Source organism: Rattus norvegicus, chromosome 3 (assembly GCF_021556685.1).
Source record: "Rattus norvegicus strain SHRSP/BbbUtx chromosome 3, alternate assembly SHRSP_T2T, whole genome shotgun sequence".
Taxonomy (NCBI): domain Eukaryota; kingdom Metazoa; phylum Chordata; class Mammalia; order Rodentia; family Muridae; genus Rattus; species Rattus norvegicus.
The window spans coordinates 58,076,594-58,148,682 of NC_141536.1; the positions used below are offsets into that span (position 1 = coordinate 58,076,594).

At 42.2% G+C, this 72,089-nt stretch overlaps 1 protein-coding gene and 1 pseudogene across 5 annotated transcripts; both read right to left on the bottom strand.

Annotated features, from left to right (window-relative positions):
• Positions 1-18,369: 18,369 nt before the first annotated feature.
• Positions 18,370-18,641, bottom strand: LOC103691823 (NADH dehydrogenase [ubiquinone] 1 alpha subcomplex subunit 1 pseudogene; annotated as a pseudogene).
• Positions 18,642-18,904: 263 nt separating this feature from the next.
• Positions 18,905-48,870, bottom strand: LOC147995525 (uncharacterized). 5 transcript variants are annotated; one of them, XM_087655136.1, is made up of 4 exons: positions 48,697-48,808; positions 48,159-48,326; positions 47,540-47,587; positions 18,905-19,543 (listed from the first exon to the last, which is right to left on the bottom strand). In XM_087655136.1, exons 1-4 carry the CDS (start codon positions 48,795-48,797, stop codon positions 19,258-19,260), a joined length of 603 nt encoding a protein of 200 aa, XP_087511262.1. In that variant the 5' UTR covers positions 48,798-48,808; the 3' UTR covers positions 18,905-19,257. The 5 variants fall into 5 exon arrangements, 2 of the variants coding, with proteins under 2 accessions (XP_087511262.1, XP_087511263.1); XR_015684424.1 differs by lacking the exon at positions 18,905-19,543 and adding an exon at positions 46,420-46,488 and having other exon boundaries at positions 48,159-48,286; positions 48,807-48,870; XR_015684422.1 differs by lacking the exon at positions 18,905-19,543 and adding an exon at positions 46,420-46,630 and having other exon boundaries at positions 48,159-48,286; positions 48,807-48,870.
• Between the last annotated feature and the right edge of the window lie 23,219 nt (positions 48,871-72,089).

The following is a 72,089-nucleotide window of genomic DNA, read 5'->3' on the forward strand; positions in this document are numbered from 1 at the left end:
TCTATGAACTAGACATAGGAGTAAACTGACTCCTAATGACTTGTTCTTGTGCATAGACCAGCACATCTCCCAACCCTCATCAGAGAAGCTCCTGTTTCCTGTAGATGGAGATTAACGCAGACAGACACCCACAACAGGTCAAGGTGCAGAGTAAGAGCCTGTGGAGATCTACACTGTTCCTTCTCCTCCCAAGGCTCAGGGCCCATTGTGGGGCAGAAAGACTGCTAGAGCCAGAGGCAGTGGTTGAGCAGAAGACAGCACTGTTCTCTGAAGACAGCAGGGCAGCTGCCTATAGGGACTCACAGTGGTTGTGACAGCATGCACAGGATCCGTGCAAGTCCAGGCCAAGTCAGTCCCAGCATGGAGAGTGGAGGTGGGCATGAAATCCCAACTAGCTGAGGAACTGTAGGCGACTGATAGCTGCTGGGAGAGGAGAGTCCCTTTTCTTCAAGAGTGTTTTCCCTGGTAGGTTGGCCACATCTCTGAAGCCCACTCATCCTCAACTGTATGGACTGCACAATTAGACTTGAAGTGTGAAAAAAGAAAGAGAAGATGGAAAGGGGTGCATCTGAGAGGAGGTGGTGGGTTTGTGAATACTGTCAAAACTAATTGTCCAAAAATTCTTGAAGAACTAATAATAAAAAAAAGAAAAACTCTTTAAAATCTCTGAAGAAATTCTCATAACTATGAAACATACGTAAAGGTACTTGTTTTTACTATTAATCATATTATTGTGTGTTTTTATGTTTTTATTTTAAATTTTCGAATTTCAAAATTCAACAGACATAGAAGTGAAGTCCAAATTCAGAAGAAAGTTTCTCTTTGTTCTGGGAGAGGAGAGAATCTGAGGTCTTCAATTGTATAAATTCCAGGATTTCTTAAAGTGAGAACGAGTGAATCGTATTTCATTGTAACAGATTTATTTTATCCAAATATTCCTTATAAATGTGAGATTACTTAAGTTTACACGGGAGTATATCGTCCTAAACACTGAGCAACAGACACACCTCCTCCTCAGCCTCCTCTCATTCCACAGATCACCATCGTCTGTTCTCTCCCTGCTCTCTCCTCTCCACTCTGTCTGCACTGATGTGGTTCATTTCCCAGTCCTCACTGCAAGACTAATGGTGGAATTGTTAGACATGATGGAATTGTTACCAACGGAATTGGACATGAAGACATGATGGAATTGTTACCAACGGAAGGTGGCAGGGAGGCAGTGAGGTAAACAAGTTGCCTTTGGTGAATATCTGGTTCTGGTTTGTTCCCTCCTGGTGGCTGGGATAGCAAAACCAAAGTGACCCTGGAAGTCACATGAGGAAGAAGCAGATATGTCCCCATCTCTAGTCTCTGGTTGGCTATATGGAACACAGGCTGCCTATCTGGGGGCTCTCATAAGCCAAGAGAGAAAGGAACACTTTTCTCTTAAGCTGCATTGTAGACTCTGATGGCAGCATCTTTGCCCCTCCCCCCTCTCCTAGGCCTTCTGTAACAAAATTGGCCAATCCCAGCATTACTTGCAGTGATTATTATTTTCAAAACAAAGTAGCAGACCAGCTATCCATATAAAATAACTGTATCCTCCTCCTTAGGGGACATAGAAGGAAGGATACCTTTGTGTATAGGAAAGTAAGAAGATACTACAAGTAAAAAGAACATCATAGCTATTAAGATTTTCTAAAGGAGGGATGGCTTAGCGGTTTAGAGCACTAATCGTTCTTCCAAAGGTCCTGAGTTCAAATTCCGCGACCACATGGTGGCTCACAACCATCAGTAATGGGATCCGATGCCCTCTTCTGGTGTGTCTGAGGACAGCGACAGTGAACATTCCTCAGCTCCTGGGAATGTATAAATCGGCTGCTCTGTATCTAAAGACAGCTACAGCGATACATAAATAAAAAGAAAAAGGTTTTCTAAGGTCTTATATTTAGCACGTGTGGATCTATTTTTAGGTCTAAGGTTTCATGGCCAGATGAAGAAATCACATCTCAAAGTTGTAGGTGGGTTAGCTCAGCCCTTAGATTAGTACAGAATTTCCTGGCTTGCTCCCCATCCCATCCTTCATCTTCTCCCGCCGTCTCCCTCGCTTGAGGAGTTTAGAGCAGTTGGTGGATGTACACTGTTTGACTTCTGCCCACAGTAATTTATTGAACATGAGGACAACACTCCTCAGCTCCTGGGAATGCATAAACCAGCTGCTCTGATTGTTCACTTACATACATATTGGAGGAACAAACGTCTTAGGGCTGGGTAGAAGTTTTGAGGCACGGGGATGTCAGACTATAAATTCTGACAGAGCAACTCAAAGGTACAAGAGCCCCTTTCTCCACTAGACTCTAGAGTTCATTCTCCATGAGGAATGGCGTCTCCAGCTTTCCCTCTAGAGCCCCTGGTCACCAAGAACAGTGAACAGGCACACAGGGAGGCGGGCTTGGCTATAAACACTAAATCTCTTTGTTTATGAACAAAATATTTTAAGAAGCTGTATTTTACTTTCAAAGTAAGGCTGTAGTTTACTTTTAAAATGTATGCTGAATTCTGGGTCCTACTCCACAGCATGGATGCGTCTATTATGCTCTAGAAATGGCTTTTAAATTACCACTTACTTTTTGCTTTAATTTAAGAAGATTTTGCATGTAGGTTATGTTGTATATGTGTGAGGTATATGTGGTGTGTGTGTGTGTGTGTGTGTGTGTGTGTGTGCATGGGTGTATGCACCATTGGTATGGTGTGTGTGTATCTGTGTGTGCATATACCACCGTGCCTGTGTGAGGTATAGGTATTGTGTGTGTGTGTGTGTGTGTGTGTGTGTGTGTGTGTGTGTGTGCGCGCGCGCGCGCGCGCACCATACCAGGGTTTTTACATGGGTATTGAATATCTAAATTCCAGTCCTCAAGCTTGCGAAACAGTTAGTTTACATACTCAGGCTTCTCTCCAGCCTTCCTTTCCCTGCCATTCACATGTCTTCAACTCTTGATCTGTCTCCGTCCAAAATCCTGGTGGAAAACTGACGCCCGCCTTGTCCTCTACCTGGGCACATTTTTTTCATTTCTCTAGTACCACAAGTCTCCTGTTGTACAGCCATGAGTACATAATCTTCACAGTGCTGCCCAATGATCTTCATTCTAAAGTACAATTCCTTTACTTACCTGAGAATCAGACTGCCCAGAATTCAAGGATCTTTGTAGGGGCTGTCTAAAAACTGGGACTAACAATAAACTCACGAGGGTGTAAAGTGCCTCCCCCCTCTCAATGGGGAATGGAAGCCTGAAGGTTATTTTCACTTTGGGAAGGTAGAATATGGGCAATGGAATATGCTGTAATGGCTCTAAGAATATTGATTATATAACACTAATTCTAGATGAAGAAACCGGAACCCAGAGAGATCATAGATCTTTCTTCAAACTACGTATTACACGTGTAGCCAAATGTCAGCATTTACCCCTAATTGCCTGGTTGTGACTCGTCTTCATTGCAGACTACACAGTGGTCACATACTGCTTCCTGAATTACGAAGATGTTATGAGGAGCCAGTGTGTTAAGAGTGCTTCCTGCTCTCGCAGAGAACCAGAGTTCTGTTGCCAGCTTTCACATCAAGCCACTTGCAGTTACCCTCAGCTCCAGGGAACCTGGTGCCTTCTTCTGGCCTCTGTGGGGACTTGCACTCACGTGCACATACACACAGGGACGCATACATTTAACTAAAAATTAAATGAATCTTTTAAAAGTTGGTGAGCATTTGCAGCTTCTTAACTCTTCGAGGTGATCACTATAATTAAGACAGACACTTTAGTAGGCAACTCTAGAACCTTTCACATTTGAAATGCTACTGCCAGTCAACGACATTTCAACCAGTGTTGGACAATACCTGATAAACATTTCTGTGTCACAAGTAAAAGTTCTAAAGTAGAAATAGCACAATATACAATGACACAATTCAAAATCCTGGAGCAGAGGTGGGCAAACCTTGCCAGGAAGGGTCTGACAGCAACTACTTTAGGTTTTGTAGGACATGTAGTGTCTGGTGAAACAATTCAACATTGCGAAAGCACCACAATGTAAAAGCAGTCATAAACAGTGTGCAAAGGAATGAACTCGATGATATACCAATAAAACTTTATTTATAAAAACAGACAGGGAGCTGAATTTGACCTACAGACTGTAGTTGGCTAGTCTCTGACTGAGAGACCTATATTTTATAGGCTTTAAGTGGTGTGTGTATATAAAGTCACCCAGAATGCTTGTTTTAAAAATGCTGATAATCTTTTGTTTGGTTTCTTTTATTTTTCCTTTTAAATTGCCCTACATATTTTAATAAATTGACTGTAAATCTAAGCGACAGGATACTTCTAGAGATGTGTGTGTGGCCTGGCGAGACATCAGGTAATATGACTCATCTCAGTTACTTCATCTGTAAAATGGCATGTACTGTCCTTATTTAATTACTAGTTTTGGACTGGCTCCCTCAGGATTCATGGTAGGAGGTAGTAAAGATACAAAGGGCATAATATTTATTTAGAGATGGCTTTGTTATATGTATCTGCCTCTTTATTTTATTTCTCGAGGGTGCCAAGTTTCTATCATGGCCTCTTGGGTGGCCCCTTGAGTTGTCTCTGCTTCTTTATCTGAACCATAAAGAATGACGCTTTCTCGAATCCTATGGGTGTGGAGAGGAAAGCTCTACTAATATGCCAAATGCCATCTAGCTAGCACTTAAACGCCATTGAACTGAGATGTGTCTGCACACTTTAATTGCTTCATACTGAAGACTGCCAGGCCTCCAGCAACCAGCGAAAGGAGATAAAACGAAGAGAAAACTAACAGAGCAGCCAAGAAGAGATGATAAAAGGTAAGGATAATGGGCGGTTGGATCTCGGCAGGCAACATCTTTGGCTTCCAGGAAAAGTATTAAGTCGGTGTGTTTGTTGAATTCGTTTTGCTGGTGGTCACTTTGTGTTCATTCCGAACATCCAGCAGTTAGCTAAGTAAACACACGTGACTGATGAAAGAAGAAAGAGAACCATTTTTTACAGGGGCCGTTAAACTTTAACTACCATCTGGCAGGGACTGATTAGGGAAGATCAAAATTAAGGCACTCAACACAAATGCTGTGTGAATACCCCAGGGAATTAACATGGGTAAAGACAGTGAACTTGCGGTTAAATAAAGAGACAGACATAAGAGGGAAGTGGTGAATACATCCTTTATGGCCTTGGACCTCATGGTCACATTCATTGCCAAAGGAACTCAAGAGAGGAGGGCGGGGGGGGGGGGAGTAACAAGGAGGCCATGAGAAACCCTGAAACACCTGGAAACAATCAGATGCACTGCACCAATCATAAAAAAAGAAAGTTAGAGAACGACACGGGATCACATCGTGTGGGCTTCCTCCCTGCCCAGGAAGGGGATGTTTATAGGAGAGGTGTGTTGAAATTGGCAAGTAGTTAATATTCTGATCAGCCTACTATTTAAAAGTAGGAAATGATAATGTATACTGCTGGGAAAACATTTGGGACTCTCTCCTCGTGAACACTAAAGACTCTATAATCTCTGGGAATCGCTATTTGCTCACTAATTAAACAGACACCCAGCAGGCATTTGAGGGGGAATGTGAAGAAGGGAAGTTGAACCTTACTGTTTGGGGACCAAGCCTCTGTGTTCCACCAGTCAGTAACACAGTGCTTAAAACCCTGGGGCAACTTCACCCTGTTAAAAACACACAGGAAAGTCCTTGGAGAAAGTCCCCCCTTTTCCTCCTTTTAATTGTAGCTTATTTTTGTAGATAGATGGACTCCGAGGCCATCTGAATGGGGAACCGTAGTGGAGAACTGTGCTCAGAAGGAAGGGCTTAGCTGTTGTCGGGGTGGGTGGGTGGTGGTGGTAGTGGTGATGGTGGGATGCTGGCTAAGCTTCCAGTTCTAAGGTAACTATTTTTATCTAAGGAAAGTGTGGGATCCTGACCTTGATTAGTGAGATGAACAATTGAATTAAAGCTAGGATAACCCAGATTCTAACACAGAAATATCCTGAAGGAATGCATGAGGTTCACCAGTTATCTCTCTGTTTTCTTCTTGTCTAAGAACTTATTCTGTACAAAGTACAAAGTGTATTTCTATTAATTGCACAGTTTAATTTAGTCTTTAATGCAATCCGTGGAAGCATGCACAGAGGAGAAAGCTGAGACCTAAGGAGCAGTGATTAAGTGACTTGTCCAAGGGTAAAATCACTTGGTTAGTAATTGTCGGTGCCAGGATTTGAACTATGGTCTTTCTCCTTATATGGATGTCAATCTCATGCTCTTTCTACCCGCACCAGAATGAAATCCTTCCTGTAGCCCTACTGAGTGCATTGTTTTAGTTTCACTCCCTGACATCCCTATTTCTGGCTTCCTTTTAACCTTCCTCTTTCTGAATGAGACTTGTAGAGGGAGAGAGTTAAAACGAACAGACACAGCCTAGGAAAGTTGTAGCAAGCCAGCTCGCCCTGTAGCAGAAATAGAGCATCCCTTGCAAAGCCAGGGAGAGGCAGCCTAGCAAGAACAACAGATCTTCACAGAAGGCCCCTGGCCCAGGCCACTGTAAGGGTACCTGCAGATGAAAGTCAAAGAGAAATAAAACAAGGAAAAATGACAAGCTTTGGATACTATGTGGTAACAGCATGTGAGAACATTCACTTGTTGCTTAATTTTAGAATAGTCTAGAAAAAAGTCTTATTTTAAATTTCAAATAACAGCACAATTCATATATGTGTATGAATATATACATTCAATGCATTAAAATAAAATGGGAGTGTTAGAAAGTAAGATAATTCAAAGGGATGCCAGGAACCTCATCATTAACTCGATCCTCCTGCCTCTGTACTTCTGGAATCTCTAAACATCTGGTGATTTTACCATCAGGAAACAGTGCAGTGTCCATCTGTTAAATCAGGCTTTGGCTTGATTCACCTGGGAGGACCAACCAGATGTGGCGTCCTGCGCATTATTAATGATCTGAGTCTTACCTTTGTACATGCCCTGTGAGGGCGCAGTATGAGGTACAACCCATAAATCATTAAAAAGTGAAGAAGTCATATTTTACTTCATTTTACACATAATGAGGAACGTTTTTTCTTTTTCATTTTTAGTGAGGGCATAAATCATTAGAAACAACTTAAATTTCTTACATTAGAAAACTTTTAGCTGTTTTTCCACCCCCTCCTTTTGACAGAAAAAGGTTTGCAAATATCACCCAAACACACAGGAAAATCTCTTGGATACAAAGTTGCTCTTTAACTTGCTCATAGGTGTGTGGGGCTGCCGGGACAGTGTTCTTTTCCCACCCATTTATAAATAGCTTCATATGAAATTTCAGTTCACAGTCTTTCTTATTCCATCATAATCAACAAGCGTGTTTATATGCTATAATGAATACTTTTTGTGGCCTGAAGACAACTTGGTGTAATGACCACCATCCTAGGCTCTGTCCAATTTGACGATGACCTTTGGCCGAGTAACTCAGCCTCTTCAAATCTCATTTCCTTTTCAGTAAGATGAGGATGGCGGTAATGATACAACGTACCTCACAGGGTTGCGTTAAGAACCAAATGTCATCAGGCATAAAACTGTCAGGCACACAGCGTCTCAGCGAAGTCAGTTAGTGTGTCTATCCTAAGGCATTCTGAGCAGGCTGCTTGTAAAAGCTTTCCTGGGCAAGGCTTGAGTGGGAGGCCCAGGAATCACCCGTGTAGCTCCCACCTTTACAGGCACACAGCCTATCTCATCACTTGCCCTCCCACCAGATTGGCACACAGGTCATAGCCGGTGACCATACGTCATCTCCACCAGAGCTCAGAGGTGGCACCAGGGTTCACTCTACCAGCCATGGCTTTGGACAGATGTAACCAATTCTTGGTCCTACAAGTCTACTTCATGTCTTCGCCACTCTCTCTCCCAACTCCCCGCAGCCATTGGTCCTCTGACTTTCTCCATGGCTTCCCTTTCTCCAGATGTCATAGTTGAATCATATAGCAGGTAGTTTTTAAAGACAGGTTTCTTTTAAATTAGTAACATGTGCTCAAGGCTGCTAAGTATCTTCTCCTGGGTTGATAGCTCCATTTTTTATTTTTAAATGCCATTTCTGTTGTTTGGGTATGTTAACAGTTTACTACCTATTACCTACTGCAGGATGTCATGGTCGCTTTCACAGTTTGGCACTTGAAGATCAAGTTGATGAGCAGGTTTTTTTTTTTTAAAATATGTACTTATTTATTATGTAAGTACACTGTTGCTGTCTTCAGACACACCAGAAGAGGGCATCAGATCTCATTATAGATGGTTGTAAGCCACCATGTGGTTGCTGGGATTTGAACTCAGGACCTCTGGAAGAGCATTTAGTGCTCTTAACCACTGAGCCATCTCTCCAGCCCTCCCACCCCCCAGCAGGTTTTGTTTGGATGTACATTTTCTTTTCTTTTTCTTTCTTTCTTTCTTTTTTTTTTTTAAGGCAGGGCCTTACTCTATAGCTGGGGTTGTCCTGGAAGCATCGCTTGGAACTTTCAGCAGAACGTTTGCTTCAGTGTCCTGAGCTGGGATTACAGATATGAGCCCCCATGCCAGTCTGCTTGTAAACTTTTAACTCATTTGAATACATTCCATGGCGAATGACTGGGGGGCTTGCATGGTGTATTTAATTTTGTAAAGAAACTGACCAACCACCTCTCAAAGTGGCTGGCTGAAGAGTTTCATCAGGAATGGATTAGACCCGTGTTCAGTTCTTATCCTAAAACTGTTCTAAAATTATCTATTAAAAAAATTCAAAGGCAAGCGGTTCTTGATAAATGTTTTCTTTCATGACCTGGGTCATGGGCATGGCCCAACTTTCTAGTTCTCTGAGAGTGGTGGCAAGAACTATACTCCAAGCAAGATTACTGTACTTGTGAACACACCGGAAGTGTTAGTTTAAGGAAGTACCAGGGTTGCTCAGTGGTGAGTTGCTGAGAGATTCCCACATGCTGGGTCGGTGCTAGACGCTGTCAAGGCAGGAAGGGAGCGTTGGACAGCCTTCAGTGCTAGAGTTCTGTGATGAAGTTTTACTTTAAGTTTATGGGGAAAAAAAGAGAACTTAAGAATTCTCAAAGACACCATGTACAGCTATGGGGTAGACATGGGCTTTCCCCCTTTCCTGAGGGTCCCCTAGTCTAGGTACCACACAGTGAGAACAATGGGCCTCTCCTTAAAGACCGATGTGAAAACTTTTGAGCTGTCCTCCCGCACTGGCTTTAAGTATCACTCCCTTCTCTTCCGTTCTATGATTTGTGATCAACTCGAGTCCTGCCCTCATCTGCTGGAGACAATGGGACAGTTGCCATCGTTTTAGCTTCCCGAGTCTGGATTAAGAGTACCTCAGATAATGTACGGGGTTTCCATCCAGCCCCTTCCTTCAGGCTTCCTTCTGCTTCCGAGCCCCACTTCTACCATCCCTAATTCTTGCTCCTTCTTGGCGTTCGTATAGAGAGGGCTCCAACACTTTCACCCATTTTTTTCTTTCTTTCTCCAATCTCTCCAGTGGTGCCTACAGCTTTGAAACCCCAGCTCCTTCTATCTGGCATGGTAAGATAGGAAGAAAGACAGACAAGGGTCTTACCCCTTCCAGGGCTTAAGTCGGGGAACTACATTACTAATACTGCCGTTCTGTTATCCTATCTCATTTTCCAAGAAAGACCGAGCCAAGCTGTGGTCATTTTCTGCAATGCTCTTGGAGGCCATATTTTATTTGCACTTGATGTTAGGGGGAATTCTGTGGCTGGCCTGAGGCATAAGTGCTTTATGAGTCAACATCAGAGCATGACTTTTTATTAAAAAGGGGTGCTGGAGGATAGAACTAACACCTACGTAATCAACTGTTTCCAACAATATTTCGTCCAGATATTTTTGGATGCAGTATGTTTATGTTTTTTTCCTCAGCCTGAGTTGTATCCTAGCGATCTTGTAACTCGCAGTATAAGGGTTCAGTGATGGATACTGTGCTTGAATATCTGCCAGGTACTGATCGCCCTTTGCATGCGGGTTAGAGATGTGGAGAAAACCCTGAAGGCTGGAAGCTGCAGATCAGGGCCCATGTGCCGCAGGCTCCTTAGACTCTCTGTCTTTTATGATTGGGTCACAGGTCCTTTGGAAACACTTTCCAGGTGTCCCTCCGGTGACTGCTGCTACAATATTCTCTAATCTAGATTCTTCTTCCCCCCTGAAATCAAGCTAAGTTCATGTTTATTTATATAGCTCCAGACTGCGTGATGACTCGGGGAGTGGGACCCCTCAGAGGACGTTTATTTCTCTACTGTAAAGGACAAACAAACATTTACCAATAAGGGCATGCCAGTATCACAAATTTTATTCACACATTTTCAATATTTGTGAGTAAAAATACTAATTGAACTTAGCCCCTAATGCTAGTCTATGATTTCACGAGGAGGTGCTCAAAATGTGCTGTTATTGGATGGGCAAGATTTGATTTATAAAATATTCTGATTTAGTGAAAATTTATTGAAATTTAGAAATTGTTTAGAATAAGAGTTCATATTTGAAAATTTTTATGTAAACTATGTATAAATATGTGTAAAGAGAAAGATAGCAGAGAAATATAAAATATACCCTACTATATGTTAACCAGGTATTTTAAAAGAGTACCAGAAATGGCATTGAACACAATTTCATTTTTTCTCCCTCCCCTTTTTTCTCCTTTCTTTCTGTTTCATTTTGCTTTGGTGCCTCTCAGTGTTGCCAAGTTGTCCTGGGCACAAGAGACTCTTCCGCTTCAGCCTCTCGACTCTCTGGGACCACAGCCACGGGCTAATGTGCCCACCTTTATACTATACTTCGAGATTTTAGACTTTTGATGGATTTTCATATATTTAATAGACTATTCATTTACTTATGACACCAGCCTCTGTTCCTAAATGTATAATAAATGCAAAGAAGAAGACATTTATTTAAATGAGGCAGTTTCCATGTCTCAGCGAGTTACTAAATGGAGATATAGACGATTAAAATGGAGATTTCTGAGGGCCAAAGGATGTGCTACTTCATGGAAAATGATAATAATATCATTTATCCACACCTACTGTGTGCCATGATGTGTCATTCATAATGTGGGATTTATCCACACCTACTGTGTGCCATGATGTGTCTATCATTCATGATGTGGGACTTATCCACACCTACTGTGTGCCATGATGTGTCTGTCGTTCATGATGTGGGATTTATCCACACCTACTGTGTGCCATGATGTGTCTGTCGTTCATGATGTGGGATTTAGCCACACCTACTGTGTGCCATGATGTGTCTGTCGTTCATGATGTGGGATTTATCCACACCTACTGTGTGCCATGATGTGCTATTCATGATGTGGGGTTGTTGGGAGCTTCCCAGTCATTCAGTTTGCTGTATAATCCTCAATACTGTTCTTTAAGGATGGGAAGTTTCTCCGGAGATACTGGTGTTCATTTATAGCATCCACCTCTCTAATTGCTAGGTTTGAACCCAGGGTCTCATTCCTGTCAGACAAGAGCTCCACGCTTGGGCTGCATGCCAGCCATGCATTCACAGTCCTCTTGAAGACAAAGTGCTGAGATCTACTCTAGTAGTATGGCTGCGGCAAAAGCCTCCATCCATTTCCTATCCCAGCATCTGTCCACTTAGCACACAGCTGGAAAGAGAGGTCTTCATGGGTATGCTTAGAACTATTCAAAGCCTTCAAAGTGTGTAACACGAAGTCCAGATTTTTGATTTTAGATAAGGTCTTACTATGTAGCCCAGTTTTTTTTTTTTTTTTTTTTTTTGGTTCTTTTTTTCGGAGCTGGGGACCGAACCCAGGGCCTTGCGCTTCCTAGGTAAGCGCTCTACCACTGAGCTAAATCCCCAGCCCCGTAGCCCAGTTTTGAAGTAATCATTCAGTGTCAGTCTCCTGTGTGCTAGGATTACAGGTAGGTGCCACCATGCCTGACTAGGAAACCCAGAGTGAAACACCCTGTAAGGTCTTGTGTGATGTGGTCCAAACTACTCTCCAATATGCTTGCAGCTACATTGTTTCCCTCCGCTCTGCCCTGGTGGTGTTGACCTTTTAAGGCCCCAGGAGCACCCAGGAATCCCTGAGTATTGTTTCTTTTTCTTAGAATCACTAGTCATCCCCAGTCAACAAACTGCTTAAATATCATTCCACTTACACCTTCACATGCACATACATGCATATATACATGCACATGCATGTGTGAGCACACACACACACACACTAAGTGTATACTTGCAATTGGCGTGTCCCATCTATGGATAACAACACAAAGGTAAGGAGCCCATCCCTCATGCCTCGTGCCCTCAGGTGCCCCGTGAGTATTGTGAAAAGGCTGCTGGCATTATGAACCATAGGAGACTAAGCAGGGAAGTAAGGATTTGATAGCTCGAAGCTCAGCTGTCATTTGAACTTGGGAGAACATAACAGATTAGAGGGTTTGGGCCACGTGGACAGATGTGCTGGATGATTCAGGATGACTTTTCAGGCCGCATACTGGGAACTAAACACCAAACACAGAGGAAGATGGTCACTGTCTTACGCCTTCCGAAGGATGACTGCCTACTTTATGCAACTAGTCACTTTGTAGTAGACATTTTGGAGTTCATCTAGATATATTTATTCATCCGAAGTTTCATGATTAAAACCTCGACATTTTGAAAAGTTAGGAACTGCACATCCCGGATGCCTCATGCTAACTTTCTTTTAGCCCCGCGTGTGCCCCCAGGGCCCAAAGGCTGTGACAAAAAGCATTCTGCATAGAACATTTACACGCTTGATGTAGTACATGGCAGTTGCTAAGGCAGAGAGCCAGAGGTAATGAGCACTGTGAGAATTACATGCAGCTCTGCCTTGCCGTTCCTTCTGACTGTAATTGAACTGTCCCCCCCACCCCACCCCCATCCTTCAGGTGCTATCAACATGGCTTTCTGCAGACTTCAAGAAAAATCCCTGAAGGACCAAAGACACTTTCCTGGTGTTACAATCCGTATTTCAAGCGAGGCTAAATGTTTGACTCCTGAGAGGTTTTTTTCCAACAAGTTTCAAGGAAAAGGCCATTCCGTGCTGCAGTACCCACTCTTCTCATCCCCAGACGATGATGGAGAAATAGATCTTTCTACCTAATTGCTGTTATACTAATGGAGACACAGGATATTCATAATGGTACAAAGGTGAGGCAAAAATTTGTTTTCCTATTAGAAGTCAACATATTGGTGATTTGCGATTTTTTCAATGGTTTAAAAAAACAATTAAAGGGAAATTAACGTTTTATTAGACAAACATTGCATCATTAACCTGATCCTTTCTAAGTTCCTTTGACAATAAGTGATCTTGAAACAGAACAGTGGCTTGGAAAACACTATTCCTTTTTTAGGTGAAGCTCGTACACTTCCAAATGATATACAGGTTCTGACATGGTTTTCTCTCATGATCCAGTAGTCTCAGACATTCTGTTAAGTCTTAGGTGTTGATTAGCTAGACATTGTTTTAATTCTTCAGCAACCTGTGCCTATAGAGTCAAGAGCTTGGAGAAGGGCTCATAGTGGTGCCACATCAGAGCCCAGGCACGGACTCACGATAGAAATTCCATCTCTATCTAGAGTTGTCTTAGGAGAGAGGCTTCCTATCTGCCCGTATGCTTCTTACATTTTAAAGACCTAGCATTTGACCCTCTATTTAATTTGTTCTTTATGTATATTTTTTTATTAACTTGAGTATTTCTTTTTTTTTTTTTGGTTCTTTTTTTTTCGGAGCTGGGGACCGAACCCAGGGCCTTGTGCTTCCTAGGTAAGCGCTCTACCACTGAGCTAAATCCCCAGTCCCCAACTTGAGTATTTCTTATATACATTTTGAGTGTTATTCCCTTTCCCGGTTTCCGGGCAAACATCCCCCTCCCCCCTCCCCTTATGTATATTTTTTAAAAATCCTTTTTTTTGTAGATAAATCTGACCAGAATATACATTAATAAACAAAATTCCTTACTAATAATGATAAAAAATAACAGCAGTGACAACCGTGCTGTGAATTTGCACAAAGCCCTTGGCTTCTCTGAAGTACACATTATTCCTATTTTATATCAGGCAAAGACTCAGAAACAGGACATTTGTCAGGATTCTGCAGCTGATTAGAGCTGAGTCCTGGCTTCTCCTCCTGCCTGTCCTGTTCTGAAGGCTGGCCTTCAGATGGCTGAATTCTACTGCTTAATCACCTTATCTGTTTCTACCTTGCCTCCATATTTTTATTTTCCAGGATAAAAAAACAAATGGTAAGAAAGATTTTTTTAGAGGAGGAGAATTTTTAAATGGCCTCTTTTCCTATATTAAATGTAAAGTCTCCATTGTCATCAGGTTAATATTTACTGAAGTCTTTGTGTTTAAAATGCACTTGATGGGCTGGAGAGATGGCTCAGCGGTTAAGAGCACCCGACTGCTCTTCCAGAGGTCCTGAGTTCAATTCCCAGCAACCACATGGTGGCTCACAGCCATCTGTAATGGTGTCCGATGCCCTCTTCTGGTGTATCTGAAGACAGCTACAGTGTACTTATATATAATAAATGAATAAATCTTAAAATGCACTTGATTTAAAAAGGGAGATACTTAATTTGATCCCTTTCTCCACTCTAAGTCACACTTACAATGTTCAGATGTTCCAGTTGCTCCTGGCTTTCATGAGTTTGGCCGTCCTGACATAGTTTTCAGCAGATGGGTGTTTTCTAGGAGTCCTTGCCAAAGGTCACCGAGTAGATCTTAAATATTTATGTCTCATTACAAGCAACAGTTCTTTTCTAATACGTGTAGATGATATAGGATTCATTAAATACAAGTTAACTTAAAAGTAACCGTTACTTTACCAGTAGCTCTTGTTATTACCCAGCATCCTGGTCAGCAGATCCTAAAGGTTTAGGATGTATAGTGTTATCTTGCGGTGAGAGGAGAGAGGAGGATTTTCCAGGGTTGCTGGCGAGCTTGGCTCTAACCAGTTGATGAGTTCTAGATGATGTAAGAGACCCCATCATAAATAAGGTGGAGAGAGCCGGGCAGTGGTGGCACATACCTTTAATCCCAGCACTGGGGAGGCAGAGGAAGTCAGATCTCTATGAATTCAAAGCCAGCCTGTTCCAGGACATCCAGGGATACAAAAAGAGATCCAGTCTAGAAAATACCACCCCCTCCTAAAAAAAAGTGGAGAAACAATTGAGTAAGACACCTGCCATCAAACTCTGACCTCCACACATATGTGCATGCATGCCCACAAACACACACACACACACACACACACACACACACACACACACACACAAGTATACACACACAGATTCCCACACATATCCATTAAAACTAGGGATTTCTCTAGTGGTATTATGTGGTATTATTTTATTGTTGTTGGAGAGAAACCAAAGATACACAGGAACCCTGATGAGAGCCATGACTTTATCAAGGTAGTTATGGAGAGATATTTTGGACTCAGGTTATACAGAAAGGTCAATTGGCATTAAGCATTTGATACTGCTTTCTGTTTAAGCAAGATTTATTGTTCGAGAGGACAGTGGGTTAGGAAGTAAGTCTTGAATTTTTCTTCTTTTTCTCTCGGTCTGTTTTTTTGATGCTGAAAGGAAGAAGCCATCCTCTAATCCCCAGCTCTGGAAGCTGCCCAGGAGGAGTGGGGACATGTCTTTCCTGTGTCTCTGTACACATACATCAAAGGCTCTGCCATGGAGGCTGTCCAGGTTGTCCTTTGTGGTTAAGTGAATACTGGTCATGTTGGCTGCCAACCCTTATCTGTCCCTTTCCCTGTCGGGTTCCTCCTGGGCCTCTGCAGCTGGGTTTGCATTCAGGCATGGATGAAGAGACCTGTCCTTTCTTCCCTAGAGTAAACCTAAGGGAGCTCTCCCTAGGTCTTTGACAGCCTGGTCTGAGCCAAGTGATTGTGTAAAAAGTCCTTAGTGGAGTTAGCAGGCAATTCAGCCCCTCCATTTTATCATACACCTGAGATTATAAAACGCACATTTTAATCTTGTTTTCTGATGTTATATTTAGCCTAGAGAGGTGGTGGTGGTGGTGGTGGTGGTGGTGGTGGTGGTGGTGGTGGTGGTGGTGGTGGTGGTGTGTGTGTGTGCTTTGCAATTTTCCAATCTTCTATTTCTTCAACCTGAGTGGTAATTTGGTTTGCATCTGGCACACATAGACACAGTTCTCATTGTTGGTGTGCTCACCTCCGACAGCACTTTTCTTCTCAGGCAAACAAGTTGGTTGGAAGATATGTAAAAACAGGAGCACATCGACTATAAATGAGCGACCACGGCATGTCGCTGGGAATACCATGAATAAAGTTTGCCCTGACATTTTTCAGATGCCTCTTCAGTTCTCATCTGATTCTTTGGTTATGTTCTGAAGAGTGGATCAGTCAGACAGGTGAGATATAAATTAAGTATGAGTATATTTTTGAACATATAGTTAAGTCTTTTTGCTCAACTTTTGATAAAAAATCAAGAAACCAGCATATAGGCGAGTGCGAGCTGAAGCCTCAGGGTCAGAGGACAACAGATTCATTTTCAAGAACAGTTGTTGGAGTAGAATCTGTGGAACACAATGTGTCAATCTCACCTGTCTGTATTGGCTAACATTGAATGCAGTTGAAATTGAGTTGATTTCTTAGAAAGCTATATAGAGGCAAAATGCTAACACTTGACAGAATATATATATATATATGTATATATATGTATATACACACACACATACACTGGGTAGATATTATAGTTACACAAATAATAATTTTATATTTCTCATCTTTATTCCTTATTTTAGGGTATAAATAGCATGCATTCTAAACAAAGTTTTCATTAGGGAACTAATAATTTCTCATCTATTTTGAGATGTAAGTAGTATCTCTCTTAAAATAAATTGATAGGCTTTTGAATTTTTACTGGGCCTACCTATCAAATATAAATCTTCAGGCATACCTTTTCCTACCCAAATATTTTTACTGAAACATTCTCAAACGTGCTAGGCAAGAAGGACAAACCTGCAGGCCTCTCTACATCCCAGCTACAACTCAGGTGGACTGTTCTTCCGTCTGGTCTCTGCCCTTCCCTGTAACCTTGAGAGATCATGCCTATAAATATCTCTCGGGGTAAATGGTAATTTAATCTGGGCTCTGTATATCAGCTCCTCATCACCATCCTATCAGCTGTGCCCTCGAACTCTCCCGATGTGCTTGGAACCGAAACCATCAAACCTATTTCACGGTGGTTGCTGGTCACACCCGACTCTTTGCTCTCAACTTTTGTCATTAATTTTGCTAAAAGGTTGTTCACTTATGCATGGGGAGGAAAAAAAGCTTAGTTCGTGATTTGGTTTCAAAGGACTATCTGCTTACAGGCCTGGGGGATACTGGGAACTGAAGTATTCCATTGTTCTTACCTTGAGGCTGACAGTTAGAACCCAGGTAAGAGTTGTACGCAGTCCTAGAATTCTAATGCGATCTTGGATCTTAAGGCGATCTTGGAATTTTAAGACATAGCCCAGCTTCTGAACACTGGCACAGTGGATAATGCTAAGGAGATCTCTCTCGGATAAAAAAAATATCCCCTGACAACAGTGTTTGCCCCCTCGAAGTTTAGCTGAGGACTAGCTGAAGTTTCAAGATCCTTTTAGAACCCCACCTGACCGAGTCTTACCTGCCTTCTTTTCTCTCTTCCCATCTCATTACCAGGGTGCTTAGCTGAGATGGACTACAGCTCTCGAGATACTGGAGCTCACTAAGAAGTGAGTAGAGTGCTATGAAGTACAGCCGTGGAAAGACGAGCCAAGCTAAGGTGCTCTGTTGAAACCTAGGTGGCTTTAAAAGCAATTTCTAGCTTTGCAGCGTGTGGTGGTGGTGGTGATTCAACACAGGGCTTCATGCATGCTAGGCAAGGGCCCTCCCAGAGAGCCACGCCTCCCCCAAGGCTTTCCCTGATGACTTATCATTCAATAGCTCTCCAAGGACAGTCTTTTGAGCCTCGTTGGGTAAGCCCAAGGAGTTTTAATACTAAGAAGAATGTAATTTGGAGTCAGTCCCTTAACCTCGCTGATATCTGTTCCTGTGTTTGTCAAACAGGAATAACAGTTTCTGTCCCAGTTCAAGGATTGTTGGCACAATGCGATGCTAAATAGAAAAGGACTCTTTAATGTAAAAGTATAACTTGCATATACTTCCGAAGATGCCTGTTAAAGCACTCAGTCTCAGAGGGCTCCACTTGGAAAATTGTCCCAATCTTTTTTTTTTTACTTTTTATTATGCATTTCATAACATGAACATAGTATATAATATGCTGCATAGCCTTCTAACAGGAACAGATAAGCATAGCTGAGTAATTTTTTTTCATCATCCAGGAAAATGCTTCCTTAGTCAGTGTTCTCCAGGCCCTTGGACACATAGTAGAGATTGACACCAGATATACGTCTAACCTGTTCCACCAAATACCATTGGTAATGAACTCGAGCAACTTCTTTTCCTTGCCCCCGTTAGTGAACTTGTGGTTGTATGCAGTGGACACCCCGGGGATGAACAGGCACACCCCATAATGGCGAGGCCAGGGAGAATCTTGAACCACATCTCCTCACCGTTACTCACACTCCTCACTGTCCCAAACTTTTAATGTAAACTATATGCTATGTTAAAGTGGACTCATGTCCCAGAGAGTGATTTTTTTTTTTAATCAGTTGCTCTGTGGGATGTATTTATGCAGTATGGGAATTACATAGGCAGGGTGAAGTAGTTTGGGTAGCTACTAAATCTTCACTACATTTCTATTAACGGCTCAGTTTCTCTTCTATAAGCTATTGGTAATACGTTGTATAAATAATGTTAAAAATTGCTTGGTATAACTCTGGCAAATATTTATTTTAAATACAAAATAGCTCAATTTTCTGTGATGAAAAGACTAATTAATTCAACCACAAGAATATCGCTTAATCTTTAGTGGAAAAAAACTAGCTAGTTTATAAACCAAAACATTTTGTTTGATTGCTTGAGTGTCCAACATTAAATTTAGCTCTAATATAAATGGCAAAATCATGGTAATGACTTTACCCTCATCCTTCAGTTCTCGGGTAATCTGTCGCCTTTTACCACCAGCAGGGGGAGCCCCGAGAATTAAATCCTTTCAAAAACGGCCCTGCTAAGTCTTTTGTGTTTACATATTTAGTTCATAATGGGAAATAAAAACTCATCACAGATTAATGGAAGTCATCATGCTTGGATTAAGCTGTCTATTAGCAGTTGATTCTGACTCCTGGTTATAAGCAGCTTCGATCCAGCAGTACAGCCTGCCTCCACATACCCTGTGAGAGGGTCGGATGCAAGCTTTGCACGGCCTAACAAACTCCATTAATAATGCAGTGAGGCACAATTTACTCCACAGGACATCAGAGCGGGAACGTTCCTGAGAGGTTCTTTTTATCAAGGGCACTACAATAGTCTTCTGAACTGCTTCTTGTCGTATCACATCCACAGACCTGGAAAATAGACCCAGAGTATACAACCAATTAAACACAGCGAGTCAAAGCTTACGCTTTGTTTTGATATAAGAATATAGTAGAATAATCCGAGTACAAGATTATGAAGCTTCAACACGGCTTGAGAAACACTTTGGTTTTGTTTTGTCTCGGCTGCCTTTCTCATTTATATTTCAATGAAAAACAGAGGGCGGGTTCAACAGTGAGCAACTTCACTCAGGGAGCACCTTTCCTTTGCCGTATTTTCCTCAACTAGCTTCAACATTGCAAAGAGACGCGTATCCCTCATGTTCCAATAAGAAACCTATTTAAACCGAGAAAGCAGAAACCGCATTTTGTTATTTCACAGCAACTCACGCCTTAACAAAGATGCTGACAAAACTGCTATTATATAAATAACACCCTTCTCACTTGGCATTAAGAAATTCACAAGCCGGGGGCTGGAGAAATGGCTCAGCCGTTAAGAGCACTGACTGCTCTTCCAGAGGTCCTGAGTTCAATTCCCAGCAACCACATGGTTGTTCACAACCATCTGTAATGAGTTCTGATGCCCTCTTCTGGTGTGTCTGAAGACAGCTACAGTGTACTTCTATATAATAAATGAATAAATCTTTAAAAAAAAAAGAAATTCACAAGCATGTGTCTACCTTCTAGGCTCACAGAGTGGCTGGAGATGGTGGATATTAAAGAATCCACTTCCACAAACATTTACTAATTACACGATGTGCTTAAGATAGTGTACCTGCTCACCGTTGAGAGATTGAGGAGGGAGGGGAAGCACTGATTACAAAGCAATGTGGTCCATACATAAATCAGGGGACACTCCAGCAAGCTTTAAGATTACCGAGGGCAGGCACCAAACTAATCTTTGTAACTGTAGAAGTTGACATAGCGTTTTGAATATACTTAGTACTCAATTCGTATGTATTGAATTAATGAAGGAATCATCCTCTTGGGAAAATACCTTAGTGTGTTACACTACTTCCTTTCCTCGAGACTCTAGTTCTCTTTGCTTGGTGCAAACAACTTCTGGTCTAGCTATGTTTCCCTCTTATACAGCATGGCCACTAGGTCACTTTCTACTTGATGCCCGGTGACTGGCTATTCCCTCTACTCCCTGAACTTTTTTTTTTTTTTTTTTTTTTTTTTTTTTTTGCTATTCTCTGTGCTGCTAAAACTTGGGTCACACAACATGTGATAACAGTGAGAAGCATGATACAGCAGTGAGGACAGGCAGTTAAGCCCCATGAATCTATTATCCCACTAACTCAACTCCCATTAGTTCTATTACCGGGAAAAGGGTCTAATTCACAGGAAAACAACTTGTGTCAAGGTAGAAGTCATCAACGATACAGCTTAGGTTTGGATGCAGCACTCTGTAATGCTCTCGAGATTCCTTGTCATGAATGCTTGTGATTTGACATCTAGTAGAGTGTAAGAGATGGTTTTCATCAGTAGTAAGAATCATTTTTTGGAAAAGATGATTGACTCCCTCCAAGAATGTTAAAAACAAATTGTTTTAATATATTTAAGCTTTTAAAGTTATTTTGTGAACACAATAAAATATGTCATTTGTAGTAGTGTAAATGAACCAACCATCGATAGTGCTTTCTAAGCAACACATTTCCTCTCAAACTAAGGACTTTGCTTGTTATTGGCAGAATACCTTAAGCTGCATTTGCCAGTGCTCAGCAGACCCCCAAAGACTCTGCAGGCCTGGGCTGCGGTGCAGTCTGCTGTGGGGTGCTGGCGGCTTTGTTTCCCCGACTAGACTCATAGCAGCACCAGGTGGTAATAACTACCCAACTGATTTGCACGTGTAACAAAAAAAAAGATCTGCCTGAGGTCACCATGGAGATTCTTTTCCCCATTCTCGGCTTCATATCTGACCCGATATGCTTCCGGAAAATAATTATGCATGGCAGAAAGTTGCCATACAACAATCATGGCGTACTGGGAATCTGTAGAATCTCTGATCAAATATGCTTTGTTGCGAAGAATAAATTGGAAAACGTGATTTTCACCAAAGTGTAGCACAGTGCAATTTATTTATTGCCTTCTCTACTTCTCTGCTTGCTTCATCATTAGAGACCCAATAAAGAAAATTATTTGCCAGTGTGGGGAACGTTAGCATCAGTGTTTAGCGTTCAGCAGGATCCCATGGATCTAAGAAGGAAGCAGAGCCAGGGTCTGCCCAAGGTAACTAGAATAAAGGAGTGGAGACTTAGACAATATGGCGGGCGTGTTATTCTCCAAGTAGAAATTATGAAGACGGATGTGAGGCGAAAGTACTTAGTTACTCTTTCTCTACCTTAGAGTCATCCTGAGCTGGCTAAGTGACTAACTCTTCTTCCGGCTTTTTTTATTTTAAATACAAAAGATGAAGATAATAAGGGGAAATAAATGCGAGGGCGTTTTTTTTTTTTGAGTTCCCACTTCCTCTCAATGCAGATGTAGTCACACTCTGTGCTTTCCAATGTAAGAATTACTCTCCAGGGGGTTGGGGATTTAGCTCAGTGGTAGAGCGCTTGCCTAGCAAGTGCAAGGCCCTGGGTTCGGTCCCCAGCTCCGGAAAAAAAAGAAAAAAGAAAAAAAAAAAGAATTACTACCCAGATGCTGCTACAGAGAGCTTTAAGTGTGACTAGTTCAAACGCAGACACGCTGAAGTGTAAAATGCACAGCAGACCTCAGGAATTGTGACTAAAAATGTAAAATATCCCATTAAATTGTTGTGTTAATTACAGGTTGAAAACTTAATACCATAAATATAGAGTTTAATAGAACACATTGTGAAAAGTGGCCTGGCATCGTGGTGCTCGCCTTGAGAGGCAGAGGCTGGCAAATCTCTCTGAGTTTGAGACCAGCTTGGTATACAAACATTTAGTGAGTTCTGGGTTAGCCAGAGTTATATGGTGAGACCCTGTTTTAAACAAAGCAGAAGAAAAAAAAATGCACTGTGAATATTTAATTTTACTTTTTTTCTTTAAAGAAAGTTGTTGACTTCACATTACATTTCTTTTTTTTTTTGGTTCTTTTTTTTCGGAGCTGGGGACCGAACCCAGGGCCTTGCGCTTCCTAGGTAAGCGCTCTACCACTGAGCTAAATCCCCAGCCCTCACATTACATTTCTACTGGATAGTACTATTCAGTCTTTCTCTTACAGGCTTCCTTGTTCCCAGAGAACCAGCTGTTTATTAACACCAGTACAATTCGCCATCAGAATTAGAACTCAATACAAAATATTTCTGAAGAGCAATTGGAAGATGCCATACTAAGAGTCTTAAAGGTGTTAAAACCCTTTATGCAAGAACTGCATTTCTAGTCATATATTCCTGCAGTTCTGTTTCTAGGCATTCATATTCAAGAGATGAAAACACGTGTCTACATAGAAATTTGTTCACAAGCAACATTTGTGGCAACATCATTCATTAAAGCCAAAGTGTAGAAACAACTCAAAGGACTGTCAACAGACCAGTGGGTAAACATACGGTATAGTCACACAATGGATGTTTTGCGGTGATAGGAAGGAATAAACAACTACTATATGCTGCGATATGGATGAACCTGGAAAACATACCAAGTGAAAGAAGCACATTAAGAGACTCTTCTATTTTTTTAAGAGTCTGTTTTCATATTTTAATTTCTTAAAAGGAGAATAGAGCACACACACACAATATATATATATATATACATATATATGTGTGTATGTATGTATATATACATATATATTATTTGAAAAGAACAATTTTTGTTTGAAAACCCTATCCCTACAGCCAACAAAGACACTAGGTAGAATGTCCCATTCAGGATCATGCCGGTTTTGGTCTGTTCACCTGAAGTAATTTGCCAGATTGAAATGATAATTAAGTTAGCTGAAAAGAAAGGCTCACCATTGACTGATTTTTGTTATTTTGTTGTTTTGTTATTTTGTTGGTTGACATTATGGTTCTATTCATATACAATACTCGGAACAAGGAAATGTCTAGAAACAAAGTACACTATTGATCACTTAGTTCTGCTGGTTGGGGAGCCTCAACTCAGGTGAGACATTGATCGCTAGAGGATACTAAGTTACTTTTCTGGGAAATAACAAAGTTGCAATATTCACTATGTACCTGTGCATCCACGGGTAAACATTCACTTCCGTACTTATGGGTTGGTTATGCAGTCTGTGAACAGTATTCAATGAAGCTGTTAAAAATGATTACATTTCTGGGGCCAGAGTTAAGAAAATTGCCCCAAGTAACTGAGAAAACCTCTTTGTGCATAAGTTATACATTTCAGCATTATGTATAGTAGCAAAAAATTAAAAACAACCTAAAGGACTAAGCAGAGGTGTGACTAATAATTTATGATATGACCCCATCGTGGAATGCAGTTATTAAAATAGTGCACCATTAGCAAACTCTTGTAAGAGTTTATAGAAATATGAGGAAATTCCTGCTTTTTATGGTTAAGTGAAAAAGTCACCCAACTGTGATACATATTACTTACCTAATACCATAACCATAAAGAATGCCTGGAGAGAAGCTAGAAGGAAATACTGGTCCCCAAACACTAGTGTTTAAGTTGGGCGTTATGTGAGGGAGGGCACTCTTCAGAGTTTTCTTCATTTTCCATAATTAATGGTTCTTAATAAAATATTTCACTAGTAAGTCTCATTTGTGTATGTGCATAGGTGTGTGTGTGTGTGTGTGTGTTTGTGTGTGTGTGAGCATAATATGCACAAAGGCCACTCTCTACCTTATTCCTTTGAGACAGACAGGATCCTTCACTGAAACTGGAGTAGGTCGGCAGCCAGCAAGCCCCAGAGACTCATAGAATGGGACTGTAGGTGTCAGAGGCCGTGGCTGGCTTTTGTCTTGGGTGCAGGAATCTGAGCTGACATCTTTCCTCATGTTTGCACAGTGAACACTATTCCCACTGAGCCATAGCTCCAGCTCTTCTATTTTATTTAAAGTCTGTTTTCATATTTTAATTTCTTAAAAGGAGAATAGAACACACACACAGTATACGTGTATATATATGTATATATATACACACACATATATATATACATATATATATATATATATAATTTGAAAAGAACAATTTTTGTTTGAAAACCCTATCCCTACAGCCAACAAAGACACTAGGTAGAATGTCCCATTCAGGATCATGCCGGTTTTGGTCTGTTCATGTGGAGTAATTTGCCAGATTGAAATGATAATTAAGTTAGCTGAAAAGAAAGGCTCACCACTGACTGATTTTTGTTATTTTGTTGTTTTGTTCCTTTGTTGGTTGATATCATCAACCCCTAAATTCTAATAATTTCCAGCTTTTCTAAAACCATCCTTTCTTTGTGCACCAAAAGCTGCAAAGCACAAGCTATTCCCTGGGTCTCTGCCTCTCCCTGTAATTTCCCCTACGATGCCTACTTTCGACTTGGCTCCTTCCTTACAGAGAGCTTTCCTGGGGTCCCACTTCCCTTCTTCCCCTTCAGGCTCTCCCTTGCTGTCTCCTCATTACTCAAGACCAGGTTTTCTTCTCCCCTCCACATTCTGGGTGGTACTGGTCTGATTTTAGGAATAGAGTGCTCCAGAATATTTGTATCTGCTCTCACCAAACCCCACCGACCTCTCTGTGAGGCCTCTATGGTTGGATTTGTGAGGACCAGCATTTTCACGGTTGGCAGGATGGGAGGTGGCCTCTGTACTCTAACTCAGTTGCTCTTAACATTTGAGTGTATCTTCAGACCCGTCGGGCCACCTGAGTTTTCCTAGAGTTTTCTTAGATTCTGGCAGAGAGAATTTCTGTCGCCCTAGTCTGGGATGGTATAGGGTTGGGGACCGGTGTTATTGGTCTCACACTCTCTGCTCAAGTTTCCCTGGCTCATCTGTTGTGGGAGGGGTGGGCAGGCCTTAGTATCCCCTCTGCTGCTGGCCAGGAATCGTTCGCCCCATACAGAGACTCTCAGACTTTCCTCAGAATAAAATTTAATAGAAAGGCCTGGCTCCAATCCCTTATTTATTGATGAAACCAAGGCCCCGGGGCACTGAGGCAGTCGCACATTTGTTATTCTGTGGAACCAGAACTCAAGCCTTCTGCTCGAGTCGCTTAAACTTTTTCCCGCCTGTTTTGTGATTCTACTGCTTAAGAGTTTCAGAACATTTCTTGTAAGTTTTATTTTATTCTCACATGTGTGAGAATGTGTGCACGTGCATGTGTGGACGTGTGTGTGTGTGTGTGTGTGTGTGTGTGTCTATCTGAGAAGTCCAGAAAGACCTCTGTTTCCCTGGATCTAAAGTTTCAGGTGTTTGTTTGTGAGGAACAGGACCCCGCGTCTCTGAAAGAGCCATCAGCTTTAATTGCAGAGCCGTCTTTCCAGTTTCCCAAGCTGACTTTATTGTATCTTTTCTACTAAAGCCCCTTAAGAATGATGTGCATTTAAGTTTTTTTTAAAAGTCCTTTAAACATCACATTAAATATTCCTTTGTATCTGATAGGATGAAAAGCTATCCTAATCTGGCTGGGACTGAGGAGTTTCCTGGAACACATGACTTATAGCATTAAAGGAGACCCACGGTCACCCACCGTCACCCTAGTGTTCTCATTACTGTGGCAGGCAGCACTGTGAACAACCCATTCCCGTGCCCATTTTACAGACTAAGAAAACTGAGGCTCACAGGAGTGAAATGATTTGTGCGAAAACCTGCCTGTAAGTGGCAGAACCCAGACTGAAGCATGGACGTGTTTAAATACAGCCCATTACCTTTCCGCTACAGTGTGGGAGTGTGGTTGCTTTACAACTGTTAAGATCTGAGCAGGGAAAGATAACCCCATGAAGTACTTAGTTTAAAAATTGATTTATTATAGGCTAGTTTCTTTGAGGTCTTGCTAATTTGCATGATTGACACATAAGGAGAAGAAAAGCAGCTGTTGAAAATGCATAAATTACTTAGCAGTGATAACGAACCAGGTAAAATTTAAATCAAGCAATCCCAGTTCATTTAGTCTTCTCTTGCTGGAGCGGAGGGTTGAGGCTGGGGAAGGAAGGGGACAGTATGATATTTATTTATATATCTGAGAGGAAATTAATGCTGTTAATTTTACTAAGTAGGTTTGAATTAATGAAAAACGTTATTGTATTAAAGAAACATTAGGGGCCTGGAGAGATGGCTCAGTGGTTAAGACCACTGGCTGCTCTTCCATAAGACCAGAGTTCGATTCCCAGTACCACAGCACAGCTCACAACCATCTAGGACTCCGGTTCCAGGGATCCCATCCTGTCTTTTGACTTCTGAGGATGCTAGGTATACATGGTGCACAGACATACACACAGGCAAGGCACATGCCACAGGCACATTAAAATAATGTAACTGTCACTGGTTTAGTTGTTTGCAACATTGTTCTTCTTAAAAGGTTTGACTTGAGTCAAACCCTTCAGAAGAGCTTATTGAGATCAGTTTATTGATTCATTCTTTTATTTCCTTGGGAAGAAAAGAGTGATCATAATTAAACAGTTTAAAGCTAATACTTGAATTTCAGTTTCATAAAGAGTAATACATTGATATCGATAAGAAAAAAAGCATAAAACCACACAATGAAATGTCTACTTTCCATCCTTGCACTGCAGCAATAGTTCCTCCCAGCAACACAACCTTCCCCCATTAATTTCCATACGTTCCTTCAGAGACAATTAAGCATGTGCAAGTGAACACAAATTGATATTCCTCCTTATTCTGCCAAAGTGGTGAATTAAGGACATTTTTCTGTACATGATTTTTTTTTTAAATCAATAGCCTATCTGGGTGATGCTTTTTTTTTTTTCTTTTTTTTGGAGCTGGGGACCGAACCCAGGGCCTTGCGCTTGCTAGGCAAGTGCTCTACCGCTGAGCTAAATCCCCAACCCCCTGGGTGCTGTTTTAAAGGTATACATAATGAGTTATTCATTCCTTTTTACAGTCTCATAGTATTCCATGGTATTCAGTTTGCTCATGTTGATAGTAATTATAGTTCTCAAACAATTCTTAAGTTAACTTACTGAACATATAGTACATTTGAAAGGTTTAAAAATCACTTCATTTTTTTTAGGGCTGAGAGATGCCTCAGTGGCTGAGTGAGTGCCTGTTGTTATGATGAGGATCACATGTATGCATACACATATTCTCTCATATAGGCCTCTTGCCCTCATTGCTGTCAGCCACCTACCCACCACTCATATCTCCAGATTAAAAAGGCTGCAATTAGCTTTAAATATAGCCCCCAGAGGGTGCTTATGGATATGAAAATGAACAGAAACAAATGTCTACCCTTAATATTTTTCCCTTTACACCCTAAAGTGGCCTAGGACGCACACGAACACTCTGACCGGTCTGGTAGAAAGACTACGACTTTATACCAAGTCACCACTACCTCCCTTTTACTTTCTCTAGAGTTTTCCAGCAGAGGGTTAAAGAGCCACTCACTTTTGTTATTCAGCGCAGGGCAGAACCCTTTAGCACCATAAATAGTCTCTCTGAATATTATTGAAATGCTGTTGCTACCACAGTGAGGAATCACAGAAAACGCTCCTGCAATTATTACATTACTCTTCCCCATTGACCGAGCTGTTGCAGGCCGTACTTGATGTGAGCCTGCGGAGAATGCCTGATGATACCTGGGGATTTGCTTTTAATTTTTTTCCGCCTCTTTTGGGTGTGTAGAGAATGAGGTTTCAAATGTTCATTGATTTTTAAAATGTTCCATGACCAGGTCCAAAATGATCATTCTCAATGATCCCTTATGAATAGCTTCAGAAGGTAAAGCTTTACATCACTAATGCAGAATGCAAACCTTCTCTTAGAGTGGTTTTGATAGAAACAATTTGCATATCCTATGAAATACCATAAAATCCATCCTGTGCGAGAGACATTATTAGAAGCCTTTTATTAAAAAAGCTAAGCATAAATTATGGTAAAGAGGCTTTGGCTGTAAGACAGTTTAAATGGAAACAATCTCGTAGGAGGGAAATTAATCTACTTTCCTAAAATAGGAGCATTTTTTTTTCAGTAAAAACAGAGCAGGATCTTGCTGTTTTAGAGCAGGTCTTTAGCTCAGTGTAGTCTTATGATGTTAAGAGTAGCCTCCATCAAAGGCTTGGCAGCACAAAGTCTATAGGGCGGGGACGGGGGCAGCATAGAACAGAGCAGTAGTGTTCTCATGTTTCCTGTGAGGATGTACTTCTGCCGGTGTTCTTACTGAAGAGATAAGTCAAGATTTCCCACTGTAATTTTCAAAGAATAAAGATTCAGACTTTAGAGGTAGTGTGACATGTTGACTCCTAAAATGTCGGGTTGGAGTGGAGAGGGTTGGGTTTGGAGGTAACCAACATAGGATTGAGTTCCAGACCCCAAGTTTTGTGACTATTGGGAGTTCCCTGAGCCCGAGCTTTCTCCTCCATTGTGTGGAATGGCTGGGGTGAGCTTGACACTTGCAAATCTGCTCCCCACCTCACCCTGCCTCTTTGTTTTTGGAAGGCAGAATCTCAGTTTGATGCTTAGGTTGGCCTGAAACTTGTGACAATCCTCCTGCCTTAGCTTCCAGAATGCCATATTGACAGGAATATGCCTAGCCTCAAGCTCTAGTAGGTCAGTAGTGTTAAAGAGCTTCGTCAGTGTGCTAGACTACAGAGCTTCTGATTCTAAACTCTGGTTGGCCCCATCCTTAAGGAGTGTTTCAGAAATCACACTGGGGTGTCAGAATGAGATCTCTGGAAATAATGAAAGCCCATGTCCTGGGAGGTCTTTGGGAATGTCTGATTTTGTTAATGTTAGACTGACAACAGGTGGAAAAAGTCTCCCCCACCCTACCTCCTTTCCATCACACTGTAGGGCCCCGGATCTGTTTGCTAAAACTCATCTGTTTTGTCTAATCATATTCTTCTGGGCACCCAGGAAAGGTGGTGAGAGACTGAGGACTGGCCCAGAGCCACGCAGAAGGACACTTGCCATGGCTGAGTCCCATGTGAAACCCCATGGGAAGCCGTTAGATAGCAACTGACCAGCCTTTTTTTAAAAAAGGAAACAGGGTAAAGAAATAAAAGCTGCGTTCTGACCAGTTCATTTATTCTAAAGAATTCATAAGCTATCAAAAGCATCTACGGACACACAGGGGGATCTTGACAATATTCAGACTATGTCCTCCAGAAAAGGTTAAAGAAAGCTGAGGCTGTAACTTGGAAATGATAGTACACAGATTCAGTGGAAAGTTTTAGGTAATGGCTATTATACAAAAATCCCACATGATGTCCAAATAAAAGTCCAAAATGAACAATACATAAATAAATACAGGTCTGTGTTTTTCCTGCATATATAATCTTTAATCTTTGGGGATGGGGCATTTTTACTCAGTGTTTGTGTAGGCAGATATTAGGTAGTTAATGTGGTTGGTCAATAAATGAATGAATTAATGAATTAGAATAATTTCAGTCTCAAAAAACTCTTGACAAATTACATTTCCAATATTTCTAATGTGATAATATCGAGACGCAGATCTATATCCTGAACGCTAAATGTCTCATGGTTGAGTGATAAATCTAAAAATATGAGCACGGAATCCCTCAGCATTCTAGAAAGAAACCATAAATGCCATTCATAAATTTGCTGGCTACATCCGAAAAGACACATCTCATGGCCGCACTACAATTAGTCACTGACTGTGACCATGGCTAATGAGTTAACGTGTTGAAAGGAATATGTAAACAAACAAACAGACAAACAGAGCCCACATTGTAAGTAAATATGACAAGGTCAGAATTCATGACTAACCTATTTTGTTTTAATTTTGCTACTTTCTTATTTAGGAGCAACCAAAACTATACTGTCAGGCTGTATGATTGGCTTGTTTATCGCGTGGAGATCTTATAAAGTAATATTTTATTCAGAGTGATTCTTGGAAGTGATTTGAAATTAAAGCTTTTCCTTGCACCTGTAAGGATGTGTCAGTGATGGATTGGCCACTCGATGATGGCTTTACAAAGCACATTTCCTTCATCATCTTCAAGGTCACCCCGATTTATGATCTAATCACCCATGGCTCCTTAACGGGGCACATTTGAATCTGATTAAAAGGAAAAACAAATAGCCGTATAGATTTATTAATAAAACCTGCATGACCTTTCCACATTTCTGCCTCTTTCAACATATTACCAGTTTAAATCAGAAAGGGAGGTTTGGGGGGTTTAATCTTCAGAGTTGCCACAGAGCTCCCACCACTCTATCCCTGTGTATGTGCATCGTGGAGGGCTATCTCTTCCCTCCCCTCATTCTCTTTGGGGTTTAATTACTTCACCTACATCCTAATTCAGGTAACTCGTAAAACTTAGCCTTTGTTGTAGGTCCGACAGCTGTCTTATGTCAGTAGCAAGTAAAATGCTCACAGCGCACCCGGAATTCTGCAAGACGGTTTACAGTGTTGCAATAAAAGGTAAATTGAATTTACAAAGATGCATTTGTCACTGATTAAAAACTTACAAAGTTAATTGGAAACACTGTGGAGGTGTTACCACACAACTCGAGGTGTAATGGGTGGTTCTAATTCAGCCTGGAGGTGAGTTTCGGGTCCCATTATGGTCTCACACAGTAAGATACCCGGCGACGCGGTCCAATTTAAGTAGCAAAGCAACACAGTAAAGATCTCAATTTCTTTTTTTAATACCAGGTGAGTGTAAATTTACTCACGATTATTCTTATAAATGGCTACAAGAAAAAGCCCTTGGTGTCACCGAAATACTGAACATGCTAATCAGTTTCCCCCTAGAAAACATATTGAAGGGGTTTTATTTCCCCCTTCTACAACATTTCTTGTTTTCTTGATGTTTACATTGGCAGGACCATGACTAAAGGCAATGAGTTGAGAAGGGAAAAGCAAGGCTCCAACGGCCAGCCATCTGAAGTCAGCAAGACCTTCCCGAGGGACCTGGCGAATTATCTCCACATAATTCACTTAACCTTTGCCATTTGGGGACTTGGGAACCTGAACGTATTTCCAAACCCGAGGCTTTTAATTGCTGGTTTTAGTGTCACTAGTCCAGCTCAGTTGGCGAGATGATGATTGAAAAACAGTACTCGGCGGCTTTTCACCTCTGGCGTGCATCCTGGACGTAATTAAGTCGGCGGCCTGGGATGGTCTTCGGATTTCTGCAGACACACCGTTAAGGCCGGAATGATGGGCCCCATATGAACATTCTGTGCGTGTGCACAGAGTTGGCTAGAGAACTTTTAAATTTTAGACTAGGTGTATGCTGAGATGGTGAGGCAAGATAATTGCGCTGGGTCATAAAAACCGTTGTTAGGGTTTCGCAGGCACGGGGACTTGGCGCTCGTTGTCTTAGAGATTGTGTTTACGTTCAAATCTCATGTACTGGATGCCGTGCATATTGTTTCTATATGTCCCATCCTTTAAGCCTTCGGTACTCTAATATTGTTTGGCTACACCGACTGCCGCCCAAGCTTCAGGAGCCTTCCTTTCTCCACCTCTCCAGCCCAGAGATCACAGCCTGCTGACTCCGTACCTGACTTTTTACAGGAGAATTGGGTCCAAACTCAGGCAAGCTGTATTCACATATGTCGTAGGCGCCCCTCCCTGAAATGGAGTCTTACTATACCGTCCAGCTTTCATACTTTCACAGCTTCCTGTGTGGCTGGGATTCTAGGTCCACGATGCGAAAAGTGGCCTTTATTTTGAACTCAGGACATCTGGTCACAAGGTCCTTTATTTGTTGAGTTTTCTTGCTGGCTCAAACATACATTTTTTTTTAAAGGTAGGATTTATTGAGTGCTTGTTGGGTCTGATCCATATAAAAACATTAGAATGTGTTAGGGCTGTCCTCACTGTATGTTTGAGGAAACTGAGTCACAGACCTTAGCTAAGTGGGTGCTGGATCCAGGATGTCCGATTAGCAAACGCCCTTTCTGCTGTCCGGCCTACCTCTGCTGCACTGTCTGTCAAACGCTGTTTTAAACATGCAGAAGTCATGTACTTACTTGAACTTTTAGGATGGTTGCCCAGGTCTGGGGGACAAACTGATGCCAGTAAGTAGTTAAGGACAAATTCATGCATGTCAAGTTCATTTAAGAGTTGGTGTGGCACAATGGAAGGGTCACAGAATTTGGTATTTGAATCCTAGATCCTTCTCTGACAGATTTCCATTGACCTGAATAAGTCAATTTCTTGAAATTTAACTTTACCCGTAAAATGGAAACAATGCCTCTTAGAAGAATTACTGTGGGGTTAAATGGCGCAGCTGGGGAGGAGAGAGATTTGGTGGGTGGTAAAGTTCTATTTAAATGGTTTTGGTTTTTTTTTTTTTTTTACTTCGTCCTGGAATACTATTTTCAAGATTTCACCAGACTCTCCCATTAACTAATTCCACCTACAAGAAGCTCGAGAAATTTCTTGGAAGAAACCTGGACAGAGCAATGAGGATGCAGGATCAAGTTCCGGTTTTTGAAGGACTCATTCCCTATCACAGTTACCTGTTTCGTTAAGGGTTGTCCCACCTCAATCAGAAAACTTTTTCACAGTCCAAGTGTGTGGCTGGCCAAAGGAGCCCATCAGCACACAGCCGGAGGGCATCTAGGAGATGGGGGGTGGTGGTGATTTCAAGTTAAAAAGGTAGATGCTGCCATCTTATCAGCCTAAGTGCAGCTTTCCAGAGAGGGGTGGCGGAGGATGTGGTGGTTTGTAAATGTGCACCTTGAGGTGTGTGAGGTATTCCTGTCAGAAACCCCCCACGTCCCACCAGCGGGGAGCTCCTCCTCCCCGTAATTTCTTCCACTTTTTATCCAGCTGCCTTTCCTTTCATCTTGTGTCTGTGGCTTATTGAATCTTGTAAGGTCTTTGTGTTTAAGACGGTTCCTGTCGCCATGCTGTTCATGAAGTAATTATGGCAGCGACCAACATCCATTATTACATTTACAAGACACCAACTGTCCACTGGTGCCAATTCCTGGCACCCATTCTTAATGAGACATGAGGAGAATCTGAATGGTTTCCAGCTCTTGACAGTTTAAAAAAAAAAGCAGTAACTTTGAACCCTAGCTGTTTCTCCCCTGTGGAGACTTCAATAAGAGGTGATGTTACAAAATGGGCAAAAACTTAGAGTGGAATTCATGAACATGATGGTCAGATCTCACAATCTCTGTTTTCGAGACCAACCACCCAATAAAGCACAGACTACTGTTCTCCTATTCCCTTTTATGAGAAGCCAAATTACGGCTATTAGATTCGGGGATTCATCTGAGCTCAGAGGAAGCTGGTCAGGTGGCACCTGGGATTTGAGCGACAAATCCATTTATAGAAATGTTCCCAGGGACGTCTCTGCCACAAAAGATAATGAGCCCCAGAGGACAGTGACAAGAAGATATTTTCATTTTGAACTTAAGGAAGGAACATCACTTTCCATGAAAAAATCAAATTTATTCATGGAAATGTATAAAAATAAGTAAGGAAGAATTTTATCTGTTAAAGGCATGTATCTCAACAAATCCTCGCCTTTCAGAGGGTGATGAATAAAGGAAATGTGAAATAAAGTATGATTTGAGAGAAAAGTCAGAGCATCAGAAATAATAAAATAATGCAAATTAATTTGCCTTTGTTTCTAAGTGTGCTACTTCTAATCTGCTCTAGACCAGGCAATCAATTTAAGAGCTTTCAAGACTTGATTTACTTCATAATGATTTTTTTAAGTTATAATACTGCTTTTTCTTGACTGTGCACTGAAACAAGTGGTAAACAAGTAAACCTGAATTTCTCATTACGTTTTTAGAAGGCATTGGTAAATATGGCCCATTAGCTACATCATGCTATTCTACTCAGAGGAGCTGAGCAAGTAAGATGATGGTGAGAAAGTTGTACTTTGGAGGCAAGGGATGCTGTGGGATTATCCTTCCCACTCTTTTTTTTTTGGTTCTTTTTTTCCGGAGCTGGGGACCGAACCCAGGGCCTTGCGCTTCCTAGGCAAGCGCTCTACCACTGAGCTAAATCCCCAACCCCTATCCTTCCCACTCTTACAGCTGAGGTTTTGTATTTAGACGATACGGAATCACTATTGACCTCAGAAAGAAGAGCAGAGATACCAATAAATGTGAGCAGCTGCACACTTGTGCACTTTTATAGCCTCTCTCATTGGTTTGGGTCTTGGTTTGCTCATTTTATAAGTGGGTATGCCCAAGAGAGAGGGTCGGGTAGGAGGGGAAGCTATACTAGTCAGCGAATGCCCTGTTGGCAGCTTGAGATTGGTTATGGAAAGGTATTTACACCATGGGAACTGCCAAAAGCAACAGACCAGGTCCTCTTTATTTCTTGGGAGCTGTGGGCTGAAGACTCAACAGTGTACCTCTGGTGCTCACAGACTCTTGAATAGAGAGTCTGTTCTACGGTCCACTGAGTTTTGGAAACACAAGATTAGACAACCTAACACCTTTCTCAACCTAACTCACTTCTCTTGCTCTCTGTTTTGTCCTCCATCACTCTTTCCTTACTGTTTCTCTTTTGCCACAACAAGTCCTCCAAGGGAGAGGTGATGACCTCTCATTACAACACCTAACACATAAGTTCTTAGGATGTACAAACATATCTCTAGTCCTTAAAGTTTGCTCTTGCCATGATTTCGTTTCTCTTGCCCCCTTCATGTTCTCTGCTTTCTCTGAGATCTATTTTTTCATTTCTTGTAAAGCAGCGCGTGATACTTTCTTTATAAAATATTATTTTACATAAGACAAACAGCATAAATACACACAGTGAACCTGCAAGTGCCCTCCCTTCTGTTTTTGCCTTTTTCAAGGCAGATCTTCCCATATTTCAAGGTAATAACATGTACTTGAACTCTCAAAATAAGTCCCAGACTCTTTTAGAACACAGACATGTTTCCAGCAGGCACAATCAACATATAAAGTTCATGTAAATTTTATTCTCTAGAGCAGTGGCTCTCAACCTTCCTCATGCTGAAAACTTTTAATACAGTTCCTCATGTTTGTGGCAACTTCCAACCGTAAAATCATTTCCTTTGCTACTTCATAATTGCAGTCTTGTAACTGTTATAAGTTGTAGTAAATATTTGTGTTTTCCAATGGTCTTTGGCGACCCCTGTGAAAGGGTCATTTGACCCCACAAAGGGTTGAACCCTCAGGTTGAGAACTGGTTTCAGGAATAGTGGATTAATAGATTTCTAAGGAAAACATGGAGTTATGAAATTATACTAAGTATATATGCTTCTAGAGATGGGCATTATTTCAGACACCAACCAATCATATCAGGCACAGAGACCCAGTTTTGGGACAAGCTTGGGAAATAAAAACAAATGATTCTGTTAGGCGACTTCTAGCATTGTAGAGCCTCACATTGTTTCTAGGGGGTGAGCCACTCAAATCTCTTTTGATGAGTATCTAGACATACATAGGTATCGAAGACTCTGTGACATTTCAAGAGATGTAACGCCGTTGGTCAAACACTGAATGTTCTAGAAATGAAGCTTTTATGTCATGTCTTTTGAAGTAGAAAATCAATAGCAGTTCTCACTAAGAATTAGTGATATTTAAGGACACACACACACACACAGATAGATCGCCAACTGATGCAGTTTGAAAGTTTCCAGAAGAAAGTTAGAACCTGTGAATTCTATTTAAAGCTCAGTTCTTACTTCAACTGTCCCTGTTTATTAATTTCAATTATTTTTATGGTATGTTCGCAGGCTTATGTCCAATACTTCCACTAGAGTTAAAGGAATATTTGATGAGACTAATTCCTTTCTAAACTCAATTTATCTAGTTGGCCCCTTTGGTTTATTGTCAGAGAATTTTAAAGTGAACTATAGAGACACAGGTTTCAGAAAACAGTTCGGACGTACAGTTTATTTTTCCGAGATGGATGATTTCATTAGAAATAATAATGTGGAGCAGCTCTCTGCTCCCAAACCCCGTGGGAGAGAGACCTCACCGCCTGGTCAGGTGGGCACTCCTGAGGCTGCAGAGCGGAGGAGACCACCAACACTGCCCACCCCTGCCCACATCCCTGGCCCAAGAGGCAACTGTATAAGGCCTCTGGGTTCCCGTAGGGGAGGGCCCGGGAGCGGCAGGACCCCTGCGCCTGAGACACCGCCGGAACCTGAAGGAAACAGACCGGATAAACAGTTCTCTGCACCCAAATCCCGTGGGAGGGAGAGCTAAACCTTCAGAGAGGCAGACACGCCTGGGAGACCAGAAGAGACTGCACTCTGCACACATTACTGACTCCAGAGGAAAACACCAAACGCCATCTGGAACCCTGGTGCACTGAAGCTCCCTGAAACGGCGGAGCAGATCTTCCTGGTTGCTGCCACCGCGGAGAGGACTTGGGCAGTGCCCCGAGAGCAGACTTGAGCCTTGGAACCACAGGTGGGACCAACTTTTCCCCTGCAGGAAATCTGCCTGGTGAACTCAAGACACAGGCCCACAGGAACAGCTGAAGACCTGTAGAGAGGAAAAACTACACGCCCGAAAGCAGAACACTCTGTCCCCATAACTGACTGAAAGAGAGGAAAACAGGTCTACAGCACTCCTGACACACAGGCTTATAGGACAGTCTAGCCACGGTCAGAAATAGCAGAACAAAGTAACACTAGAGATAATCTGATGGCAAGAGGCAAGCGCAGAAACCCAAGCAACAGAAACCAAGACTGCATGGCATCATTGGAGCCCAATTCTCCCACCAAAGCAAACACGGAATATCCAAACACACCAGAAAAGCAAGATCTAGTTTCAAAATCATATTTGATCATGATGCTGGAGGACTTCAAGAAAGACATAAAGAACTCCCTTAGAGAACAAGTAGAAGCCTACAGAGAGGAATCGCAAAAATCCCTGAAAGAATTCCAGGAAAACATAAATAAACAAGTAGAAACCCATAGAGAGGAGACACAAAAATCCCTGAAAGAATTCCAGGAAAACACAATCAAACAGTTGAAGGAATTAAAAATGGAAATAGAAGCAATCAAGAAAGAACACATGGAAACAACCCTGGACATAGAAAATCAAAAGAAAAGACAAGGAGCTGTACATACGAGCTTCACCAACAGAATACAAGAGATGGAAGAGAGAATCTCGGGAGCAGAAGATTCCATAGAAATCATTGACTCAACTGTCAAAGATAATGTAAAGCAGAAAAAGCTACTGGTCCAAAACATACAGGAAATCCAGGACTCAATGAGAAGATCAAACCTAAGGATAATAGGTATAGAAGAGAGTGAAGACTCCCAGCTCAAAGGACCAGTAAATATCTTCAACAAAATCATAGAAGAAAACTTCCCTAACCTAAAAAAAGAGATACCCATAGGCATACAAGAAGCCTACAGAACTCCAAATAGATTGGACCAGAAAAGAAACACCTCCCGTCACATAATTGTCAAAACACCAAACGCACAAAATAAAGAAAGAATATTAAAAGCAGTAAGGGAAAAAGGTCAAGTAACATATAAAGACAGACCTATCAGAATCACACCAGACTTTTCGCCAGAAACTATGAAGGCCAGAAGATCCTGGACAGATGTCATACAGACCCTAAGAGAACACAAATGCCAGCCCAGGTTACTGTATCCTGCAAAACTCTCAATTAACATAGATGGAGAAACCAAGATATTCCATGACAAAACCAAATTTACACAATATCTTTCTACAAATCCAGCACTACAAAGGATAATAAAGGGTAAAGCCCAACATAAGGAGGCAAGCTATACCCTAGAAGAAGCAAGAAACTAATCATCTTGGCAACAAAACAAAGAGAAAAAAAGCACACAAACATAACCTCACATCCAAATATGAATATAACAGGAAGCAATAATCACTATTCCTTAATATCTCTCAACATCAATGGCCTCAACTCCCCAATAAAAAGACATAGATTAACAAACTGGATACGCAACGAGGACCCTGCATTCTGCTGCCTACAGGAAACACGCCTCAGAGACAAAGACAGACACTACCTCAGAGTGAAAGGCTGGAAAACAACTTTCCAAGCAAATGGTCAGAAGAAGCAAGCTGGAGTAGCCATTCTAATATCAAATAAAATCAATTTTCAATTAAAAGTCATCAAAAAAGATAAGGAAGGACACTTCATATTCATCAAAGGAAAAATCCACCAAGATGAACTCTCAATCCTCATCTTCGGTTGGTTTATATACAAGTGTGCAATTTCTAGGCTTGAAAGTAAAATGATGCTATCTAGTGCTGGATAGAGGAGCCTTATTTTTTATTATGGCAGCTTGCTATTTTTGTAACATGGTGATTTGGTTGAACACAATAAAGTACAGTAGTAACTGATCTCCCCTTCCTCCTGGATGAGTGAGGAGATGATTAAATGTTGATGTCAGCATCCTTGAGCATATTCAGATGAGCTTCTGCTTCTGTTGAAAAGGATGCTGTGTTTGATTGTGGTCCGAAGCTTTGAAGCACTACTTGGCATCTCCTTCCTTGGAGGTCTCACTGTTTAAACATAACAGATTTGATAGCTTGTTGGTAAGGTGAGGTCCAGCTTGTCTCCACTAGGTCATCTTCATGTGAATCCAGTGGTTATACGGTTTTGTTCTAGGGATATTTCATTTTTTAATAACGGTTTTAGCTGACATTCATGGAGAGAATGAATCCTTAGAACTGTGCCACTAGTGAAAGGAAATCCTGTCTAGAGTATGTTTCTTTACAAAGCTGTGTCACACCATCCTTTGGGCCCTCTGCTGGAAAAGTAGAATCAAGTCTCAAATAATGCCTTTTAAATTGTATCCTCTAGTATTATAGATGTAGGACAGTACTGTATCATACCTCTGTGGATGTAAAATAGCTTGTACCTGCTTTATGATACGTAGTAGTGACCATGCTTTATCAGAGCTGTTTTTAATGATGTTGCTCAGAATGTTTACTTTCCAGATGATGATTGAGAAGCTAATTTTAAAAAAAAATGGTGCCAGGTACCACAAGAGTAACAGAACTGTGCTGTTTTCTCGGGTTTTGTTTTTTTACTTTTTTTTTTTTAATGGAGTGTGCTGGATGTCTCTACAGTTTTGTTCAGATGACTGCAGAACCTGGAAAAGCTGTTGCTGCTGTTGATGCATAACACACTGCTATTATTGGTCTTTTTATATAAATATAAATATAAATATATATATACAGATATATAATTTGAATTTTTTGAAACTTTAGCTGTGCTGTCAACTTTGGAAAAAAGTATCCCCGTTTACTGTGTTGAGTTGGCACTGTACAGAAATTAACAGCCATATTGGTCTAGAAATGTTGAACTTAAGTTTTTTCCATTTGTACAGGGGTAACACACTGTATTAAATATGTAAGGTCTTATCTACGTGGGTTTGATTACAAAAACTAATAAAGTATTCTCTAAATTAAAAAAAAAAGAAATAATAATGTGGATGGAGCAGTCCCTCCTTTCAAGACTTAGACTGAAGATTCTGTTTGCGTTACTTACATTGTGTGTTGCGATGATTGCTGTTAAAATAGGGTGTGATGTTAAGGGACTAATGCAAAGCATAAAGCCAAGGGAGATGACAACATGGATTGAAGGAATTACTGAACCCTTATTCCAGGACACATGGATAAATCTTGAAGATGGCCTTCTTTAAACTCACCCTGTGTCTTATTGAAGTCTGCAATAAAAAACTCAGTCTGGTCTCAATGTGCTAAATGCTACCGCTGAAAGGGTGTTAGACAGAGAGAATCCAGTGGTGAGCTGTAAGTGACACATGCATGGGACTGTTAACGATTAACCTTTTTCTCCTTCTCAGGGTTCACAGAATTCCTGCGGGATTTGGTCCACAGGAAACTAGACTTAGCTCTTTTTCTTTCTTTCTTTCTTCTTCTTTTGGTGAGGAGCAAATGCCTTTTGCAGAAAACACTGGCTGCTGACCAAATTAAATATAAAGTGGAGAATAACTTGTGCGATATCACCATCCACTGGGGAGTTCACTGGTGAAAGCGGCTGGCATAGTGGGAGGCTGGACACAAGTGTGGAAAAAGCTGAGATCCAACTCACAGCAAACAGAGCAAATAAAGATGTTGTCAACTGGCTCCTGTCGTCAGGAGCCGGGCTAAGCTATGGTGGTCTTCAGATTATGTCCAAATATTCCTAAAGGACAGATGACAAATTCTCACTTTTGATAATGGTAAAATATGTGAAAGGCCAATGACTCTGTCACGGAAACTTCCATTCTCTCTCCCCATTTTGCTCAAAAACGAAAACAAAAACAAAACGAAACAAAACAAAAAACCCCAGAATACCCCAGCAGAAGGAAAATGGTTTCTACTATAAAAATGGAATTCCTTTTAGAAAAAAAAAATAAAAGCTGAAATGAGCTGAATTCCTGTGAGTAGTAAGTGAAAATTATCCTTTGAAGACGCTACTGAATTTTGTGAGCTTCAGTCAAATAAAATAGGTAAACTGTATTCATTTACTGAGTAAAAAATAAGCGAGCAAATGTATGGGTTAGTTTTTGAGATGGATGTGGGTGGAGAAGTCAATGAGCAAGTTGAGAAAAAGCCAAAGATGGTTAATACCTTTTTATAATGCTTTAAAATTTTATAACATTTTATAAATTTATAAATTCAATTTGCAAAGCAAATTAATATTGCTATTCTTTTTTACATTTTGTATAGGATGCTTATGAGTTCGTGTGTTTCTCTTGCCTGGGTGCCATGCTCTCTTGTCTACATTGTTTCAGTTTTAGTGAATGTGGGGCGGAAGAAGTTATGATGTTGCTATTTCCTATAACAAATGCACTCTTTGGGTAACACTCACAACCTTACTGTACAGTCCCCACTATTCGCAGACTTTTACTGTAGTGGTTAATTAGGTAAAATGATTTGGCTCCCGGCAGTCACATGCATGCACCAACCCAAGAGTTCTCTGGATTGGTGAATGAGAGACACATGTATGCCAGCTAATTTTGATATGTTTTGACTAGCTCAATGGCTGTGCATTTCAAATCCTACCCGAGGTGAGCATTCATTCTCCCCTCCAACTTTCCTGAGTCAGTCTGTTAAATCAACATTTCATCTCTGCTACCCCGGACCCAAACAGGGGAGTGACCTCTAGGCCCACTTTCCTGGATTCTTATATGCTGGGGGTCGGAGGAGGGGGCTTTAAGTTTCACCTTTCTCCTTCCCTGTCATGGCGATGATTTCCTCCTCTCTCCTCTCTCTAGGTCTCTTTCTCACTTAATCTAGAAGTCCCGCCCTGTCTCCCTGCCCAGCTAATGGCTGTATGGTGAATTTTTATTGTCAATCAAAGTCACTTGGGGCAGAGACCCTCAGGTCTAGAAGCTCAGCTTTTTGGGAGGAGCTGAAATAAAACAAAGCATTAGAACCAATTCCCAACATCATACCTTTTTTGTCCAGATTTTAAAAAAATTCTTCTCACAGATACAAATTGAGTATAGCTGTAACAATTATGTAAATTACAAAATATGATATATAATTAGCATCTAGTCTCTAACATTTAACAATTAGATAAAGTACTCTACTATTTATCCTGACTTAGTTTATATTTTTATCTTTGAATTGTATTTTGACTTTAACTTATTATCATCTGAAAATCATCTTTTCTATAGCATCTTCTCAGTGTTTAACAACTTAAGCTTGATTACGAGACTATAATTAGTCTTCCTCAAAGCATATCAAAATTAGCTGACATATTTGTGTCTCTCATTCACAAATCCAGAGAGCTCTTGAGCAGGTGCAGTTTGCCAGGAGCCAGGAGCACTGCTACATTTTTGCCTCATTGATGAGCGTCTACTAATGTTATAGAGTGCTAGAGAAGTGGAGCTTCCAGGAGAGTGGTACCCCCAACCTTTTGGAGGGGATATTCCTTAGTCTGCAACTGTGAAGGTCATACTCATCCCTCCATCTCTCCGTGGATACCATTTCTCCAGGTCCCACTTTCTATTTGCAACCCTACAGTATCTGTGAGACTCTGGTACTCAAGCCAAGTGGCTGTCCGCTGTCCTACCAGATCACTTTCAGTGGTGGACAAGCCTGTATTCATAGCCCAGCTTCATTTCCAGCACAAGAGCTGAGAACAGCACCCCTGGCTGAACCTCACTGTTCTTCTGTCCTGGGAGCTTGGACTTGGCTCTCAGTTCCCTTCAGGGGATTTAGCTTATCTCTAAGGGCATGTTGGGTTCTGTGTGTCTTGGTATTTATGGCTTGATGATCTTGCGCGTTAAGAACAGAATATGCAACATTCCTTTTAAAGATCTGGTATTTGATGGTCCAGGCGGATAGAAGGAGCAGAAGAACAATAAGATACCTCTGAGCAGGTTGCCATGGCCAACAACAGATATGGATGGTGATTGTGGGGAACTCCTGCATAGATGTTTTCTTGTGCTGCCTTTTCCAGAAGCAGGTGTGGTATGGCTTGTCTGCAGTCTGGTTCATTCACAGGAAAGATGAGGATACCTTCTTCCCCTAATTAGGTATGCACTTTAAAATCAACATATTTCTTTAGCGTGAAAGAAAAAATCTAAACAGTCTCCAAAACAACATCACAGGGTGCTTTTAAAATTTTTTTGTTTGCTTTTTATATCTAAGTTTTCCTGGTTGTAAAGTTTTGGATGTGTTCAGGGAAGCCCAAATTTGGTTCTCGTTACTCTACTTATGCATTTGGGTCTTTACACTGACGTTGGATGTGGGTTTTAAGTTCTCAATTTTTAAACAAATGCTAACTGTGGTTCTGTCACTCAAGTGTGCAAACCTGCGAGTCTAAAGCCTCCACCCAAGTTCCCACTTGTAGCCAGGGAATAACTCCACCAAGACCTGCAGCCTCTACTCTGCTTCTGTGCTGTGGAGCTTGCCAGTCACTGTTCTCTCTGTAACTCTACAAAGCTCCCTCCGATCCCACCCTGGACGCCACTCAACACCCTACTTCTCTCTTGGCTCGAACCACCCGTTTCTACCATGTTCTTTCACGTAACTTGCCGATCTTGAGACGCCTTTTGGCTCTCGCTCTCTTCCTTTTGCTCAGCAGTCACCAACTGACTCCTGTCTTTTATACTTCTTCAGTCCCCTGCTTCCCATCTACGCATCCGCACTGTTCGGTACCACAGCACCACGTGCTCTGTCTCCGCGGAGCCTCTGTAGACAAGGATAATTAAAGTCCCGCTTTCACTTTCCTCTGCTCTATTCCCCTCACTGCCAGTCCTGAGGCTCTGCTGTTCTCTCTGGTGCTGATGTTGGCCCTTTAATCCTCTTTACAAATGGGGCTGTCAGACGTCCTGAAACGCATAGATGATCACTTCATTTTTTTTGGCTCAAAAACCTTCAGTAGCTCCCTGCTCGCCATTGTGAATCAGCCTCTTGGGGGACGTGGGATGAACACTGACCCAACAGCCTCAGGACCTGGTCTTACTAGGAGAATTAGGTACGATTCTACCTCTGGATCTCCCTGAGATTCACCAAACTAGAATAGTTTTCTGGGTGTTTGCTTCCTTGTCAGTGGGTGGCTTGGGCTGGTGAGTATAGTGAACTTTAAACTCCTTTCTACCTTTATTCTTTACTGTTCCTGTTCTGTCTTCTGAACTCTGCCCCTTTTCAGACTCAGGACTTTAAGCTTTGGGGATACCGTTTAGCATACATAAGGAGGTTTCTAAAGAAAGATAGCAACATTTTTCTAGAGAGTTCTCCCCTCACCCCTATGAAGTTGGGAATGGTCTTTTGATTTACCCCTAGGAACAGATGGTTCAACCCTTCTCTGCTGTCTAATCTCTTGGTGTGAAGCCAATTACCAGGGTAGCCATTAGCTACTGCCCACACTGGGCACCCGTTGTTGTTGAAGTGGGCACGGGTGGAGAGAAGGGAGAACCAGGGCAGCCCAGGATGACTACAGCTTCATGGTAAGGCTTCAAGCACAGGCTGGTCCTCTGTTGCACAGTGAACATTAGGGCAGGTGGGAAAGTAATTACTCTTTCCCAAGTTCAGCTCTGGCTGCAGGCTTTTGCTGCAGTGGCCTCCCTGCAACACCCAGCCCAGGCTCCTGAGTGATGCTTCCTCTGCATAATGGGCGTCTGCCTTAATATATAAGCTAAGGCTTCTGCTCTATTGCTAACATTCAAGGAACAGAAGGGGTACATTTGGCACAGTTAGCCTCCGAGGCACTGCTGTTTGAGAATAGCTGTTTCTATACACGAAGCAAATATGGTTGTGAATATATCTAGATTTATATTAAGAAAAAAAAAACCCTCTCTGTGATCCCCGGATGGGTGTATGCAAGCCTGCTGATGTTATCCACTCTCTTGCAAGGTTCTATGACAAATCCGTTGTTGAGTTATGGTCATCAGAGCCATGTAAGGAAAAGCAAGGAAAAATGATTGTCCGTTGTATATTACCACGATGTTCCTGTGTTATTCGAGGTGATTATACTGATTCTGAGGTATATCATATTGACTACCAGCCTAAGTATTACACAGCGCTGTGACCCCTCTGTGACCTCCACAGCTATGGAGTCTCCCTGCTGGCTTCACGGGCTCTTGTGTGCAGGGAAGAGTGTGACGGGGAAGATAACAAGAAAGACGTCTCAATCTTATAACATTACATTTGAGATTACACGCGAAGTTCCCTGGCATGCACTGATGGACAGTTTCGGCTAAAAAGGAAAGAATATCACAGGAGAGGAGTCTGCTACGTGGCTTATATAGATTTTGGCGATTTCTTTGTAAAATTGTGCATTGTAAAACCATGTCCATGTTGTTTAAAAATAATTTTTGGCATTTTAGCAGAATATGGCTCATGTTAGTCATTTCGGTGGCTATACAGGACTAGAACAAGTTCTGAGAGCTTTCTACCTGTTTTGTGGGTTCACTGGTCAGATAAAAGCAGCTTTAAGACCATCGCAGGCATCCCGTGTCTCCACATTTAGCTCTTTCCCCTCATATAGGACATTAGCATTCTTCCTTAGGTGAGCGTGCTTATGTATAAAGCACCTAGAACATCACACGGCAAATGTTCAATAGAATAAGTAAATGCAAAAGTTAACGGATTAAAAATGAAAACCGCAGCAATGGTTTTGGGGCAAAATGGTATAAATTTGACTCAGTAGCTCACACTGAAGAGATTTTAGGATTTTTCCCAAGAGGAATGAGATTTTACACAGATGGATAGGAGTCAATAATTATGTTAAAATACTAATCGTTTTACACAAATTATCATTCATGGTTACTGTAGAAAATGCATTTGAATATAGATTGAAACAAAATATTGCTTTCCAGAGTCATTCTTCTTAATATTTTGTTGTGCATTTCCCCGCTATATTATCTATCTATCTATCTATCTATCTATCTATCTATCTATCTATCTATCTATCTATCTACCTATCTATAATTCCTTGTTAAATATATAACTCTAAGTGATATATATTCCCCCTCTGTGACCTATATGTTAAATATATAGTATATATGTCAAAATATACATGTATATCTATTTAACTATGCTTAGAAAATCATATTCATATATGCATACTTAAATATGTTTTTATAGTATTTTTTTTCTATTGATTCAGCAAATCCCTGAAAAACAGTTTCAATTATTGCTACATGGCTGCCACGGGCAGGGCTGCCATGGGCGGACCTTGAGCTGTGCACTCTACATGTTTTGCTTTTCTTGGTCCTCGAAACTCCGAGGAGGGAGACACCACTGTGTTCCTTCTATAGAGGGGGCTCATCAGGGCCACACAGCTGCTGTCCGACTTGGAATTTGAATCCACTGTGCTCTGAATCACTGTGGCTTTGTGCTAGACATTTCCATGGGCTAGAGTAATAATTCATTACACTTACAGTATTAAGGGCAACATCTTCATAAAAAGTATATAAATTAGGCATCGTGAGCTACAACGTGCATTCAACAAGTTTTATTTACAGATTTTGGTATCCATGTTCAACTTAATGGATGAAATGTCCACGGCCTGAAAATAAAAAAGATCAGGGTTTGTGTTCTTTTCTGCTTCTAACCAGTTGCAGGACCTGACACTGGGTATTGTGCATCCGTCAGCTTCCCTTCTATGGACTTCGAACATAAGAGGATTGGGCCAGGAAATACTTATTCACCTGCAATTTATTGAACATGTTTGAGAACATGGTATGGAGACAACGAACAGAGCAAGTGTAGCCCTTTCCTTAAGTGTAGCCCTTTCCGTAAGCAGAGACCCTGATAGAGTAGCAAACATGGTGTACTTCGGGAGAGGGGTGAAGCATAGGTTGATAGAACCAGAGGGAGGAGAGGCACTTCCTGCTTGCACTTCCTGTTTTGAGATGTTGAGGCAAGCCCTGATACAGAGCCCGCTTGGACAGTCCATCAGTGCAAATCGAACTAGTGATCTAATGTCAATACAATACTTGGCTTATTCTGGGGGGAGGTGGTGGGGAAGCAGTGTAAGTAAGAGCTCTGTGCATGCTCTCGGTTAGCTTATTGTAAGTTAAAGAGGTCATCTGGGCCCAGAGGAAGTTTTAAAAAGCCCATCATTTCTTTCATTCTGTGGAAAAAGCAATGATTAAAATTAAGACTTGAAGTTACTTGGGATGAAGGATGGATATTTATGGTTTTCTTTTAGGTGACCTTGGAAAAGTCTTTAGAGAAACTGTTGGGAAAAAAATCTACCTTTCAAATTTCTTGGCAAAATACACGTAAAAGAGTCAAAACTTATTTTGTTAGGGTAAGTTAAGATGTGTATAAAATATTCGTTGTCAACAATCTTATTTAATTTTATTTAGTCTGCTTTATCCTACAAAGATTACATGCAACCTTGTTTTTTAATGAAGAAAATTCATAAGGCCTTTTCATTGGTGTTAGAATAAAAATTTGCATCCTTGATAACTCAATATTTCTAAATATCCATGGCATAGGGACTGCATAGCCACATCCTTGAGCTTTCCAACTGTAGCTTCAGATCACTTTGATAAACAGACAAAGCTTCATTCAAGTAATTTAAAGTCAAGTAAAACACAACCATCACGTACCAAGGGAAGGGCCAAGCGTTTTCCCGCTCCCTCAGTCTGGAGAGGCATCTGAGGAGGGAAACGGGCAGAGCAGTGGCTTAGTCAATGCTTTCTTGTGGGTGATCTTGTTTACTGGCTGCCCAAAGTCCCCAGTGGTGGCAGTGCCATAGTGACCCTCCCTCATCTGCTAATGAAGTAAACTCCAAATGGCAGTCAGGCAGTAGGACGCCCATCTCTTAGACTTTGTCTTAGGGCTCCTTCCTCCATACTCTTTGTAGGGCTGTTGCTCTGTTTGTGGGGCTAGGAAGAGGTCCAGACGGAGTATTCTTATATCTTTACAGTTCAGCAAAGTCTGGGGAAGAAAGTTGTGCTATTGTTTGTTCAAAACATCGGGTAGCACCACAGCCACTGGTATAGCTAGCCAGAAAGCCCAGGGGACGGAGTCCATGCTTTGGCAATGCAAGGCAAATGGCACACACATTGTAACTGTTATGCAATGCATTGGGAAAATGACAAAACTGTTAATTCAGATGTCTGATTTGGGCCTGAACATCACAGGTGTCCTTTGGGAACAGAAGTGTATGTAGGTCAGGTGTCATCAGTGAGACTTGTCCCTGAGCTGTGACATCTGTTGCTGTACCTGTTTGTGGTGCCTGACTCCATCACAGCACCTTCGCCGCACTTTGTGGTTGTGTAGAAAATAAAAATGCTGGGTTTCTGTTTTCCAACTGACTCTTCCTCCCGGGCTGGTGTACTCTGGGCTCTGATCTGTGAATGTGCATCACAGTGAGCACCACAGCAGCAGGCGCTACGTACAGAGAGGAGGGATCAAGCCTGCAGCTCGTAATGATCATTTGCTGAAACATTAGTCTAGGCACTTATTAATTAATTATTAATTAATTTTTGACTTCTGCATTTGGCTCCAAGGTTAGGCAAAGAAGAAGATAACCCATCTGGAAGGCCACCTCCTGGTTTTATTGCCGAGTCCGCTCCTTAATTTTCACCAGCTGGGTCATCTTTGCTCAGGGGAGACTCCCTTGGCTGGGGCTCCTCAGGATACTGTTGTTTCTGAACAATTAAAACACAACCCGTCCCTCCTCTAATCGACAAACCCCGATGGTTACAATCAAAGAGCTCCCAATATTTTAAAACCAGAATGGCTGGGAGCTGCTGGGTACCCGAAAGCCAATGAGCGACCGACTGGCTCCTCTGCCACTGGCCCTGGCAGTAAAAGGAGCGCTGAAGGAGGCGCGAGGGGTGGTGATAAAGGCGAAAGCATTCTTATTACCGGGCGATCCATCATTTTAAGGAGGGAAGGGCCCCGAGAGAACAATGGAACTATGCAGATACCGTGCATCTGGCTGAAGAGACAAATGTGACTGCACAATGGAGTTGTCATTGACAACATCCATTTATCGAACACAGTGCAGAGCCCTGTAGAAGGCTTTCCACCGGGCTTGAATTACGCAGACACGCACAGTTGCAAGCCCTCCTCTTGTAACTGGGAGAGGAGAAAAACAGTGCAGGGAAACGGTCGTTTGCTTCTTTCCTTTCCTTAAAGTTCATGCTGTGCGTAATTCCATAGCCTACTGAAGGATCCTCGGTCCTTCTGGACACTGTTATCTTTTTGAGGAAGGGGATGCTGTCTTGATGAGCACATTCACAGTCTTCTAGGGTACAACCAAACAGGAGCGAACACGGATAAAACACCACCTTGCTGATACTGAGACGAGTGTTCTAAGTTTCTTCAGGTCCCTTTAACTGGAGAGCACCCTCCTGGTTTCCTTTTTCCTGTTCTCCTCCTGACACTGACCCAACTGAAACCATTCTTATTTAGAATAACCATCTCTCCCAGACCTCAGGGCTTGATTTCTTCTACTCCATAGGGGAGAGAGCACAGTGCAAAAGTAAAACAGGGGATGGAAATCTGTGTGGCTCAGGCTGGGAAACTCCTATTGGTTGTCCCACCCCTTATGCTATTAACCAGAGGGTGTTTTGAGGTGGGCATGGCTTGTCCCTTCAGTGTATTGTGCACAGTACTCATTTCACTGTAATTCAAGTAAGGGTGACTTGGGCGAAGAAGTTGTGTGTTGGTGCAGGGAAATACAGAGATGCAGAGACCAACCTCATCCCAGGCACAGCATCTACAGGGTGATACTGCTCTATAAGAAGCTGCATCCTGTGTCCTGGGCTGAAATCCAAGTCTCAGTGTGTGTGTGTGTGTGTGTGTGTGTGTGTGTGTGTGTGTGTGTGTGTGTGTATTGGACTGGGGAGACTCTTACCTCTTTAGAGTCCCTATACCACACATGCACGCGCGCGCGCACACACACACACACACACACACACACACACACACACACACACACACGCACACAGCATCCCCACAAACAGTGCCTATATGTGTTGATGTGTGTGCATGTACAGGTATGAGCATGCTCACTGAGGACTGAAATTGACCTTGTATGTTTTCCTCCATCACACTCTATTTATTAAAGAAGGGCCTCTTGCTGAATCCAGGACCCGCCAGCTAATTATGGTTAGTCAGTCCAGCCATTTTGCCCTGGAGATACCCTGTCTTTGCCTCCTGGGTTCTGGGATTACAGAGAGCCCTATCTGCCTGGCTTTTATGTAGGTTCCGAGGATCATGCCTGATGGTAAGTGCTTTTTCCACGGAGCCATCATCTCCTCCTCTAATCCAATTTGACTCCTTATAGAAAAAAAGGGTTTCGACACACACAGTCACCAGAGGGGAGAGCCACCCATGAGCAGAGGAGAGGAGCCTTATGTGAAACCAGCACTCTGACCTTGGACCTCAAGCCTCTAGCACTGGGAGAAAATACATTTTTTGCTGTGTAAACTGCTCAGTGTGTGGTATTTTGTTATGGTAACCTGAGAAAACTAATGGTGCACATCGTCGTGTTTTATAAAATGGCGATGTAATGCTGCGAGAAGAACACCTCAGTGGTCCCATGCCGAGGTGTCCCACTGAACAATAAGTCCTACGACAGCCTAGTATAAAAAGAAATTTACTGGGGGACAGGAAGGGGACATGGAGTAGAGGTAGAGGCAGGCAAAAAAGGTGGTAATGGTGGTCAGGTCACAGAAGGACGGAGAGAGAAGAGAGGGGGTGGGAGAGGGAGAGAGAGGAGAGAGGGGGGGGTTTCTTATACACCCCGGCTCTAGCTCATACCTGTTGGGCAAAGACGCAAGCTGTTGCTAGGTAGCTGCTGGGCGGAGCCTAGGAGAGCTGTTGCTAGGTAACTGCTGGGCGGAGCCTAGGAGAATTGGTAACACTCATGATGAAGTATGGACAGCAAGGAACTTTGTCAGTTTTGATTAGGTCTTCCTCAATTATATACAGTCTTCATTTTCTAAGAGCCCATACTGGTCTAGAAGCTATGTCAGGCAACTTCCATGGCTTTTCTGGCTGAATTGTTAAGCTGTCTTCTGATTTATTTAAGAAAATAATGCAATTTAAAGGAATCTTACAGAAAAATTTACATAATTTTTTATGCTATAATTTGTCATATTGTATTGCATTTAAAGGTAGTCAGGGTGGGGGCGCTAGGAAGATGCCTCAGTGGTTAAGAGCACTGGTGGATACTTCCCAGTACCCACAAAGGTCTGTAACTCCAGTTCTGTGGGGTCTCACATTCTCTTCTGGTCACCGTGGACTCTAGGCACACACATGCTACATTTGTACACACGTAGGCAAAACACACACACCTAAAATAAATTAACAGAAAAATGGATGGTATTAATTCTAAGGCCTACTAACAAATGAATTTACCGAAGTCATTAAGCCAACTAAGGTCCTTAATAGTGGCTGTTACACAGGGCCAGCTGCATTTTCCAGTGTATCTTTTTGGGAAAAAAATTATAACAGACTAGGAAACATTATTATAAATGAGAATTAATTCCTATAAATTACTTGGAATGGGGGAAAAAAACCAAATGGAAATGACAAATTGTATTGACCCACGGATTTACAGCTAGGCAGTCATTTGGTGCCTGTCTTATTTCTTGAAGACACCACACATTTCTCTCTTCTTTTTTCCATATTCTGTTTCAGTAACCAAACAACAGCAACAACAAACCCCATATGCATCTGCGTTGCCCAATTACAAACTTTTTATGCAGAGCAATTTGTTACCATTTCACATTATTACCCCAGCTCATTTCTCATGGAAAAAAAATTAGCATCAGTTTAGAAGAATATTTCTTTAATCACCGACTCTGATTGTCAGCAGTACCATTTTGTAGATGGTTTTGAGCGGACTAACAAATCTTTTATTTTTATCGGCTGTCTCATTTTGTTCTCTTGCATATTTCACATTTATGGTCTATTCAGACATTCCCCTGTTTGGTTAAGTAGGAATCTGTGTGGTCTTTGATGTAAGACATAATTTATTTGACAAGGAAATATGAGTCTGTGCCCTGAATCCACATTTAACTGATGGATTGAGAAATTTTAAAATTGTAGCAAGATAGACTCCCCTACAGACTGCACACCGCTTGCATTTTGCTAATCTATTTGGCAGCGGATTTGCATATCTCCGTCTATGTATGAGGGTGTAGAGATTCATGCGACCATGCAATGGTAACCACGTGCAGTTTTTCTTTTATTAGTAGAAAAAGAACTTTGCCATATACTAGTCATCAGTGGCTCCTACGGAAAGAATTTGTACACTCTATTCCTGAAATTAAAGTCCAAGATATTTATTTTTCTTTGTATAGATAGTTATAGCTTTATAAAGTGACTCATAATCTCTTCAAGTCTGTGCTGCTTTCTCCTCCATCTATCAAGTGCAAGTCCTCTTAGCATTTCAAGATTTATACATTTTACACGTTCTTCCAAGTCTATCTTCTGGTAATTGGAAACTTACTCGAAGCTCATTCCCTCTGCTCAAACTGCTTGTCAATTAACCTTCGCGAAATGAAAGTTTTAAAAAATACGACTTTCATATTTCAATCAGGTTCATTTTCAATCATCTCGAAACGTAGAAATTGAATAACACTCCGGGGCTGCAGTGTTTTTTTTTTTTTTCACATCTCGCATATCATTTAGGATTTGAAACATCTTTTGATGTTCAAGTGTGACTACCGTTTGCATGCAATGAAGGGGATTAAAGGGCTTGGAATCACTCGTGCTTTGTTTACAGGTATGACCGAAATACTAAGCGATTTCATGACCACATACCCATTTCCACTGATGCCTTTGCTATGTCTGTAACTAAGCCATACTGAGCAATGGGGGAAAAAAATAGGTCCTGCTGTGACATTTGGAATCTGTGGTCGGTGAAGCAGGTGGGATGGTTCCCAATCTGAACCCTTAACTATATGAAGTTAAAGAGTCAACAACGCTGGAGAACAATAGTAGTGAAAAGCAGGACGGGGCTAAATGCTAAGTGTCAAAAGGCACAGAGAAATGTCATTGTTGGAAGGTGGAAGATGGCTCACGAGTCCTGTGTCTTTGGATAGACTGTGGTTTCATCTCACACAGCAGTAACACAGAGGGGAAAAAGCAGTGTCCTATCCAGACCCATGCTAGTGCCTGTGCACGGAAGAGCATCTTTCTTTCTGGGTGTTGATTCAAATGCCATTTCCTATTCTGGTATGGAGGAGCGAATTCCAGCACAGACGTCACAAACCCAATATTCATTTCTGAGGGGAATGACGAATCCTTGACCTGACTGTGTCTGAGAACCTCTCTGTGTAAGCGTTGATGTCATCACATCTCTTCCCCTTCTACCATGCTAGATTCCCCTACAAAGATTTCAGTGTGAAACGTTCTCTTTCAAAAGCCTTAGAATATTTGAACACCATTTAGTAACAAACTCACCACTTGGGAAACCTTCTAAACCTTGATAATATTTTTTGTCTTGGAGCCAAAATGTACTTCCTTACCAAAGGAAAGAAATAATATTCAGCACACGCATGTAGTTCTCCCAGCCCTTCCTTTTGCATACTGTCAGCATTCTCGCCCGTTGGTGGAATGGACATCCAGTGATCAGGGTTTACCCTGGCTACAGGGAATAATTGTTTTGGATTATGCAAAATTATATTTGACTCCAGATATACCTGTTCATTGAGTTGACTTGGAGCGGGTTCAGTTCCTTCCATTAAGTCTTAATTTTTCCACCTGTAAGACCCATCTGCAGAATTATGCAAGCAGAAATAAAACATCAAATAAAAGACCTATACTGAGTAGATGCCAAATAAATGTTGTTTTTGTTACTGTTTTGTTTTGAACGTAGAAGAGAAGTGAAGGCCACAGACTCTGAGCCCCGATGGGTGGGGTTCCCAGCTCAGCACTGCCAGCAATATGACATAGAGGACATGCCTAACTCCTTAGGGTGAAGAGAAAAGTTAGTTCCTATGGGTTATATGCAGTTTAAGTGAATTAAAATCTGTATAGAATTCAGAATAGTTTCTGGCATCTGTTATTCATTACTTAACTTTAAAAAACTGTCATTTCCCCAAGATCTGACCCTGATCCCAGGGGAGTAGTCATTGTTTCCAAGAAATTAAAGGAAGTCGAAGGGGGACCTCTTGGTGAAATATAGCCTTTTCCTTAGCCAATTCCCCAAGCCATGTTCTGATGGTAGCATGGTAACTTTCCTTGAGATGAGCAAAACACACGTGAGCTGTGTTTTATCTGCTGCGGGCTGTGAATGAGAAATTGCTGTACAGGAGGGAGAAAGCAATACCTTTCTGTCACTCAGCACCCGGTTCACAGCAGTGGCTTATTTAATGAAAGACTGGTTAACAGGAGAAAAACCATACACACTAAATACAAGTTTTATGTGATCCAAGAACCCTTGGGGACAAAACAAAGAAACAGGGAAACCTCTGCATTTTGAAGCCAAATTCAACAAGGGAGATGGGGTAGTCAGGCAGAAGCGTTGGACATAAAGGTAGGACCTCACGCAATACACTGCAGGCTGACTTCTTCGTTCTGGGTACAGAGTCTATGAAGTGACCATCACGAGAAACATTTCTGAGAATCAGAGAATGTTTTTGCATTCTGCTTCAGGGGAGAAGGGCAGAGAGACATCCTGCTCCTGATTGGGTCAGTATCAGTAACCCTTGTTGGAACCCTGAAAGGGTTGGTGGCTGACTACCATTCACGCTCTTAGACAGGAATCTAGAAAATCAATGTGAGTTTAAGGAAAGTCCTAGAATGAACCTCTAAATACACTGTTCACTCTTCATTTATCAACCCTCAAAAAATAGAAATGGACAACTCTCCACTTACTTCAGGAGTATAGTAAGCCACAGGAGATGTGGGTGGTTCATTCCTGTGGGCTGGAACAGAGGGTGACAGCCTAGAGGAGTCAAGAATCATTTTCTTTTTCCACAAATCAAAAAAAGAGACTGTTTCAAAGTTTAACAGGGAGGTATGCATTCAGGCTGAGGGGTCTGAGACTTCTGTCTGGGGTTTTCAGCCAACTTCTCTGAATCACTCAATGCATATTAAAAGTAAAGTAACAATATTGTATGTAGAAACAGTTTGGGAATTGTAACTAGTTATTCTCATCATATCATGCCTGAGCGTCATCAGTATGATTAAAGTAATTGATTTTTCCTTTGTCATTGTATCTTCTTATCCATCACTAGTAACCACTTATAATTTTTATTGGTCACTATAAACAGAAGGAGTCTTGACTTCAGAAAACCAATACCCTTTCCTTTGGTTTAACTTTAGAGCTGATTTTGGACCATGATGAATGGCTGCATGGTTGATTTCTTCACACTCCTTTCTGCTAACCTTTCTTGACAGCTCCTGGATTGCTCTACCTAGTGATTTGCTCTGTAATAATCGCTACTGTGAGACGTCTCCTTGTTCTCTTTTTCTTTACAAGGATTCTTAACACCCTCTGTAGGCGAGAATATGCAATTACAGATACAAAGTGTCCCCCAGGGAACGGCCTCTCAGCTGCCACCAAGGAGTTTTCTAATGCAACTGTTAAATGTAATGAAAACAAAGAATCCGATTCTCCAAACATCCAGTTCAAATAAAAATTTAATTAAAAGTTATGAGCACATTTTATTGATTAACAATTTTAGTAATTAAAGAGTGTGGCTGGCATTTTTTCCTATTCGGGTTTGTTCTTCCTTTGAGATCGCTAATTGTTGTGTGGCTCTACATTTATTGATAACTCTGTTTGATGAATGCAGATGCCACCTTTTACGGCCGTCGTTGACAGAGTAATCATATTGTGAGGAACACCAGGCTTATGTAGTAACAGCTGTTGCAGTTATCCCTGCTGACATCCATGGGGGAAACGTGTTTGCTGCTATCAAGGGTACGTGATAAATGAAAGGTGCAATAAAACACGGGCCAACATTTTTGAATATCCTTACAACTCTTGGAACTTTATTGCGTATTACAGGCACTTTGATCTCTGTCCAGTACTTAAGACTTAATTATCAGACTAAGTGCGCAGACTACGTTCATTTTCACTGGTAATCCTTTTGTGATTAGCTTCTGTGTTCAATAACTGACTTATCCTTTAATTAAAAGGACTATTAACCTTAGGGCTGCTGCCGTGTCTTGGGATTAACCCATCTAGAGTTAACGTTTAATATCATTGTAAAAGCTGTTGCTGAAAGGTGCATTATAAGAATGCGGGGAGGGAAACCCATGAAAGGTGTCTTACTTTTCGGATGTGCAAAAAAAGCCTCGGCTAAAGGTGGGGGTTTTAAAAGAACTTCCTTGTAGGTTAAGCTTACTTGGGGTCTCCCTAGCTGTAGAGCCTTGGGATTAACCCTTTGAACCCTGCCCTCACGTACAGGAAAAGCATGCTTACTCAGGATAAAGCAGACTTTCCCCCCCTGGTTTTCCAAATCGTTACACGTGCCTGTGATCAGGATGCTTATCTGCAAGGGGCCCAGGAGACAGATTTTCTTCTTTTCTTTTCTTTTTTTTTCTTCGTCTTGGTAGCTGAAAGTGTCTTGGTATGGATTCTTTTAGAATGGTTCACAGAAGTTTGAAAACAGACACTGTAGTGGTAACTTTACATACGTGGCGAGCTGTGTCTCATCAGAGCGGCTGAAATTTAGTTAGCAGGTAACTGGCGAAGCCATGGAAGTGCAGATTGGGGAGGATTAGCAGCACAGCGCGGAGAGCATGCCAAAAAGCCAGACGCAGCTGCAGGATGCGCTGTCTCTTCTCCAGTCTGGCATCTGGGTTCTGCAATGAACATTTTCCTCAATGTGTTTCACACGCACGGTCTACCACCATACCCGGTCACTGAGGACAGGGAAGAGAGATGGCTCCTCCTCGTCTCTTCTTGTTTATCATGTTGCCTCCCTGAGGTAGAAGCATTGATTTCTCACCCGTAGTTGTCTTCAAATGTGAAATACGGGCTACTGGGACTGAGGGAACCATAAAATGCCTCTAATCTAAGGCTGTGGGGTCAGCAGGTGTCCCCCAAAAGCTATTCTGTCTCATTTCTCCAGTTTCACTTTTATTAGTAACGTGAAGGCCAGCACCATGGTCATTTCCCTCCAGTCCTGCATGTGCACGTTCTTCAGGAATTTGGCATTGATATGAAGCGTTTAACAAAAGCATTGCATTCTGCCAAAGCGGCCTGAAGTGAATGGGCAGTGAGAAGCCACCCTCTTGGACTCGTTAGTTGGATGCAACGTTTTTGGGCACACAGCAGCGCTCACTGCTGGTGGTAGTAATGCAGCGAAGGGTGGACTGTGTGCTGAGGATGCCATATCGCTACCAGGCTGAGAATTCACTATTTCATCAAACTGTAGAACATGAGCTCTAGGGAGAGACCAGCTCAGTCCTGGCTCATTGACAACAGCTGGGTGAGCATGGATCAGTGTCTCCCCTTTCTGAATGTTGAATCTGTCCTCTTTAAAATGGGAGCACACAAGTGTTGTCATAAATATATGAGGTGGCACATGTAAGGACTCAGAAAGCACATTGGCCGACACCAATGTGACATCACCCAAGTTTGAGTTTCTTCATCTTCAGAGATAGGAAGGGAAGAATTAGCTGGAGATCATTAGATGTTGTGAGTACGATAACACTTTCTTACAGTTCTGGCTGGTGGATGCTCCATGGATCTGTATGGGAGCACTATGATCCAGAAGGAGACCAAGCTTGGGGTAGGTATGTGGCTTGCTCAGGTTTGCACGCTGTGAAAGAAGTGCTTAAAACCTATGCTCAACTCTCCAGGCTCTTCTGAGAACAATTCTGCCCAAGAGCAGAAAGGCACACGACTCACCTGGCAGGCTCCATTCTTTGAACCTCCTCTCTCTATTGACATTTCAATCATTTCTCCTTTTCCTAAACAGAGTAGTTCAAGTGTGTGTACTAATTATATTTACAATATATAGTCCAGGGTAACTTTTTCTCATCCAAGGGTGAATTTCTACTTCTAAATTAAAAAAAAAGCCTACCTTGATATCAATATGCATTTTGAATATATCTCTCAAAGAGTTTATAAAATGAATCTGTTTGGGGGAGAAAAATCATTGTTATGCATTTAGTTTCTACGAAAATGTGCATTAATCATATAGGTTGATTTGTATCATTTGTGGCTTCCCGAAGCGCCTCAAAAGGAAGTAGCAAATGGCGTAGTATGCAGCGAACGCCAGCATCGCATACTTGTGAACCATGGGACATTAAAACAGAGTCAGGGTGCTGAGGTCTATACTCTACCAGTAGGGGAATATGCAAAGCAGACATTTCAAATTGTTCACTTTCAGGAGAGATTCTACAAGCTAAATTTCTGTGTGTGTTTGTTTAATTTTGCTTATTGTATTAAATTTAGATAAAGATGTTTTACAAGTGTTTTTTGAATAGCTTGTGGTTTTTGCAGTTAAATAACCTACATCAAATAGTACAAGAAAGCAGACACAACCTCATTAAACGAGAGGTGCCTAAGAACAGCTGTATTTAAAAGGTCTGTATTTCATGGTGCCCAAAGTTTGTGTGGGGTGGAGTAGGCTGGGGGAAAACGCTCTTTCCTGTCTCTATTTGCTTTTCTCCACTGGCTTGGGGATAAGGTTTTGCTGTATTTCAGACTCACTGTCTAGTCCAGGTCGGCAGGGACTTAGAAAATCTTGGTAAGCAAACATGGTGGTATACATCCCTTATCCTAGGACTGGACGGGCGGAGGCTGGAGACTCTATCTGTTGAAATTGCCCATCTTTGAGCAGTGTGGTTGAGGAGTTCCACTCACTAAGATGTTATATGGTATTTTAGAGCTCTGTGTAGCACTCATTGCTGTTCTGGGCTGTTTCCTGCCTTGGTAATAGTTCTTAATCATTCTTAACCCTTTAGTGTGCATGTGCGTGTGCGTGTGCTTATGTGTGTGTGCTTATGTGTGTGTGTGTGTGTGTGTGTGTGTGTTTGTACATGTGTATGCCTGTCTGTAGAGGCCAATGGCTAATCTCTTTGGCCATTGCTGTGCTTAGTTTATGACAACCTGACATAGACCTAGACGTACTTAGGGACAGGAAATGTCAATTGAGGACTCAGGTTCATCAGATTGGCTTGTGGGTGGTACCATCCCTGGGTGGGTGGGCTGTATGAGTTATGAGACTAGGCAAGCCAGGAAGCTGTACCTCTCCGTAGTCTGTGTTCCAGTCATTGAGTTCTTGCCTTGGCTTCTGTCAGTGATGGACTTTGTAACCTGTAAGTCCAAGCAAACCCTTTTCTACACTCAAGTTGTTTTTGGTCAGTGTTTTGTCACAACAAGGGAAAACAGTAGGACCTCTATGCAGTTTAGTGTCTGAGACAAGCTCTCACTGGGACCTGAATTCCGTGATCAGGCTAGACTGGCAAGCAGTGAGTCTCTGCCTCCTCTGAGCTGGGATTACACACGTCACCTCCCTCCGTGCCTGCCTTTTTTTAAAAATATGTGGATTCTGGAGACTGAACTCTGGTCATTATATTTGTCTGGTGTTTTAAGGACTGAGCTAGCTCCCCCCCCCCAATCCCTCACCCCCCAATCTCAATGTAACACTCCTCATGCCTCTGTATGGAGTAGCTTGGGACTTGAACAGGTTGGTGTCCGTGTGTCAGGACGTAGTTTTCCTTATCCTCTCTTCCGGTGTAAAGAACAAAAGGAAAAAAATGCCTATGATGGTGGTGCTCCAGGTTTGTCAGGGCAGCTGGACTTGTCCTCTCCACCTGACTGTGAATTATATTTAACCCTTTGCTGTGAACCTTGTGCCTTGGTCTCTGTGCCTTGTGGATCTGATGTCTGAGTTCTGAATTCTAGGGTCGTTTAGAAGACTTCTAAAGATTGACAGGGGCCTCCTCCTGCAAGACTCATCTTTCCATTACTACTTTTTAAAGACCAGCCAAGGGCCCACAAGAGTGACGGTGTCAGGTGGGCCCTTCAAGGCCGTCTCTTTTATCCTTTCTGCTCTAAAGAAAATTAGTAGCCAGCAACAGGATATTCTGAGTCAACTCTGATCTTCGTCTCTGACCCATGGCGCCATTTCTCTGGTAAGAAGCCCTGGTGGTGAACAACAACATGAGAGGCTAGAGTCTCAGTGTCCCAGTTGGATGTGAGTGTGAGAGCTGGTAGTGAGCACTGTGTGGCCACTTCCGTCAGGACACAGGCCCTGAGAGGGGTGGAGAAAGTTTTCTTTTAAGATCACAACTCACCTGTAACTCAAAATACTAAGAAATGTTTGGTTTCTATATATATTTTTTCTCTGTCATTTCTTTATATAACAGTTTACCCTTTCAACTAATCTATAATTCTATTTTTTTAAAAGAATTCTTTATCACACTGTAATCACTCTATTGACAGTCTATTCAAAACAGTCTAAAATAAGGACTCTATGAGTGTATAATAAATATTTTATGATCAGACTATTTATTTGCAGATGTATTGAATCCATGGTAGCAGAAACAATCAGATAATCAGGAGATCTCTGATTAACTCATTTGATCTTAAGTAAAGGTTTCTTATTGTTTGCCTGCATTATGATTTTCACTGTAAACTCATTAATTTTTGTTAGCTGGCAATGGACAGATCTGTGGGTCTGATTTACATCTTTTTTTACTTTCTCTTTCCTCTTCTGCATTCGAATGGGATGAATGGAGCTAGGTGAACAGAAGAGGTTCCAATGCCAACATTCTCACCTCTTTGCCGAGGAGTAAGTGGTCTTATATTTTAGAGTTCTTGTAAGTGGTGAGAGATGATACACTTGAGTAAAGCACCTGACATCTGGGCTGATACTTTCCTGTCTCTGCTCTTTTCCTTCCAGTGGTCCAAGCTCCAGACAATTTACAGACAGGAAAGGCATGGGAGCATTCTCTTCATTGGCGCAGAACTGTGTTCTAGGTTTTCCCTCTTGCTAATCTATCCATCTACTTTCTCTATAGTCCTCTTCTTTGCCTCATATCCGAGTCTCTTTCTGTCTAAAACTCATAGCCTGACAATACCCTGGATGTTTTCATTGGATATTTCATTCCCTATACTCTCCTTAAAGCAGTAGTTCTCAACCTGTGGGTGGTGACCTTGTGGGCTCTCACACATATCAGATATCCTGCATATCAGATATTTACTTTATGATTCATAACAGTAACAAAATTACAATTTTTGAAGTAGCAACAAAATAATTTTATGGTTGGGGGTCACCATTTGGAAGGTGGAGAACCACTGCTAAGGGACTGTCCAGTTGTGCCATTGTTCTGTATGAACTCTGGAACACTGCCCCCAAATGTCCAGTTGTGGAAGAAAAAAGGGGAGCAACCAAATATCCAGTGCCACGATTAGCTTTAATAAATGATTATGATGGCTCCGCTTAAATTTTGTGCATAAACCAGAATTCCAACTTAATAATTTACAATGGAGGTGACCACTCAAGTGACTAATTTCTGGGTCCACCATCTACGTACTCTCTCTGTTTTACTAAGGAATTCAATTTGTATTCAGAAAGCTCCTGGGTAAACAAAGAGTTGAGCAAGTCTGGGTTAAGGCAAAGCCTAGGAGGGAATAATCCGAGGCAGGGTCCCTTACCAACCTCACCTTTATCATAGGCTGACAACCCAGGAAACACTCTGTAAAGGTTCCACAGATAGGACGCTTCTGTTTGTATGACTAACCCACAGTGCTGGCTAGTTTTAAGTTAACTTGACACAAACTATAGTCATTTGTGAAGAGCAAGCTTCAATAGAGGAAAAAGTCCATGCTATGTTGGTCTGTGGGAAAGCCTGTGGGGTATTTTCTTAATTAGCGATTGATGCAGGAGGGTCCAGAAAGTTGTGGGTGTGGCCACCCCTGTGTAGGTGATCCTAAGAGTGTGTAAGAAGTCCAAGCAAGCCTGAGGACTAAGTCACTGAGAAGCATTCCTCCATGGCCTCTGCTTGAGTTTCTGCTTTGACTTTCCTACATGATGGACTACAAGCTATAAGTTGAAATAAACCCCTTCCTCCCCTGAGGTGGAAATTCTGGTTTCTTTGGAAACTCAGTTGTGTCACGTGATATTTTTGTGGAAGCTGTCTTGTGAGAGGATGTTTTGCTGAAACAGACCCCTGAGAGGCATGTGATGTGTTTACTGGCACAGATGCTTGAGAAAGCGTGTGATATTTAGAAAGAGTATAAATGGAACTCCATGGGCGGTGAGAGGAAGCTCTTGCATTGCAATGCCATGCAGTGCTTCACTGATCTTCACTGGTCTTTGCTTCCTAGAGAGAAACTTGCCAAAGAACTTTCATGGTATTCTGGCTTATTCTTGCCGCCTCTGTTGACTCTGGCCAATTTGGTGGAGCCGTGCAGTTTCTGCTGGATTGAGCTGCTGCTACTGATTCATGTTCGGTGTTTGCTATTGGACTGAACTGCTGGTATCCTGACAACGAAGAGTGAAATTGTCCCCAAAGAACTACTTCTAAACAAGTCCACAACCCCCTTCTCCTGTTAATCTTCTTTCTCCCCAACTTCTAGTCGGTAGGTTAGAGGGGAGGTTAGGGTAGGTGCATAAGGGTGGGAGGGTGGACCTGGGAGTAGTCAGGAGTGAATGTGGTGGGGTGCCTTATCTGAAATCCCCAGGTAATTAATAAAAATATTATGTTTAAAGACAGAAAAATAAATAAAAGCAAAAGCAAGCTCTTCCTCCTGCTTCCCTTTTCCTCACTGGCCACTTTAGCAGAGTTCTGTCACTGAGGACTCTTTTTCTGATAATTGTCACCCTCTTTCTTCCTTTCCTGGAAATTAAGTCTTTAACGTTCTAAATAATTTCCATTTTTCTGAACTCAGTGAGGATTGTTTTACTTTGTTTTTCTTATTTGACTTGGGGAAACATGAAACCGTGATGATCTGTTTTTGGAAAACTCCAGTTTCTATAGTAGGAGGAGTAGAAGGGAATGGTGCTTGTTGGGGTGTGGTAGTTGGGTCAGATTATGTTGTGTATAATACGAATTTATCCAGGATGGGTGACCTGATTTTTTTAATTCTGGAAAGCTAAATACTCACCCTGGATGACCCTGGAGGCTTCTTCTACAACACTGCCCTTTCTTGTCCCATTCCTGCCTCCCTGGATGACTGCACATTTCCTGGCTGGCTTTAAATATTTTATTTTATGGGTTATGGAGATCTAACTCTGATCCTAGTGTTTGTGAGGAAATATTTTATTTTACTAAATACATTCTATTATTAGGCTAATATTTTATGTGTATAAGTGTTTTGTCTGCATGCGTGTCTGTGCACCAGGTGTGTGAAGTACACATGGAGGCCAGAAGAGCGAATTGGGTCTCCTGGGTTACAGACAGTTGTTAGCTGCCATGTGGATGTTGGGAATTGAACCTGGATCCTCTGGAAGATCAGCACTTACTCTTAACTTCTGAGCCATCTCTTCAGCCCCATATTTTTAATCTCATCATCATCATCGTCGTCGTCGTCATCATCATCATCATCATCATCACCACCACCATCATCATCATCACCACCATCATCATAGGTAGGGTCTCACTATGTAGTCTGACCCAAAACTTATTCTGTAGACTAGGCTGGCTTTGAACTCAGAGATCCATCTGCCTCTTCTTCCTGAGTGCTGAGACTAAATGCATGTGCTACCATACCTGGTTCTGTCAGGGCTTTTAAATATAATACTTTTAGTTTCTATAGTTTGAACTGGTATCCCTTTTTACCAATCTGGAAAGGTCTCATTCACTATTAATGCTTCCAATACTAACTATGCACTATCCACTTCCAGGGCTGTGTCCCAATCCCCATCTCTCTCCTCCTGAACTCTAAGCCCAAATACATGATTACTTTCTAGCTCTTTCTGTCTAAAGCTACATGGGCATCTTGACGTTGGTGTCTTTATATCTACCCGTCTCCTACTTCCCCAACTGTCTCCAAACTGTATCTACAGTCACCTAAGTTAGACACATGGAAAGGCTCTTCATTTTTCCCTCCCTTTCTATCACCCCCTTTTAACTCTTGCCCAGTTAGAGACTGATCGACACAACACTTAATACAGCAAAGTTGCTAACGAGTCATTTCAAGTCTTCATCATTCAGGTCTGACAAGATTTCAGAGAGAAAGAAATCAAAGCTATGCTTTTCTTTTCTCTGCTCATCTCTCCTTTCTTCTCATCTCTCTTCCTTCTCTTCTTCTTCCTCCTCTCTTATCCTCCTTCTCCTTCTTTTCTGTAGGCTTAGATTTTTTTTAAACCTATTTTAGCCTCCCTTCTAGCCTACAGACCCTCTAAAGGTAGTGGAAAGGATAGGTTAATAGGGAAAAGGGGATGTGGTCCTGTTTAGAAATAGTTCTTTGGGACAATTTTAATTTTTGTTGTCAGGATATCAGCCGTTCAGTTCACAGGAATCAGCAGCAGTAGTTCAATCCACTAACAAACACCATTCACGAATCAGCATGGCAGTCTGATCCAGAAGAAACTGCGAGGCTCTGCCAATTGGCCAGAGTCCGAGGAAGAGCACTATGCCACGGAATACCATGAGAAGTTTTTTGGTGCATTTCTCTCTACAAAGTCATGACAGACAATGATCAGTGAAGAAGGCAAGGAGAACCAGTGCCACAGCATCAACAGTGAAGACCAGCATCGGCGAAGCCCATTGAAGACCAGCAAAGAGTGGCGAGGAGAACCAATGCCACAGCATCATCAACAGTGAAGACCAGCATCGGTGAAGCCCATTGAAGACCAGCAAAGAGTGGCAAGGAGAACCAATGCCACAGCATCAACAGTGAAGACCAGCATCGGCGAAGCCCATTGAAGACCAGCAAAGAGTGGCGAGGAGAACCAGTGCCACAGCATCAACAGTGAAGACCAGCATCAGCGAAGCCCAATGAAGACCAGCAAAGAGTGGCGGGGAGAACCAGTGCCACAGCATGAACAGTGAAGACCAGCATCGGCGAAGCCCATTGAAGACCAGCAAAGAGTGACGAGGAGAACCAGTGCCACAGCATCAACAGTGAAGACCAGCATCGGCGAAGCCCATTGAAGATCAGCAAAGAGTGGCGAGGAGAACCAGTGCCACAGCATCAACAGTGAAGACCAGCATCGGTGAAGCCCATCGAAGACCAGCAAAGAGTGGCGAGGAGAACCAGTGCCACAATGTTGTCCACTGTCTGTTGGGATATACTTACACCATTTCCAAACATCACGTGTCCTCTCAAGCATCCACTCTAGCAAAACACCATATGTCCCCTTTCTAGGCAGCTTCCAGAAATATACCATGTGCCTGTTTTCAGCAAAACATCCTCCCCCATGTCTGCCTCAGGAAAACTTCCTCTCACAAGAGAGTTTCCAGGAAAGCATCACATAGCACAACTGAGTGGCCAAGGAAACCAAAATTTCTACTTCATTCTTCTTCTTCCCCCTCTTCTTTCCCTTCTCCCCCTCTTCCTCTTCTTCACGTGCAAACTCCAGTGGATGAGGAACCAGGGATTGAGTCTGAGCAATCTTCCTGCTGTGTCTTACTGTGCTGGCAAGAGACACAGCGATGTTGAGTCTCTGAGTCATGGATCTGAGATTTAAACTGCTCATCTGCTCTAGAAGCTCCCCTACTACTGTTGAGACTTTGCTCCTCTGTACAGTTTAAGGAAACACTTTCCCAGCAGCTTAGACTCTTGCCGAACCGTCAGAAGTTTTAAGTGAGAGGAGAGAAAGTCAGAAGAGGAATTGGCATTTATTAGTAGACAAAAGCTTGCCATGTCAAGGGCAGATTGAGGAAGGCATTGTGGTGATGGCAAATCCTGCCTTAGACCGATCTCCCAAGGAGATCCTAACTCCAAGTGAGGGAATGAAGACCTTGACTGCCAAGTTCACGGGAATGAGCTGCAAAATGTTAGAGATGCTTTATTCATCATTATCTCAGACTTCCTGATGAACCTGAGAAGTTGAGCGGAAGCATTAAAGCTGTCACAGACACTTCTCTTCCATCACCTTTCATTATTTCTTATGGTTTAGCGCAATAATCTGGGTAGGAGATTGCTAATGTGCCTGTCCTATTGTGCCCTCTGTGAACGCTGTGGGCTTACAGATTTCCCCACACCCTTAAAATCAGACGGTAAATACTACATTTGAGACCCGTCTTTATTTATCACTTTGTTTGTTTATAACCCGGCAGCATGTTCATATAAGGGTCCTACAATGTGGAAAAACTGCTGTATTGCATTTTGAACGCATGGTATTGATTGCCAGAGAATCAGTTAAATTGCAGTGTGAATAATGATTGGCACTGGCCTTAACCCTTTTGGCTCAAATTGCTTATTTGTCATCCGGGCTCACGGAAGAGATAAACAATCGCTTCCTGATGATCTAATGGATCAGCTGTGAGCATCATTTGGCATGTCAGATGAGAGCTAATTTAATGAGCTGCAGTTCCTGCCAATTACCTGGGAACAAATCCCTCTGCAAGCTATTCTGCACATCATCAGAATGTTTAACCAAATTCTCATTCGTGGCAGGTAAGATGATTGGGTGTTTGATTAGCCAGCATGCTGTCGATATTATCTGGCATGCATTTGTCCTGTCTACTTACCCAATCACCTTCATTCTTTAACAGTGACAAATTATAGCATGTAGTCATCCACTTCTTTATGTTGAATTACTCTGCTCAGTGTGTATGTATAGAAGCTGTAATACCAAAACATACCCTTGCGTGGGATTCCTGAATTGCAGATGATGTTATTTGTGTAGTATGTGATCTTATTATTTGGCAATAATAATAATAATAATAATCCTAGCTTTGTTCTCATTCCTTTTGAATACAATGAGAGCAAGCAATATCCATGATTTCATTGATAAAGAAGGTTAGATAGAGTGGGGGATGTTTGGGAAAGGTTTTGTGAGCTAGCGTTGATTTGGCCGGGAACAGTAAGAGGAGAGATGTGAAATGGGGAAAGCACCAAGTATGGGAGATAATGAGGTCAGTGTAACAGCCCTGGGAAATAGGAGGGCAATAAAGTCCTGGCTGCCTGGACGGCAGGCTTCCCTGGAGCTCCCCAGGACTGTGACTGGCCACCTTTCCTTTCCTTCTCCCCAGCTCATGCCCCACCCCCCTTGCTTCTTCAGTCCCACAGCCACAGTAATCAGACAGGAAGTCTAAGTTGTTGGCAGTCAATCCATGTACACAAAGCTTTTTGTGACTTCAGTTCACTGGTCACCATGCTACCTCTTTGACCCCCCCCCCCCCCAGTCTTCATCTTTTTTTCTTCTCCCACTCTTGTACAACACATATTTCTGGTCTCTAGAACAGACATGGGGTGGGGTCGCAGGACAGGGCAGGGGCAGGGGCAGGGGCAGGGGCAGGGGCAGGGGCAGGGGCAGGGGCAGGGGCAGGGGCAGGGGCAGGGGCCTGTATACCAGAGCTCAGCAGCTTTTGTCTAAGAAGCCTGTCTGAGAGTTTAGGATATAACTTCTGTTTTCCCAGAAATGGCAATATGTTTAGCATTTTTGCAGTTTCGGCATTCTCTCCCGAGAAAGCACTTCTTTAACTTTGCTCATTTGCTCTGTGGATTTCCATGGTCTATGTAAACCAATTAAAATATAAGCTATTTTTACTTACAACACTCTGACATAAAATACATGGAGATTTCCTAAATAAACAATTCCCCACTGGGTGGACACCAAGTGTCTTATAATTTCCAACTAGTACCCAGAGTTAGTACAGAACCCACAAGTATAATACTCATTGGTTCCGACCCTACCCACAAGTCCAGGCTGCTTTCACTTCCTAGTAGTTAGCTATAAATGTGAGGGTTCTCGGCTTGGGGTTAATGATTTGTTAGAACTTAGGATAACATGCTACCTTTGTTCTTACTGCCTAAGAACAGTTCATTAGCCAGACAGATCTCCGTGGGTTCAAGGCCAATCTAGTCTATAGGGTGGGTTCTAGGACAGTCAGGACTACACAAAGAGCAGTCAACTGACAGTCGCACATAGAACACATTACGGGAGGTGGTACATGGGGTTCCATCCCCACCAGAATGTGTTTACTAGCCTGGGTGCTTTGCTAATCCTATAAGTTTTTTGGGGGGAGTTTTAAAGGAGTTTTGTTGCATCAGCATTATTAATTAAACCCGTTGTCATTGACTACGAACTCAGTCTTTAGGTTCTCTTAACTCCCTGGAAGCCTGCCGGTGGCCTGGAGGTTTGAACCCTTTCCCAGGTCTTGATTTTTCTGGGGATCTGTCTGATCCTATCTAGGGGTTCCAATAATTCTCATTAGCATACAAACCTCTTTTATCAGTCTGGGGACTCCAAAGGATTTTTGGAAGCTTTATGCTAGGAGTTGAGGACAAAGGCCAAATGTTTATTTCTCAATACAGTAGGAATCCAATATTGATCTGTGACATCCATGTCCCATTGATAGTTCATCATTCCAAGGCAGAATGTTTTAGACCCCGAGGCCCTATGTGGGTGTCCTGTCCAGGCTTGCTCTACAGAGAGCCGCACATGGATCTCCTCCGTCCCCACATGCTGGGTTTCCTTCTCAGCAGAAGTCCCGAGTGCTCCACAGAGAGGCGAGACAGTGCTGCTGGCTTCCATGCAGTAGTTCGAGACTGAGATTTACACTCTATGCCCTTCTGCTCTCAAACCAAACTGAGGTTCCACATCACACAGCTCTGGGGAGTCCCATGTGTTTCTGGCTCCATGTTAAATGCCTGGACCCAGTCAGCCCCTCCAGAATCTCATCTGCCCTGCATGCGGCCTGCAGAGTTGCCCCTCACTTGTTCTAGGGAATGGTGTGTGTGTGTGTGTGTGTGTGTGTGTGTGTGTGTGTGTGCGGTGTGTCTTTAAATTTGTTCATTTTTATTTAAAATGTTTTTCATAAATATATTTTTTATAAAATTGATTATATTTCCCTTCTTCCAAGCCTCCCAGATCCTCATCATCTCATCATTTCCCTCTCATGCAACTTCTCTCTCTCTCTGCTTCTCTCTCTCTGCTTCTCTCTCTCTCTCTCTCTCTCTCTCTCTCTCTCTCTCTCTCTCTGTTTCTCTCTCTCTCAGTAACAAGCAAGCAAACAAACAAACCAAAGGTAAATATGAACAAACAAACACCCTAAAACATGCTAAAACAAAAATTACATACACAAACCCCATGGAGCCTGTTTTGTTGGCCAATTGCTCTCGCACATGGGGTGTGCCCTGAGGTGACACTCCCGTGACACTCCACTGGAGAGAACTGAATTCCCTTTGCCAGCAGCATCAATTGCAATAGCTTCTTAAACAGGGCTGGGACCCTGCCCACTCCTCAGTGCTGAAGCTCTGGCTGGCTGGGACCTGTGCAGGGCTTGTGTGCTGCACTCTCCGTGAGTTCATATGTGTGTCAGTTCTGTCTTGAAAACACCCACGGTGTTAGCCATAGATGCATAACCTCCTTGTGCCTTTTTCTCTTGGGCTTTACTTTTTGAAAATCTGACTACAGGAAGCCGAAGCCTCAGCAAACCAGAATTTGGTTATTCTTCCTGTGGGAACACAGTCAGAATCGCCCCACGGAGGGGGAGGGGCTGGTGGTTATTCCTCGATTACGTATACTTAACTTTTTACACCCATTTACTTATCATGTGGGCGTGAGGGCAGGCAGGTGGCTGTGCATAAGCCATGTGCACGTGTGAAGGACAGAGGAAACCCTGGTGGAGTTGGTTCTCTCTTCCCACTATGTTGGGTCCCTGGGCAGACTGCTTAGCAGGCTTGGTGACAAACGCCCCACCCACCGATCCACCTCGGCCACCCTTCTTTAATGTTTTGAACTCTGACTGGGCACCCACAGTAACACCTTGCCCAAATAATCAATCAATAGTTTTTTAATTAAAATTAAATATATCTATAATGATATTAGCATGCTTAATAGTTATAATTAATACCCATCATTGAGGGAAAGGCACTGTGGAGGGGGAGGGGTGGCGGCTCATGTGCAGTTGTAGAGTGACGGGCATCAAGAAAGAAGGCTCTCTAATGAAGATACAATACTGACCAGGGTTAGGAAAGGTTCTTACCGAAGAGCAGGGCCCTTTCCCTCTGCCGCCTAATGTGTACCTCAAACCGTTCAATTCAGCCTAATTGTTTTCAACAAACACCTATAATGAGCTGCTTAGGTAAACAGACCACAGTACTAAGTGTCCTTGGTATGCAGAGAGGGATAAAATATCAACTCTGGCCTTGAAAAAGTTAGTTTAATGGATTCTCTCATTCCTATTGTGTGTGTCACCTTAGGCAAACCACACAACCTCCGTGCCTCAGTTTCTCTACTTCTAAGACTGGCATGGCTATATTAATTACATGGAGTTTGGCCATGAGGGTTGGAAATCATTTAATAACTATAAGCTACTTAAAACTGTATCTGGTCACAGAAAGCACTTAACCAATGTTTGTGCACTGGGCAGACAGCAGAGTGGCTGTGATCTGGGTGCCATCTAACCTCCTAAGCCCATGCCAGCCCCTATTGACCACAGATATCCTACTATCCATGGAACGTGCTTAATGTGGCTGATGCTAGCTGGAGGGCCCTGTGTGTGCTATCTGAAGGGGACTTGGAGGAGATGCAAAATCTCAAGGTACTTGTTCTCTATTTGTTTCGTTCTTAGTGGTGCTCACAGGGGTTCAGAGTTATAGGGGTTCATTTGAAATGGGTGCATCCGCAGTGCTGAATGAGAATGTGTTATAGTTTGACGGGTGATCTGGGGTGCCCACCCATCTCTGCCACCAGTACTACACAGCAGATTTCCAAAAGTGAGAGACACCCTAAAGTGAAAGACAAATATTTGTGTAAATATATCTAACTCATTTTATACATGTATCGGATACACGTAACGTATTTAACTCATCTGTATGTGTATTGAAAAAACCTCATGGCATGCCACTAATAGGAATAATATTTGTTTTGCATATTAATTAAAATAAATTTAAATTAACATTTAAAAATGACGGTACCTATAGGTGATGCCCCTGCTTTCTTTTCCTATGCTGTTCTCAAATCAAAGTTTTCAAAACTCGGAGGTGGTTGTTAGTATAGCCATCCTGAGAAACTATGTATTTAGAAATACTCTTCTGGAAGTCCTACCCTGTCAACTTCTTTAATGTTCTTTATTCTCAGGAACCGCAGCTGTGGTCCACTTATGGATTAAATTGCCCTTGGATAAGGCTTTCTAGTAAATTACCAATTACACTCTCCCTGGGAGGATCCAAGTCAAGGCTTGATTTTTATTGAGGTCAGCTCCATTGTTTTTAGAGGAGATCAGTTATTGTTATCTCAAGCCCAAACTCAACCAACACCCAAACCCTACAGCTACCAATTACAGGTAAATCTGGCACCAGAGAGCAGACAACGTCTCGAAATGATTGGATTATGTTTCCTGAGCATTGTCACTTTCTACACTGTTCCCAGCACAAGCAGGGCACACCCCTCCCTGCTTCCCCTGCAAGACCACATCTAGGATGCACTTGGTACCAAATTCCCAAGATGGGTATCCTTTCCTTTCCTGTTGAGAGGCCATAGTTCGTAAATATTGTGAGAAGTACAGAATGAAAAGGTTAAACCAGTACATTCTGGCTGGATAAAGATTAATTAGATGATTTGAGAGGACTATTATGCGTGTGCTAAATTTACTGACCTTTCTCTTCCTTGTATAGCGTGAAGCTCTGTGCTTGGTCCTCATTATCCTTAAATGTTTTCTTTTCTCTGTATCATCACCTCATTCATTTTATTTGGTCGTTTTAAAATGCACTAATTTGGAGCAGTAGGCTCCATTGATTCCTGAGAATGGAACATTCAGTAGGCACAGGGATGCTGGCCTCAGGAACGTTCTTTACAACCACCGAGGGTTCAGAATTGGCACTGAGAGGTGGCTCCTGGTCAGATTGGCTAGGGTCCCAACAGACATCCTCCCACTTCTCTGCGGGCAGCAGGCATGTCGAAAGGCCCTGCAAACAAGTTTTAAAGCCAGGCTTGTCAGTTCTTGGCTCTTTAGGATCCGTGACTTTCTCTGTTGACTGAAATTGGTAATTTCTAGGGATTCTGGGAGTGCCTAGCTCTGCCTTGACTGCATATCCATCCATTCGTAAGGGCAGTACAAGTAGACAACCTCGTCAACCGTAAAGCCCCTCGGGTTCCCAAA

What these genes read in the sequence shown, in the direction of transcription:
- LOC147995525 (XM_087655136.1), bottom strand. Translation starts at nt 48,797, where the DNA reads ATGCTTTCGCCTTTATCACCACCCCTCGCGCCTCCTTCAGCGCTCCTT. An exon ending in GGTCGCTCATTGGCTTTCGG is followed by an intron (nt 48,327 to 48,696) that starts GTACCCAGCAGC and finishes CTCTGTACGTAG; the next exon opens with CGCCTGCTGCTGTGGTGCTC. An exon ending in GAGTCAGGCACCACAAACAG is followed by an intron (nt 47,588 to 48,158) that starts GTACAGCAACAG and finishes TTCCCTCCTCAG; the next exon opens with ATGCCTCTCCAGACTGAGGG.